This window comes from Cupressus sempervirens, chromosome 7 (genome assembly GCF_028749045.1).
Source record: "Cupressus sempervirens isolate cs-2001-9-10 chromosome 7, ASM2874904v1, whole genome shotgun sequence".
Taxonomy (NCBI): Eukaryota; Viridiplantae; Streptophyta; class Pinopsida; order Cupressales; family Cupressaceae; genus Cupressus; species Cupressus sempervirens.
The window spans coordinates 33,371,811-33,443,899 of record NC_143124.1 but is presented as its reverse complement, the minus strand read 5'-3'; positions in this window follow the sequence as shown (position 1 = coordinate 33,443,899).

Here is a 72,089-nt window from a genome sequence, read left to right as displayed (position 1 = left end):
ATTATGAAAATTAGTTAGTAAGTTACTTCGTGTTTGGAAAAAGATTAAATTAGCAAATAAATGTGAGGACTTGGGAAAGGTATTAGACATAGAATCATACCCCACTCAAGTCATTTGCCCCATCTTTTCTCCTTTCTTGTAGAATCATACCTTCACATCACATACATGCTTGATATGGTATTAAATGGTTAGTTTTAGGATATATTTCCTAAATAAAAGACTTTTTTACAAATTTATACTCAATTAAAAGAAACATAGCTTCGTATATTCTTTATGGAGGGGTGGGGGGCACATCACATTGATCTTACCATAAGCTACAAAGATCACATGCATTTAATACATTTTGGGCATCCCATGGCTTGTTGAATTTACTTGGTGATTCTTATAGAATATTTTGGGCTACATTTAATGCATGCACTTTTGACACAACTCAAGAAAGAATATTCCAACACATAGAGGTATATTTCAAAAATATAGAGAATATTCTATTAGGATGAGCATTTTTAGGTGACATGAATATGCTGGGAAATGTTTCTTGTACTAATATCTGTTGGAAATATAAGATGATTAACTGAGAGGGGAGGTGTGAATCAGTTACTACTAAAATAAATCTCAAATCCCTAAGATTTCAATACAAATTATAATCTAAAAATTGAATATTGCTGATGCTCAATAAACATGCATAAGATACTGTAACTCGGTAAATGTTGAATGTACTTAGTAATCACTTAACTTTGCAGATCATAAGATATTGTTAGTGATTACTTAATCTTAAATACAAGCATGAAAGATATAACATGAACAACATATGACACTAGAATTTAATGTGGAAACCCAATTTGGGAAAAATCACCAATTGTAACTAGTTATTATTTTTCACTCTTTTGAAGTGAGCCCTATTAGAAGCCAACCCTATTAAAGGTTACAAAACACACTATTAGGTGTGACCCTGTGAGGCCTCACCCGATCCGTCATAGTAACAATGAGATAATTGCATTATGGTGATTTTAATCCTATGTATTTATACACTTTTGAGACTGTAGGGTTATGTCATTTAGATATCTGCATTTTGATGATCCACAATTACCTATGCATATTATGACCTAATTGATGCATTTAATGATTCTATTCATGTTTTAAGCTATTTACATTGCTTTAATAGAAATTGAATGGTAGAAATGATTGTAATGTAAGAATGTAATGTTTAAATTTGAAATTAGAGTTAAAAGATAAATTTTGTTATGCATTGAGACCTAACCCGCATACCTAGTGATTCAATAGTTGTAAAATTTAGCATCTTGTTGCAATGATAAAAAAAAAATGACTATGAAGTTACTCAGAATATTAAATTGACCATGTGATGTTGATAAGTAAAGTTTGATGTTATAGTATTTTGAGCATTTTACATGGAAATTATTAGAAAAAGTAATTTAATTAAAAAGAATGAGGTGTGGAACTCAAATGTCGAAATGTGATATGTAAGTTTTGATATTTTAATATTTTGAAGGTTATATTCAAAATGATTGAGAAAGGGAAAGTTAAATTGAGATGATGAAATATATGCAAGTCTAATGTTGAATGAGATAATGATTATTTCACTTATGTACTTATTATTTACATGATTTTCTTGGACTACTGATGCTTGAGTTTAGTGTGCAGGAATTTGACCATGGGTTTAAAGAGGAATTAAGGCTCAAACTACTACAAACATGACATAGCCAAGGTTGAATCAGAGGAAAAGATTCAAACCTCATTATAATGTGTTTTATTTCATGTATGTGAATTGTATATGTGTGTAATAGCTTAGTTCATGTATTATTGGAGTCAAGTCACTTTTAATGTAATGTGTTATTTTGCGTATGTCATTTGACACTTGTGTTGTCCATGTGGAGATGCCATGTCATTTAGGGTTTGGCAAGAAGTAACCTAACCTAAACCTAACCCCAATGTAGTACCCAAGTTAACCTCACATAGAAAAATGCCATGAGGAGTCTCAACCAAAGGAAATTCGAATTTGGACATGGCTAGGGTTTTTAGGGGTCATTAGGTGGTCCCAAAGTGTCTTTTATGAGAGAATAAGATATCCATGTGATAGTATATCAAGTTAGGAACCTATTTTTGACCATGTGAGTGCCTAGACAGCCTAGAGGGCCCCTTTACCCATGCATTCTTCCATCAATTCGAATTTGGAGTTGTCATATCCATGTTCCCACTTAGTCAAAAATAGAAAAGTTAGAGGAGACAAGTTTGTAAGAAGTATGGCTTAGTATTTTTGCTAAAATAAGTTAGTCAGAAGGCTTTATTAGAGGGTCTTGGCCAAACTAGTGGAGTGTCTACCCACTCTCTAATTTTAGATATTGTTAGGTTTTGGAGGGAGATTAAGGGAGCTCTACTACAACTATCCTTACCATAGCTTGGACCAAGGTTGGTGTCTCAAAACTTGTTTCTTTCTCATTTCTTACTTTTAGCATGGTTAAACAAATCTGCAAGTGTGAGAGTTCATTAATAGAGTATGCATTTGCATTGTAAATCTTGTGATATGGATTTTTGGGTATTGTGTGAAAGTGTGGTGTTCTTGTTGCATTATGAGCATTGATTATGTATTGTGACAATGTGAGAATGTGTGATGTTCTTGTAAATTTCTTGGTTCACCTTCTTGGTTTTGTTTTTGTTGGAATGGAAAGTGAATGTGTTTTGTGCTTTTGGAGATCCTTTCTTGGTTTTTTTTATTTTTTGTTCTTCATTTGTTTGTTGTTGTTCTTGTTTGAATGTGAGTGTTGATTGTGATTATGGGTGTGCAAGCTTCACTCACCCTTGGGAGGATAGAGAAGCCTTGGGTGAAGGGCATAAGTTGGGCTTGACATTGCAGGTGAGAAAGAAAATTTTGTTTTTATTGTTAAAATCTGAAAAGATTAACAACGCAAAAAACTAGTGCAAAGAGTAAATATCTAAACTATGAATGCAAATGATACAAAATCAAAATAGCATCATAGAGTTAGTCTCCAAGAGAGTAATGCAAATGCTGGAAGCAAAATAGCATTAAGAGGATGCAAAAACAAGAGATGCAAATACAAGCCAGGTAGCATGCTTATATAGGCTAGGAAGAGGGAGGAGGTGGCAACACCAACCAATGAGGAGCAACCATCTATTGGACTAAAGATAGCAAAGTATCTTCCCAAGATAGCTAATGGATGCTCACATGTAGGAAGGTGACACCTCGCAACCATTCACCTAATAAGACATGCTTTATTAACCTAAGTGAGATTATTAAAAGTGTAGGAAAAACCTATCAAAATAGGAAAAATAAAAAACTACACTAACAACCCCCCATAAGCGAAGCTTAGGTGGATGTAGAAATGGGTCCCGGCAAGTCAAGCCTGATGAGGTAACCATGTACATAAAATTCCCCCAAAAGAGAGAGAAAAGAGACTCCCCAAAGAAAATTAGGACTTCAAATGAGAGGAAGAGGCCCCCCTAAAAGATGAAGCATCCCATACCTCCAGCAAAGCTTGCAAATTTTGTCCGGTTGATCCACTTACATCGAACAAATTTTCTTCCCTTAGGAAAAGGGACAAGATCCCAAGTGTGGTTCCTCATCAAGGAACTATACTCTTCCTACATAGTTGTATCCCACTCAGAAATACCAGAAGCCTCATGAAAGGACTGTGGATTTGAGGCAGTAGCAATGAAGATATGTAGAGCATCTTGGAATTGTAAATGAGTCTGCTTGGTGTCTGATGGATCCTCAACCAAATCACCTGCAAACTGCAAGGTCTGTCTAGCCCAAAGTGGACCAGAAGATGGAGAATCTAGAGGAGAATCATCAACCTGTGAATAATGACAAGGAGAGGAAGGAGGTGAGTCCTCTGAATCACTCTCTACATCAAAAGTGGAGGTAGAAGACTGCTCAAGTGAATCTAACCCATTAGAAGATCTATCATGTATTCCAAGTGACTCCAATGTCAAAGTAGAAGGCAACCCTATGACCATGCTCTTCTTGTCAAGCTAATGCAAGTAGTGAAAGTTAAGATGGCCAAACCGCTCATGCCATAATCTTCTCAGATCATTAGAGTGAGTGAGTGAAACAATCAAAGGAGGATCAGGAATAAAGTGAGAAAACATATAGAGTCATGACTGATGATCTGCTCTCCCAACTGCAACTGTAGAATCATTGTGCAACTCACGTATCTCCACTGAATTAGGAGTGAACTCAACTTGCTTGCCTAAACCTGTGTGAGTGATCTAGTGTACCGATAGGAGATTAGTTGACAATGAGGGTACACAAGGAACATCATGGAATGTGTCATCCCCCATATCAACAAACCCTGTCCCACACACCTCAACAAGAGTGTTATCACCCATCAAAATAGAAGGTATAGTACACGACTCCAAGGATGCAAGTTCTTCCTTATATGAAGCCATGTGGTGTGAAGCACCTGAATTAAAACCCCAAGTGGATGGTGAGGAAGAAACTGCAAAAAGGGCCTTGCCCTTTCCTTTCCCCTTACTGTTTTCTTTTTCTTTGTTAGACCCTTCAGTAGAACTTTGTTTGATAGACTCAGGAACACTTATATTATTCTTCTCAAGAATGTATGTCAAGTGATCAAGTTGTTTCTACAAAAATTTATGTTCATCGTGACCAGGTCTTTTTTAATAGGCACATCTGACCTTTTCTTTCTTAGGCTTATCGCCCTTGGCAGATGGTGTATCAATAGTTGCTTTTGAAGAAACCAGCATCTGATCCTTCTTCTCCTCGTTATTCTTTTGTTTCTTGTCCTTACTATTGTTGTTACTATTTTGTCCTTGTTCTTCTTTTGTGCCTTGGTTGGTAGCCAAGGCATGTGACTTAGAGGACTTAAGAATGCCCATCTAGATTAGCTTGTCCTGTTCTCAAGTGAGATTGATAGCAAAATCATCTAAAGATGGCATGGTGAATTGAGTACCAAGTGCACCCTTAGTAGCATAGAAGGTAGAGACAAACACAAAATATTCTGAACTTAGCTTAGAGAGAATACTAAGAATTAGTTGTTCATCTTTCTTTTCAATTCCACATTTTTTTAACTGTAGCCTTAGTGATTTCAATTTGGTGAAGAAATCTTGGATTGTGTTGAAATTTTCTAGACTCAAACTAATTAATTCATTTTCCAACATATGACCCCTCATTGAATCTTGTGTGCCAAATAGTGTTTCTAGCTTTGTCCATACTTCATTTGGTGTATCCAAAGACTCAATGTGAAATAGCAAGTCAGGAGAAACAGACAAACACAATGTTCCAAATGCCTCATCACATTTGTTAAACCACTTAAGCTTATCTTCATCTTTAGCAGGTTCAGTTTCAAGTCTCATAGTTATCCTATTTAATCCAGCTTTCTTTAAGTGAATTTTCATGCGTGATTTCCACTCAAAGTAATTGTATGGAGTTAGGATGGGTATATTTGTTTGATCCATGATGAAGAAATGCAGAGAAGAAATGCTAAAAAGAAGAGAACCCAGCCATGACAATGCCCCCTACTTTTTACTCAATCAAAGAACCACCCCCCCCCCCCCAAAGAAATATGATTTGGCACTTTATTTTAGTGCATTTACAACTACCACTAGAAAGTAATACTTAGTGGTCTTGATTTTAATGCATTACAAACCCTCATGAAGAGCATATGCTAAAAGTGAAATTTGGACACAATAATCAAAGAAAAAAAAAGCACCACTATGATCTACTCAAAAAATCATGCATTTTCAAAAAAGGAATCGCCTCGATACGAGGTCATATGAGAAAGTTATGATCCTTTGAAGTTTCCAAAACGAGAACTATGCACAGTCACGGCTAAGAATCTGCAATTTTTGAAGAATTCATGCATAAAAATCAAAAAACAACTCCACTGGTGGATAGAGCACAAAAAAATAGCCAAGTTCATAACAAGAATCATCAAAATTGGAGTTTGTATGAGCAAGAATGAAACATTTGAAAACTGCATTCAAATCTGCGACTGCCAATGGAGAGGGGTATGGTTATAGCTTTGCATGCTCAATTTTGAAAAATATACAGCTTGCAAGAAAAATCTAAAAGATACCCAAATGGTTTTTTGGGGTTGCGAACAAAACCCAGAAAGCGTTTCTCTTTCTGATGTACAAAAGATGTTGTTGTAGTGTAAATCAGACCCCTTTAATAGTAAAAAATGGCTCCAAAAAACAAAAAACGACCCCAGCAACCAGAATATGACATGCAAATGTTGGATCAGCTTCCTAAGTCTATCAATGGCATGTTGGAACCTGCAAAACTGATTGAAAACTCCAAATATGCAAGTTGGTTGTCAAATTTGAGATTGAAACCCTAGAGAAAAACCGTTTTTGTCAAAACTTTTTTGATTCTCACGATCATCCAAAGATGCAAGAGAAGAGCATACTTCATTTTTCAAAAAATTACAAAAAAGTTTATTAGCCCCCCCCCCCCCCCCCCCCCGAATCTCTCAAATAAGGAAACTAAGATCTACTCTTGCACATAGAAAAGCTCTGATACCATGTTAGAATCTGAAAAGATTAACAACCTAGAAAACTAGTGCAAAGAGTAAATATCTAAACTATGAATGCAAATGATACAAAATCAAAATAGCATCATAGAGTTAGTCTCCAAGAGAGTAATGCAAATGCTGGAAGCAAAATAGCATTAAGAGGATGCAAAAACAAGAGATGCAAATACAAGCCAGGTAGCATGCTTATATAGGCTAGGAAGAGGGAGAAGGTGGCAACACCAACCAATGAGGAGCAACCATCTATTGGTCTAAAGATAGCAAATTATCTTCCCAAGAGAGCTAATGGATGCTCACATGTAGGAAGGTGAAACCCCGCAACCATTCACCTAATAAGACATGCTTTATTAACCTAAGTGAGATTATTAAAAGTGTAGGAAAAACCTATCAAAATAGGAAAAATAAAAAACTACACTAACATTTACCTCATGATGAGGTTGTTATTATGGAGCATGGGCTCCTTCATGGCCATGAATCTTGTTGTTTGGGAGGTACAAGGAGGTTTGGTGGATGAGGAGAAGATGGTTGTTTTGAAGGTGTTGAGATGCAATGTAGTGGCAATATGTTGTTTATGTTGTGGTGGCCTTGAGAGGTAAAATGTATTGGCAATATGATATTTATGAATTTCTCCTCCTTGAAGAGCCCACCTTCACCCAACGTTTTATGATTCCAATGGTGAATCATTGTGCAAGCCATGGAAGGGTGTTGATTTTGTTTTGTGTTGTGTCTTCATGCAAAATTTTGTGATGTATGTAACCCGGTTTGAGCCTTGTTCTCCTAGCGCGGGGGAGGTCTCTTTGGAGGCCTATGGTTGGGTGGAAAGCACCCATGGTCCTTGTTGTTTATTTGTGATGCATTTACAAATTTTGTTCTCAAGGGAGCAATGGAAACAAGCTTGGAATGATCATCCTATGGACGTTGCATGAAGATAAAACTTGTCATTTCCCTTTGTAACTGTAAAGGTGAACTCTCCATATTGTTCATGTGGTTGCAATGAATGATTGCATAGTAGAGAACAAGGGATATGTCTTTTTCTTGGAAGGAAATATTGTTTTTTTCATTGCACCAAATGTTGTAATTGTAAAAGTATAGTTCCTACTCTTTTGCTTTGTGTATTGAGCTATAAAAGCAAATCTCCATTTGAATATACCACTGTGATGTATGGGTTCATGGGCAGAGAAAATAATTTGGAGGTTCTCTTAACTAAATGCATTGTAAGACTCTATCTTTATGTGCTTTATTGGAATATAAGGGATTGGCTATCCTCTCTATCATATAAGAGATAGTTTCATGATAAGGAATAGTCATAATTATATCTTAGAACAATAAATTTAAGATGCATATGATTGAAGCTAGAATTCTCATTAAGTTTTCATTATAATGAATACTTTGGTGAAATTTTGCAATTGAACATGATAAAATGAAAGCTATAAAGTTGATGTAATATATCAAGCCAATAGTATGGAAGGTTCTATAGATTCTAGTTTTATTTACTACAATTTCAAGTGGCATCAATAGAATCGATAATCATATAAAATAGGATAGCCCAATTAAGCCAAATTTAAACCCATACTCATATCCTATCAAATGAAGGATAGAAGGAAATTAAATAAAACTTTTAGTGAAACCTTGTTGTAGATACATTTTACCTTTCTGGAATTTTTATGGGAAAGGAAATTAATTCTTTCCCTATGATTATAGACCATTAAAATAATAAAGAGAATATTCCCAAAAGTATAGTACATTCAATAATAATAGATTATTATATAGAACTTGTAAGAGCAACCAATAATTAAACCATAAGTTTGAAAGTAAAGGCTCATATGAGCCATGTGACCTTTGTCACATCTTCCTCAATTAAATACACGAGATATGTTCTAAAACTAGGCTTGGACTAATATAGTACCTAAGTCATCCATTCCCATTATACTAGGCGCTACCCTAGAAAACATGACCATTCTAATCAATGAAATCAAGGTAACACAATAAATAAATTTTAAAAAAAGAAATCATATATATTAAACTCTTTGTTTTCTACTAGCCCAAGCGCCCATCTTTCTAGGGCTTGAAATACATGTGGGACACCATTCTGACTTCATGTCAGACCCGCTGCTCAAAAAGGGGTGCTTACCATTGAAAAAAAAAAAAAACAAAGCTATACCTATTAACCAATTCACTTGTCCTAGTTTAAATAAAAATAAATAAAGTAAGCTAATGTGACTTAAACACTTGAGCTTCCCTAGGCATTTAATTTTTTATGGACATATGATTATATTTTTGCATTATGAGTTGTTCTAACGTAGAAACGACTTCCACCTTTCCCCTAGACGTACCACCTCATGGGGAATAAAGTGAGTGATATAGAGTGGAAGGGTTAGACTAGCCACCTAACTCCTTGGGATATGAATTTAAACAATTCAACAAACATACACTATCTTCCATTACTCCACGCCTAGAAGGAAGAAATCAACAAATGGGGTAAAGGGTTAAGTGTTGTGATGCATACAGATTTAGTAGAAGTTGGTAATTAGTATTTTATGTGTAGGGGGGGAACTAAAAAGTTAGTAGGGGCTCTAACCAAGACTTAGGTGCTAGATATGGGGAAGTATGGTAGATTTTGTGGAAAAAGGTTCTTCTCAATTTTAGTATATTATATTGAGAGGAGAATCCAGCTTAGTCTTCAAGATTTAGACTTATTAGTACATAAGTAGGTATATAGGTAGTCTTAGCACCATTTGATTTTGAGATAATCTTAAGGATTAGCAAGTGGTAATATTATAAAAGTAGTATGTAATCATGTCCTTCCTAGAAATAATAGTGGACTAATAAGGAGTATATACTTTGGTTTAGAAATCGATATTAAATTAAAATGCAATAATTGTTAAGTAGGAATGTACTTATTAACTAGGATAACTAAGCGTTGTTTGTTAATTTTAAAATAATAAAGTTATATTGTCTAGGAAATAGATTACAAGGAAATTTTAGTGTTTTGATCTCACATATACATATAGATACTAGTGAAGAGATGTGTACATGTAAGAGTAATAATAAAATAACTAAAACTAAAAACAAGAGGATATATAAGCAATGCATTAAGAAGATACCATTATACATGTTGGGTGATGCGACGCGCTCCCCTACCCACAGTTGGTTAATTATGTGGTGTTCCATGTTCACTAACAGTTATGGCTTTTGGTGCAACGGCAAATGGGCCCAACAATTCGTATCAAAGCCTGGTTTTGGCCTGGTCATGGGTTCAAATCTCCCCAGTGCCTTCCCGACCTACGTAAGCACCTGGTATGCGCGTCGAGGGGGAGATTGTTGGGTGATGAGATGCGCTCCCCTGCCCACAGGTGGTTAATTATGTGGTGTTCCATGTTCACTAATAGTCATGGCTTTTGGTGCATCGGCAAATGGGCCCAACAATACATTTATACTAGTAAGAGAGATAAACTAGTAAGATATCTATATTGTCTTGACAAGGATATAAATTCTATATAGAAAACCTACTTAAACTCCTCGTATTGCCATGTATGTAAGAAGTTGCGATTTCTTTGTAATGATGTATATCATAAGAGGTAAATGTGAATATGTTTAAGGGGCCATGATTTCAATATACAATTAGAAAACACATTAATTTAGTACTCCATTATGGGTTGAATGTAACCTTAATGTAAGGATTAGATTTTTCGATAATAATTATGATAAGTAACTTGCTATCTAGATGAATGTATTGTTGAATCGACCTTCAGATGAAACATGATATGAATGGAAAAGTAAATAAAAGGTTTATAATTAGTTCATATTTCAATCGTGGAAATTCACATTGAGTTATTGAACCATATTTATTTAATCACGAACTAAGAAATTAGTGGGTGATAAGGAGAAATAAAAAAATAAAAAGATGAAAAAAAATTGTTGTGTTTTTTTTTTACAGTAAATTTTGGGCATATCAGACTCTATTAAAGGAATTAATCACCCTATTATGAGTGCCATTTTAGCGGTATTGAAATAATTCAATAAAATTTTCACCTTGTTAGAGGATTTACAAATGATTGTTAAACCAACTCTATTAAGAGATTTAGATCACTGCTACAATGGTTAGAGAGTAATAATGAAATAACCTAATTGAGATGCAATTGAATTGCTGATTACATATCTTTTTTAGGGCTTGTACTAAATCATTCTTGATTGAATGTAGCTTTTCTACTCCACAAGGTTATTTAGCTTAACCTTCAAATTTTCTTCCTCTCTTCATCCTTTGCAATTCATTCAATACAATTTGTACACTTTGAAATCACAACTTGACCTTTTACTTGTTCCTTCCATATTGTCAAGTTGTCTCAAATATATTTAGAATAACTAATATTCATCACCATAGTTGACTAGAACAAATAGACAAAATAATTAAGCTTCATATGCCAAAAAAAGAAAATCTTTCGTTAGCCGACTGATCTCGTTCGAAACTAACTTGGAAGTGATTTCCTATGTTAACCAATAGAAGCTCAGTTAATGCTGTGAACTTGTAAAAATCCTTTAGTAACTGAGTGAACTTTGTTGGTCTGACTTTTTGTGTGATAGAAATCTTTTGTCCAATTGTAGAAAAGTCAAACTTTTATTTCTAAGTGAAACATAGGGTTTCTGGATAATCCATCCGTTGGCTAACCTTTGAAAAATCCTTATGAAACCCCATGTTCTTTCTATTCGTAAATTGTCAGGCGCAAAATTTTTGAATTTTCAAATAAGATGAATATTCTGTCGACTTTTATCTTCTGTGCCCCCGAGATACCTTTCCTCTCATATTTCCCTATCTGTCCGATCTAAGTAGATCTACCATTGTCGTTACCTCACTATGCAAACATGGGCACTTTTTATGTATGGTGAGGTAGCAAGTGCTGAATAATTTATAAAATTGGACCGCAAAATGAAGATACAATGGTCGGAGCTTTATTTTTTGACTGATTTATTATTCAGGTACACGTTGCAATTATCATCAAAACAAGAAAGGGGACCCAATAGAATGTCTGAAATCAGAGCCGGAATGATGATTTTTCTAATGCTTCACTATCTTGCTATCAAAAAAATTGTCCACTTCACCGTTAGCGAAGTAGCGAGGCCTTGCAAAATTAAGAGCCGGTGACATTGCAATTTGTTAGTACCATAACTACACCAGGTGGCATGATAAGTAATAAATGTTGTTATCAGAAGCAGTTTAATAGAAAAAATAATTATCTAATGGCCCCTTGCATTTCATGGTGCTGAAATTCATTAAAGTGCCAGAGCTCGCTACCTCGCTATCGAAAAAATTTGACATCTTGCCGTTAGCAAAGTAGCGAGGCCCTGTGAAATTTAAGAGTCGGTGAGACCTTTGATAATGTGGGATGATAATTAGGACTGCAATAAAATCTTGAAAGGTGCCAACTATGCAAAATTCTGTATTTCATCAATGCCCTTCTGATCAAATGTACAAAGAGTTCCTGAGCGTCAAATTGGAACAAAATCAACAATCCTCGCTACTTCACTTTTAAAAGTTGCATGCTCTTTAAGCTATGCGATGTAGCGAATATGAATCAAAAGAATACATGTAGTTTCCTCACCCTTGATTTAACCTATGATCAATGACCATTGTCTTCCCACTATGAAGAGTTGCGAGGGAGATATTTATAGCGACATAACGAATAGGGCCCACCACCTTCTTTCTAAGAAAGCCCTGTAACATATCATCTACTAATTTTGGATCAGATCAATGGTTGTCGCTGCTTTGCTATGGAAAGGTGCTCATTCTTTATGCATAACGAAGTAGCAACCTGCTAACACGTGTCCTCAGTTGCCAGTGGGTTTGAATATAAGTGTCATCAAGGAAAGAGTTATGTATGTGGTAAGTTGTCATTGGATGAATTGACCGACATGTCAAATGCAATGCCTAGTTTTTCTCTCTGTATCACATGATTGTAGGATCTTTGAAAATTGATGGCACAGCTTTAAACATAGAATGTGGTGCCACTCTCTGTATTAATTAGACATGAAAGCATCATTCGTAAGAAAAAATAGAGTATAATACAGAGAGATTTCATCAATTTCATCTTACGCGAGCAAATATTTTGATCCATTCTTGCATAGAAGCAATTCCTGAAGGAAAGTGTGCTGAAATCTGGCAGAAATTGTGAAGTTGTCTATTCATGAAAAGTTTGCAAAAATACAGAGGAAAACAAAGACAGAATTCAAGTAAGTAGTACTGCCATAATCTTCATAGGTTTTTTCTAGTTCTAAAAAATAGTCCAAGATGCCTCCAAAGAAAGGATTTTTAGGTCAAATAAACTATTTGGATAGAAATGTGCATGATGACTTGCTTGAGTAGCCTCCTGAGTCTACTGTAGAGATAGTGCAAGTTAAAAGGTTAACCTCATTGAACCCTAGGCTAAGGATAGCTGATGGATTGTATGATAAGGGTAATTGGGTCCAGGATGCTCAAACTTCTCAAACTAGTTTGAGTTTCATGAGAATTTCAAATGACATTAGTTTGAGTTTGTTCAAAAAATGGTTTGCAAAGAGAAAATTATATGCCCCTCATGCCAATATATGGAATTTTGATCTTGGAAAGCTAGTTGTTTCCAGTGTGTTTATGGATTATGACCTTCTTGAAGCTGTAGCAAAAAGTTATGATCAAGCCACTAAGGTAGTGAGAAGAATAGATGGTGAGGTTTTAATTACCATCAGTCTAGAAGAAATTAGGGAAGTTTTCAGTCTGGGACCTCTCACTAGGTATCATGTGCCCATTGATTTGATAGAGTTAGAAAAAGAATATATGTCCAAAAGGGATGTAGTTAGACAAAGTGCACTGAAGGCCCACATAGGCAGAATTGGAAACCTACTAGCAATAACATCATCTTGTAAAGAACCTTTCATGAAATCATGCTTTAATGTCAGGGTAGTAGAGATATATAGGACCCTGTGCAGAGTCTTCAGAGAGGGTGAAGAAGATTTAATTCCTGTGAGCTTCATGTATATGATCACCCAAATCTCCCCTTTCGGTGTAGAAATAATTTTTGATTTTTCATCTTACCTGGCTAATGAGATTCACAATGGATTGATGGGGATTGCAAAGGGCAAGGTGGAAAAGGTTTGGGTTCAATACTCCCTATTGATGCATATGTTTCTATTTAAAGGGGTTACATATTTCGGTAAAGAAATGTTTTTAAATAGGGAACAAGAGGGGGAAGCACTACTAGTTCAATTATGGAGTGCAGACATGACTGGGGAAGCAGAAAATGCTAGTTTTGTTAGATTTGATAGGCACTTTGCTTCTAAACTAAGATGCCTCATATTGAGTGACAATCCTAGAATTCCTAAGGCACTAATGCACCTTGTTAGGCCTATGGACAGACCCCATAGTCTAAAATTTTCACATAATTGGGGAGATATCATCCCATATCCAGTCTTAACTGTCATTAGGGTTTATGGATTCAAAGGGACACCCCATTTACTACCCTATTAGGTGCCTTTAAAGGTAGGAGTAGCTGAATTTTTATGGCAGTTGGGAGGAGTGGAGGAGACCTTTTTGCACAAAAGGGGAACAGGATCAATTTTTCCTACTTGCACTGTAGCTCACCAGTTTGTAATAACTAAAGAAGGGTGGATCTTCCTCTACAAATTTTTGGATAGGTATAAGATGGCAGTATCTCATGCTCATTTTTGTGACACAAAAGATTTCTTTAATTCTGCTCTTAGACATAGGATTAAGCTTCGTCCAAGTCAGCATGAATTCTATTTCCCTAAAGATATAATAAGGAATGAATATTCTCTCCAGGAGCAAGAAAAAAAGAAAGAGAAATGGAGAGTTTATTCAAAAGTTTTGGAGTTTATTAATTGTTTTGACAAGGATTACAGTCCTCTTAGTAATGCTGCAACTAATGCAGACAGAATAAATAAGCTCATGAGTACATTCTCAGAAATAATGGAGCTAATGAATGAGAAGAAACAACATTTTATTGATTCTTTTCCAGATAAAGCCAGAGAAGTTATGAGGAAATTGGGTTTCACCTCTAACATAGGGGCAAGTCCACTAGTTGTGCGAAAGAGGATAGGATATACTGTTATTCGGGATCAGATGCCCATTGTAAACAAAAAAAAATAGATAATTAAATCTACTAGTACTGTCCTTGAAGAAAGACCCCCTAAACCTTCTCCCAAAAGAAGAAAAATAATAAGGGAAGAGGAATCCCATGATGAAGGTTACTCACCTTCCCAAACTCCAATGAGAATTGAGGAAGAGCAGCTCACCAATGAGCAAATTGAACAAATGGGGTCACAAGGAGGAGTTTTTGTTACTCAAGTAGAAATTGATGAAGGGAACCCCCAGGAGCCTCCTGTGCCGAGTTTTGAATTAACTGTAGCAGATTTCAGAGGAAGGAAAATAGAGCCTATTTTGGAACAAGCCAGTCAACAATTTTTGTCTGATAACAGTTTTGTAAAATCTAGGGCTTTCCATCAATTTGCATGGAGGGCAAACATGCACATTTTTGAACAAAGATGTAGGAATATGAAAATAGAGCATCCAGAAATGGATGAAGCCTCTATTCAAAATCAAATAAAGGAAAAAATGATACAAGAGTTCTAGAATATAACCCCTGAAGAGGGTAGACAGATGGTGAAAGATGCAAATATTTTATTATTTCCCAATTGGGATATTGTTGATGCCTTAATTTTTAATTCTATATCAAATAATTTAGGATTACAGGATCCAGATAAAGAGGAATTCTTGGGAAGAACATTCAGTAATGATCAAGCTGCCCTTGTTATGTGGTCATTAAGAAGAGGATCCAGGACTACTCCATTATAGCTTGATGATTCAGGACTAACAGGGAGTATCATTGTGACGAGGGTCGCTGATACTTCACATGTACAGGCAGCCCATATGAATGTGGACTATTTTAAATTTTCCTTGGCCACTATAGAAAAAGAAGAAAAGGAAATGACTAATCTACAGAGTAAGTATGAAATAGTGGTGGATGCCTACAATAAAAAAGTAAAAAAGAGAATTGAGCTGGAAAACAAGATATCTCAATTGGAGAAGATACTTGGGAAAAGAAAGGTGGGAGAATTTGGTACACTTAGAATTACATACCCTTTACCGTCAATTGTTAGATCAACCCCTATTATTGAAATACTTGACACCCCTGAAAGGCCCCAATTCTATACTGTAGAGGACTTTGAAGAAGAAAAAACAAAATTACATGAGTTGCAAATAGAATTTAGAAATCAACAGGAAGAAAAATTAAAGCAGGGTGTGGTATATTTCAGGGATAAAATACAATGGTCAACTTTTATGATCAGTTGACAAGAATTATAAATCTCATGGATGAGTTGAACAGAGATAAGGATAAAATGACTCCTCTTGCACAGAAATGGAGGGAGAGGAATAATGATATTACAATCATATGTATATTTGCAGTCCAAATGCCTTACCATCAAGTTGAGAAAATTTTTTATTGATTAAATAAGCTAGAGAATTTTGATGATGAAAGAGATTCTTTATAGAAAAGATTAACACTCTGTTTTTCCAAATATATTGCTGAAAAATTCACTTTATTTCCTTGTGCTTTAGAATCTGTTGATACAATAAAGGAAAAGGAAAAGTGGAAAAAGGAGTTGGACGAGTTATTTAATGCAAGAATAACAAACATCATGAGTGAAATTAGCCACTGGTTCTAGGTAAAGACAAATGAAGAGCTAGTAAAAATACAGTTATTTTATACTTCTATGAGAAAAGAATTTGATGATTTAGAAGAAAGTGCAAATTCTTTAATAAAGATACAAAGAGAAGCTCTAAGTTTTGATTGGCCAGATGATGATGCTTTTAATAAATGGAAAAATTAGTTTATAGAATAGATGTTAGGAGAAGATGAGGAGAAAGATGCAAAAGTAATAGTTACCCTCGTAGTTAGTAATGAAGACATGGAAGATCCCCAGGTTAAAGTAAGTTTGCAGGTAACTGAAGATGATACATCACTTTTAGACCTCATGGCTCTGTACTCTGAGGATGAAGAATGATTGTAAAATCAAATCATATTTTCTTGTCTTAACAACTAAGAAGCATAACAGAAAGGGACCCACCAAGAATTGTTTGATGTAATAAGCCTTTCTATTATTTTGTTCTTGTCTTTTTGACAGAAATGTATGTGAGTACCTTTTTTAAAAGGAAACCTATCATTTGTCTTTAGCCTGAAGCTTGTTGCATCTCACACTATTTAAGTGAGATCCCAAGGCTAAAGAAGGGCTTGAATTCTATTTCTTCTAAGTATTATCCTTAGTTTTTTTTTGGTCCAAATTTTGAAAGCAAGTTTGTAATGAATTTTTCTGTCAATTCTCTAAGAATACATGAATATAGAATGAGTTATGTTTCTTTCTGAAGGCCATTTTGAGTCTATTGTAAAGGATATACCATTTTCAAAGGAAATGAATACAAATTATAAATTGTCCCCATATCAGTTCTTTCTGAATTTTGTGTCCTATTAAATACTTAGCTACCTTGATGTTGTATGAGTAAAAGCTTGTGCAATTGAATGCAATCTAGTTAGGTTATATGTCCATTTATCATTGTTGTTAATTCAATGGATTAAATAAAGGCTTTGATGAATGTGATGAGATTTCTTAAGTATTGAAAAGGATTTTGAATGATAGATTCTTATAAGAATTGCTGATAGAATTTGTTGTAAAGCAACAAATTAGATCTAAGATTTTGCTATAGACTCTGAACCCCAATGGATTAGGCATTGATCAAGTTATTTCAGCTGAAGGAGAAATATATTATAAATGGTTATTCAAATGCATCATCAAATAAAATTTTACTTTTATGTCCTGTAGATCTTCAAAGTTGGCCAGCACTTGTCTGCATGGAATTTTTTAGCTTCAGTTAGCCATTGTTGTTGAAAACATCTACAGATCTATAGAAGAATTCTTGGCCATATCTGTTTAATGGGATGTGTTTACCAAGTTAGTAAAGATTGTGTATATGTTTGAGGATCTTGAAATGAGAATCAAAATGAAATTAAGAATAATCCTCATACAGTTGTTCCAGTTTTGAACCATCCCTGGGTACACCCACCCTGGTTTTGTAGAGCCAAAAGAGTAGAAAACCATCTATGGTTTTGTTGAAGTTGGGTCCAAATACCTTACATACACAATTGTTAATAAGAATAGGTTAGTTTTTAGATTGTGTATGTACTGTCATTCTGGTATTAAGAATTTTTTTGCTTAGTAGTTTTTGTGCAATTTAAAACACCAACAAAATGGTGACTCTGTTGGGGAGTTGTCCAACACATCTATGAAAAGTACTGCAATTTTCTTTGGTCCCACTGTGTACGTGTGTGTCATGTGTTCTATATTTTTCCCATGGTTATAAGGGAAAATTTTAGTGTCAAACCTTGAGAATTTTAAAGAAGATAGAGCCCAAGTACCATTGCTACACACTGACGTATCCAGCCTATCCAAGTGTCTTATCTAACAAGCAAGAGTTGTAGTCTTACGACATCAGTGATTGGTCTGTCTGTGCCATATTTTTTTTTGTCTCTACTTGTGTATTTTTTCCTTCAATCAGCAAAAGTATCATTATATATTTTCTCGAAATAGGGTGGCGACTCAGTCAAGGTTTTGAAGCTAGTACTTATTGTATTAAAAAGGTGAATATGGCTGACAAGAAAAAAAAACACAAGAGCTTACATGAGAGCCAATCCTGATGTATCAATGTATACTAATTTATCCCAAGGTGGTAGGAAGAACCAAAATAAGAAAAAGACAGATCCAAATCCTACTTGGAAACCCAGAGGTAGTGCATCCGTCAATTCCCATTATCAACCAGTAATAGGAAGAGAGTTTTCTTCGCTTAGCTCTGAATCCAAAACTACAAGACTCTTAGGAGGCATATTCAGTACCCCATTACTAGATGAGAGATTTTTTCAAGACAAAGACATATCTACTATGGGAATTTCTTCATTAAGACTAGATCCTATAGAAGATATGAATTATAGGCTAGAATTTAGGAGTTCAACTGATAATCCTTTTAATCCTAGAATAGCCCCATATGTAGAACCAAACCTTATAGATCTTGATGACCCTGCCAATTCCGAGGCAACTTCTGTAGATCCTAAAGAACTGCACTCTAAAATAGAATTTTTGAAGAAATAGATTGTTGAGGAAGAAACTAAACGCATTCATCTTGAAAAAGAGAAGGAGCAAGCCACCTTGGATGCCATAATCGAAAGAGATGCTCTGCTAAGAAGGATGGCTACTTTGAAAGAGCAAATAAAAAGTTAGAAGAGAATACCAAAACTCTCCATAAGGATGTTTTTGGAGATGTTGATAATCTGAGACCTAAAGTTCAAGAACAAGAGAAACACCTAAATCAAAGGCAAGAACTAGTTATTGCTCAAGTCCAAGCCTATAAACCTATTCAAGTTGATCCTGTAGAGCCCACTACAAAAGCTCTAGATAAAGGGAAAGGCAAAGCTATAGGAATCCAAATAAATGAGCCTCAAGCTATACCAAGCAAACTTATACAACCCTCCATGTCGAAATTAGATCTAGATCTTGACAAGGCTCAAAAAGAGAGGGAAGATCTTGCAAAAGAACTTCAGAAGGTTGAGAATGAAGCCCAAGCTGCAGAAACTAGAAGGAAAATCCAATTCATAAAGTCTAATTCTACATTGGCTTCATGGCCCAATTTGTCTATCCCACCTACAAATCCTACACTAGTTAGTGGTCCCATAATTTCAACTCAGGGAGTACCCCAATCTGCTCCTACCTCATCTTCCACTATTGGCACCCAAGTCATATTTGTCCCACCATAGCAATCCCAAGCTGCTCCCATGAGTCAAGCTAATATAGCTAGTACTTCAAATGTTCCTAGTTTCCAGAAGAAACCTATATACCTAGAAAAGTATAGACAAATATCATTTGTTGGTATTCTTGGTGCCCCACATCCCATATCATTTGACTTGAGAGATAAAGTGGTTAAGTTTTTTGGGAATAATGTTGTTACTGGTGAAGAACATTTGAGAATTTTTATTGACATGTTGAATGATTATGAAGTTGAAGATGAAGACAAGGTAATGAAATTGTTTGTGCATTCACTAACAGACGATGCAAGGGATTGGTTTAGGAGGTTGCCAGATGATAGTGTTACCTCATGGAATGATTTGGAGAAATTGTTCAAGGAGCAATATGGGGACAACACTAATGCAGGATTCATGTTGAACGAGTAAATATAGAGAGTAATAGGAAGACATCTAGCAAACTAGGTAGGAGGGATGATCCTAAGCTTTTTAATCCTAAGAACAATAATAAAAGGGAAGGTGGAAAAATTCCTATAGGAAAGAAGCTCGATGAACCTACTATAGGCCAGGTTTTAGAAATGCTCAAGAAGATGAATCTCACTAGTTTCAATTAACCAAATGTTGTTGAAAGACCCCCTGTGAATAACAACAAATTCAATAGGCAGCCTAGAATGAAAAATTACCCTTACACCACTCAATGGCAAGATGGTAGACCAGTTCCCAACCAGACCCAAAATGTGAAGGATAAGGGTACTCTAGACCCCCTGCAAAGGAACACTATAAATATGGATGATGATGTATCATGGTGCATTATATGCCAATCACCTCATTCTACTAATTATTGTGTTGTTGCTTAGTCATTTTCCCAAGCTCAAGGAGTGCAACCTGAAGAAGAAACTGAAGACAGAACCCATGATGATATAAGTTGCAATATGGTGAATATGTGTGATGACTTGATAGATTCTGATTCAAAAGAGCTCGAAAATGATATTACTAGCCAGAGAATTGCTTACCAGCTACATCATCAGCAAGTGCTTTCAGATGATGAAGGGTATGATACAGATAACGTATGCAATACATTTTTTGATGAAGGTCTCACAAGTTTAAGAATGCCCTCCAAGGAGGAAATTGAAAGAATTACAGCAAAAATGATTTCACAAGTCCATAGTAATTATAATTTGAGAAATAGTGCTATAAATAACCATATAGGAAGGCCATCTAGTGTATTCATCAAAGACATCACTCATAAGATGAATGATCAAAACAAGAAGGTCAATGTAGATGTGCCTAAGATCAAGGAAAACAAGGGTAAGAAATGGGAACCAAAGAAGAAGGTTCAATTTCAGATAGGTGAAGCAACAAAACTAGTTGTGCAACCAAAGAAATCAAAACCTGATGCTATCAAGCAAAATGTGGTACCTATTGCTCAAAAGATTCTGACTCCAGGTACTATTGTAAAACCTACTATGGTTGAACCTGTTGATATGATATCCATGTTATCTCAAATTATTGTAAAAATGCCCTTGTCTAAAAATTTTAGAATCAAAGAGCATAAGAATAAGGCTTTGTCATGGTTGGGTGGAATAGCAAACAATAATATTATTGTAGATCAAACTATGTCCCAACAGACCCCATTAGTAATAGAGGACAGTGGTATCATATCCCAAATTCCTCAAATATTTCTAGATGATTCCTCAGTGGCATTCATAGAAGATATTGATCCTTTTTTCCTCAGTCTATTCATAAAAGGGAAGACCTTAAAAAATTGCATGATAGACTCAGGAGCTTCCAACACTATAATGCCTTTCAAAGTAATGGAAGCCTTAGGATTGAAGGTGGATACCAAGTAGGGCAGATGTAGAGGGATGGATTCTAGGGAAGTCCTAGTCATAGGTGCTATAAATGTCCTACCATTCAAACTAGTTGCATATCATGAAGTAGAATTAACCATGTCTGTCCTTGTGGTAGATATACCTCCACACTACAGAATGTTACTCTCTAGAAAATAGAGTGCTGCCATGGGGGGAAGCCTACAATGTGATCTTACTTATGCCACTTTTCATATAGGGGACAAAGCTGTCAGGGTAAATAGGGAACCAAGGGTTAACCACATTTTAGGTGAAGAAATTGACAAAGATACCACTTGTTTCCTAGATACTGGGATTAATGCTTTCAGGGCTGAATTAATTATTCAAGAAGTTGAAAACTTACCTGCTATCATCGAAAATGAAGTTTAAATGTTGCATGAATTCACCAAAATTATGGACAATTTTCTTTGATGGGGCTAGTTCTAAAGAGGGTCCAAGGGCAGGTGTAGTCTTTGTGTCCCCTGGGAATAACACTTTTAGGTATTCATTCACCTTGAAATTTTCTTGCACTAATAATATGAAGCATTTTTGTTAGGACTCAAAGTTTCCATACATCATAAAATTAAGAAATTATGTGTCATAGGGGATTCTAAACTAATTATCTCTTAGATCAAAGGAACCTACTCATCCAAGAATAGGAGATTGAAACAATATAGAAATGCAGTCTGAGATCAGATAGAATTCTTTGATGCATTTGGGATTGCATTTGGGATCTCATGGAGAGATAGGACCCAAAACAAGATGGTTGATCTGTTGGCAAATGTAGCAATCAAGCCAAAAGAGATATCATTTGCAAGAATCTCCTAGATTGAGGTGCAAAATAGACCTTCCATACCTGACAACATTGAAAATTGGCAAGTTTTTGAAGATGACAAAGATATTACAAATTTTTTGTTAAATGAAGACAAGTACCACAGTCAGGAGATGGATTGCAGTGGACTGATTGAAACCATAAATGGGAAGGAAACCATTTTTGGTCAAGAGATAATGCAATTGAAAAAAAATAAGATGTCGAAGGGGTTAGTAGTCTTGGAAAATATTTTTGATAACCAAGACAAAGTAAAATTAGGAGTAAACGACCCCAAACCTCAGGAGTTAGAAGAAATAAACTTGGGTACTGATGAAGCTCCTAAAAGGGTTTATATTGGCCAAAATCTGCCTGTTGAAATCAGGAAAAAATTGATTGACCTACTTAGAAAATACAGACATATTTTTGCTTGGTCATATGATGACCTTAAGGCTTACAGGGAGGATCTTTTCCAACATGTCATACCATTGAAGGAAAATGTAAGACCTTTCAGGAAAAAACAGAGACCAATCAATCCTACCCTTGCCCCAAAAATGCAAGAAGAACTGACAAAACTAAGAGATGGTGGGATAATTAAACCGATCAGGCATTCCACCTGGGTTTCAAACTTGGTTCCTGTCAGGAAGAAGAATGGAGATATTAGGCTTTGTGTTGATTTTAGAAATTTAAACATTGCATCTCTGAAAGATAATTATGGCTTACCTAATATGGAAGCCATGTTACAGCAAGTGACTGGCTTTGAATTGATGTCAATGATGGATGGTTTCTTTGGATATAATCAAGTTCTAGTAAAAGAAAGTGAACAGTTCCAGACAGCCTTCACAACCCCATGGGGAACATATGTGTATGTGAGGATGCCTTTTGGCTTGATTAATGCAGGAGCTACCTTCCAAAGAGCCATGGTTGTAGCATTTCATGAGTATATTGACAAATTTATGGTTGTGTACCAGGATGATCTTACAGCGTATTCTAATAAGGCTGAAGATCATTGAAAACATTTGGAAAAAATCTTTATAAAAGCCCTAGAATATGGAGTATCTTTAAACCCAAAGAAATGCACATTCGGGGTCAAAGAAGGAAAATTATTAGGGCACATAGTGTCTAAGGATGGGGTAAAAATAGATCCTGAAAGGGTAGCAGCTATTGATAAAGTCCCCAAACCAAAAAATGTGAAAGGAATTCAGTCCTTTTTTGGCCAAGTCAATTTTCTGAGGAGATTTGTTACCAATTTTGCTGAAATCAGTAGACCCATCTCAAAGATCCTTAAGAAGGGAGCCATTATAGATTGGAATGGTGAACCTTCACAAGCATTCCAGGATATAAAAATTGTAATCAAGAATGCTCCAGTGCTGAGGACCCCAGATTATGCAAAACCCATGCATATTTTCTCTTTTGCATCATTCCATACTGTAGCTATAGTCTTATTACAGAAAAATCAAGAAGGATATAAGCAGCCTATTGCCTTTTTTAGTAAGTCACTACAGCCTGCTGAACTTAAGTATGAAATAAATGAAAAGCAAGCATATGCTTTGGTAAAGGCTGTAAAAGCTTTCAGAAGTTACTTGGTAGGTTTTATTGTTATCGCTTTTGTACCTAGTGCTACAGTCAAGGATATATTCTCTCAATAGGATAATTTATAAAATAGGACCGCAAAATGAAGATACGGCAGTCGGAGCTTTGTTTTTTGACTAATTTATTATTCAGGTACACGTTGCAATTACTGTCAAAACAGGAAAGGAGACCCAGCAGAATGTTTGAAATCAGAATGAAAATGATGATTTTTTTGATGCTTCGCTATCTCGCTATCAAAAAAATTGTCCACTTCGCTGTTAGCGAAGTAGCGAGGCCCCATCAAATCAAGAGCCAGTGACATTGCAATTTGTCAGTACTGTAACTACACCAAGTGGCATGACAAGTAATAAATGCCATTGTCAGAAGCAGTTTAATAGCAAAAATAATTATCTGATGGCCCCTTGCATTTCACGGTGCCCAAATTCATTAAAGTGCTGGAGCTCGCTACCTCGCTATCGAAAAAATTTGACATCTCGCCATTAGCGAAGTAGCGAGGCCCCGTGAAATTTAAGAGTCGGTGGGACCTTTGATTACGTGGGATGATAATTAGGACTACAATAATATCTTGAAAGGTGCCAACTATGCAAAATTTTGTATTTCATCAATGCCCTTCTGATTAAATGTACAAAGAGTTCCTGAGCATTAGATTGGAACGGAATCAACAGTCCTCGCTAGCTCACTTTGAAAAGTTGCATCTTTAAGCTATGTGACATAGCGAATATGGATCAAAAGAATACATGCAGTTTCCTCACCCTTGATTTAACCTATGATCAACGGCCATCGCATTCTCGCTATGAAGAGTTGTGAGGGAGATATTTATTCTAGGATGACTCTGTAGTTAATGACCATGATGAAGTGTGTGTGAGGTTTAGAGGCCCACAATCCATACATTCATTTCTAGCACCCACCATGGAGCTGAGAAAATCAATTTTTCTAGCCTCATCTACATTAATTTCTATCATTTTTTATTGCTCTATATGTACTGTCTAATACAATTTTCTAAATTTTTGCATGAGAAATTTCATTTTTGTACGAATATTTGAGGGTCTCACTCAAACCTCCACACCTCCTCACATGAAAAAAGTGCCCTATTGCACAAGTCTTCATGCAGTACCTCATTTTCTCAAATGGGTCAATGAAAGATTTTGCACAATCCTATGTAAGACTTTGTGCAAAGTATTGAAACAACAAGTTTAATTTTGTTATTTTTCAGCATGATGTTCATTATCTTTTACTGACGTGTTTTTTTCTAAAGCATTACTATTCTATTTTTCTAATTTTTTACATAGGATTTTTGACAAAGATTCCTTCTTCAAACTAGTTCACCTGAAATTCTCTATAATAGGTTTCATCTTGCCCGGATAAAATTTCAGGTTTTGATCCTTTAGATAGTGATTAGGTTTCCAACTAAGTGCATGTTTTTACTGGGCTAGTCCTTTCTTCCTTTTAAAAATTTTCCTTAGCGTGAGATTTTAAAAAAAAGGGGAGGGAAGGAAGATTAAGCAAATGATTTTATTCACCTATGTTACCACACCGTTGAATTTCTTTTAAATCTACGATTGTCGCTGGCTCGCCATGAGGAGATACGAGAGAATTAAGCATAGCAAGTTGGTGACATTATGACACATATACGTGGTCATCAGGAATAATAAATCTTGCATCCAAATTACTCCAGCAAGTCGCTAAGTCACTATTAGAATATACAGGGAAGTTGTCGATAGTGACATAGTGAGGAAGAAATCAGTCCTAAAGGCGATTGTTTTTTATGACCAGAAATGATCTGGAAATACTCAAAAAATTTCTTTGCAGAATATGCTACTTTTCTCGGTGCCTATTTTTTGGTGGGTCATTGCATCGCTAGCTAAATATGGTTATGTTTTGCCAATAGCAACATAACAACTGACCCAACAGTCAAAAAATACAACAGAACTTGAGATAAAGTATGATTAAAATATATATGTGCATGCCAACATGTTTCGCCAGCTCAGCAATAGATGTATCATGGACCCACTTCTCGGGAATATAATACAAGGTTTTTCGACCGTAAGATTGGGCCAAGATTGAGGGTTGTCATTAGCTCACTATGAAGAAATGCTCAAAAGTTAAGCATAGAAAGTTAGTGACGTGATGGCCCACCATTGATTCTTTGAAAAGTCATCTCAAATGTATGCCACATGATTAATATAAGATCAAAGGCTATCATTAGCTCGCCATGGGAAGATGCTTGAGGAATAAGCATAGCGAGTTAGCAATGTGATGACATGTGTATGTGGTCATCCATGGGCCCAGTCTAAAATGCCAGCATTGAAGGAAAGGTGTAGGTGGAGCTATCCTATTGGTTTGATTGCAAATATGTTAAGTAAGGAAACGAGCCAGCTTAGTTGTCATTACCAAATCACAAGTTTTTCCAAGAATTGACAGCGCATTTTTTTAAAAAAGGAGAAGGGTGGTGACATTCTGTCCTGCGCATTTATGATGAATAGAGATTTCGCATGTGAGAAAAAGGTAGAGTATAATATGTAAGATTTTCTTTTATTATTCACTACAGTCCACTCCAGCAAAGAGTTTATTTTCCCTGAGCATAGGCACCTATTGATCATTTTGTGATTAAGCATTGGTGAAGACACGAAGACAATTTCATATCTATTTGAAAGCAGTTGTAAAAGTTCAAAAGAGGATAACTTTGGCGAAATCAAGTAAGTATTCGATCATAACTTTTTTAATATTCCAATTATTACAATCAAGATGCCTCCTAAGAAATCATTCTCTAGGCAAGTTAATTATATGAATAGGAATGTCCACAATGATTTCTTAGAATTACTCCCAAGATCCACTACAGAGTCTACACAAGTCAAAATATTAATTTCATTGAGTCCTAAGTTTAAAATTGCCGATGGCTTGTATGATAAGGGGACCTGGGTAAGGGATGCAATAACCAATCAAACTAGCCTTGTTTTGTTTAAAAAATGGTTTTCAGAGAGGAATCTGTTTGTCCCTCATGCTAATATATGGAATTTTGACTTGGAAAAGTTAGTAATTCCTAGTGTTTTCATGGACTACGACTTGCTAGAAGATATTGCCAAAAACTATGACCAAGCCATTAGGGTTGTGAGGAGAAGTGATGGTGTGCCTCTAGTATCAATTAACCCTGAAGAAATTAGAGAGGTTTTTCATTTAGAACCATTATCAGATTTCCACGTGCCAATCAATTTGCTGGAATTAGAAAAGGAATACAAAGCGAAAAAGGATATAATTAGGGGAGGTGCATTGAGGGCACACATTGGTACCATAGGAACTCTACCAGTAATAACTGCAGCCTCTAAAGAACCTTTTAAGAAGAGCCTTTTCACTTCTCGGGCTGTAGAGATATACAGGACCCTATGCCATGTTCTTGGTGTAGATAAGCAGGATTGCATGCCCATTGACCTCATGTATATGATGATTCAAATTGCCTCTTTTCGTGTAGATGTTATTTTTGATTTTGCCTCCTTTCTAGCTGAAGAAATTCACATTGGCTTGGTTGCAATTGTGAGAGGTAAGGTGGAGAAAGCTTTTGGCCACTATTCCTTATTAATGCAGATGTTCTTGTTCAAGGGGGTAACATATTTTGGTAATGAGATGAAATTAAATAGAGAAGAAAATGGGGAAACATTGCCAGTCTAGTTGTGGAGTGCAGATATGACTTGGGATGCAAATAAAGCCAGTTTTGTCAGATTTGATAGATATTTTGCCTCTAAATTGAGATGTCTATTTTTGAGTGATAATCCTAGGATCCCTAAAGTATTAATGAATCTCATAAGACCTATGGATAGCCCCCATAATTTTAAAGTTACACACAATTGGGGAGATATTATTCCATACCCTATTTCAACCATTTTTAGAATTTATGGTTTTAAAGGGAGCCCTCATGTCTTGCCTTATCAAGTACCCCTAAAGATAGGGATGGCAGAAGTATTATGGCAACTAGGAGGAGTAGAGGAAATGTTCTTGTCAAAGAGGTAACTAGGGTCAATTTTCCCTACTTGCAGAGTGGCCCATCAGTTTGTGATTACTAAAGGAGGTTGGCTCTTTTTGTACAAAATTTTGGATCAGTATATGATGGCTATCTCCCACCCCCATTTTTGTGATTCTGAGGGATTTTTCAATCAGACTCTGAGGCATAGGATCAAGCTAGGACCAGTAAAGCATGATTCATATTACCCAGAAGATATTATAAGAAATGAATTTTCTTTACAAGAACAGGAAACTAAAAAAGAAAAATGGAGAGTTTACTCCCGGGTCCTAGAATTTATTCATTGTTTTGATCAGAATTATAGTCCTTTAGACAATGCTAATATAGAGGCTGAAAAAATAAATAAGCTCATAAATAACTTCTTTGCAATAATGGAAACCATGAATGAGAAGAAACAATTTTTTATTAATTCTTCTCCTGATAAGGCCAGAGAAGTCATGAAGAGGTTAGCCTTCACTCCTAATATAGGGATTGGTCAAATAATTGTACAGAAAAAACTTGGTTACACTATAATTCAGAATAAAAAGGCTCCTATAGATAAGGGAAAACAAATAATGGGATCCACCAATATAGTTTTAGAGGAGAGACCTGATGAGCCTAGCCCAAAGAGGTAGAGGGTAATAAGAGAAGGGAGACCTCAAGCTGAGGAATATTCACCCACCCAATCTCCTTTGAGAATTGGAGAAGAGCAGCTCACAGGTGAGCAGGTTAAAGAGATTGGATCACAAGGAGGTGTTTTTATTACCCAAGTAGAATTGGATGAAGGTAATCCTCCAGAGCCTCCTCTCCCAAGTTTGGATCTGACAAGAGCTGATTATAGAGGCAAGGAATTGGACCCTGTATTAGAACAAGCAAGTCATCAATTTTTGACTAATGACAATTTTGTAAAATCAAGAGCTTTTCAACAATTTGCATGGAGAAAAAACATGAACATCTTTGATGAGAGATGCAAAAGGATGAAAATAGAGCATCCATAAATGGATGAAGCTTCCATACAAAACTAGATAAAAGAAGAAATGCTGAGGGAATTCCAGAACATTACTCCTGAAGAAGGAAGGAAAATGGTAAAGACCTCTAACATATTATTGTTGCCAAATTGGGATATTGCAAATGCTTTAATTTTCAATTCTGTTTCAAGAAAATTGGAATTGCAAGACCCAAATAAAAAGGATTTCCAAGCAACTTCATTCATTGAGGATCAAGCTACTTTGGTCAGTTGGTCATTGAAAAAAGGATCTAGAGCCACATCATCGCAGCTACATGAGTCTGGGTTTATGGGCAACATACTTGTAAGAAGAGTTGCTGACACCTCCCATGTACAGGCAGCCTATTGGAATGTGGAGTCTTCCTAGTTGCTTTTGGCCATTGCTAAGAAAGAGGATTGAGCTTGAAAATAAGCTATTGGAATAATCCACCAGGCCTAGAATAACCTATCCTCGTCCCCCAGTAGAACCTTTCAAGTGTACCCCCCTCATTGAAATGCCAGATACACCCCAGGGACCACGATATTATACTGCTGAGGAATTTGAAGAAGAAAAGGCTAAACTATTGGCCTTACATATAGAGTTGGAGTCTAAATATGAACATAAACTCAGAAAAGCTCTTACATATCTAGGAGATAGAGTTGAATGGCCATTAATCCATCATCAATTGGTCAGGGTGATTAACATCTAGGAGGAATTAAAAGGAAATGATGAGGCTTTGAAGCATATTGTGGACAAGTGGGTAAGAAGAGAAAAGGAAATAACCTTTTTGTGTTTATCTGTTATAGATAATTCCCATGATCAGATTGAAAAAATCTTTGATATGGTTTTTGACCTTGCTGACTTTGATAATAAGAGGACACATTTACAGAAGATAGCAATAAATCATTTAGACAAATATAGGAGTCAAAATTTAAAATTATTTCCTCATGCCCTGGATAAGAAAAATAATTTGAAAAGCAAAGAGGAATGGATGAAAGAACTTGATGATGCATTCTATTTAAGAATGAATCAAGTAGTAAATGAAATCGGGCATGCATGGTGGGCCACCAAAACAGAGGAGATGGTGAAAGCCAAAATATTCTTTGATTCTTTAAAATAGGATTTCATTGATATTAATAATATGGCTGATTATGTAATAAAAAAATAGAAGGACATTTTGCATTTCAGCTGGCCAAATGATGCACTATTTGACAGATGGATGGTAGAAATGGTTTCTAGCGAATAGTTGGATACAGATGACACTGACAGTGATAATGTGCAGGATGAGGGATTCCAAACCACTGATACTATCATTTATCAAAACCAATCAGAAGAAGAAGACAAGAGAAACCTATCATTTTCAGTTACAAACTCAGGACCACAGGATGCTGATACGGCTAGAGAAGAAGACAAGATAGAAGTTGTTCCTGCCACCCGAGATAAAGATGAAGAAAGCCTACAAGTGGAAGTTAATATGCCATCATCAGAACAAGTTTCATCAGTGGCTAATTTGGCAGTTACCTATACAGAGAAAATGGATCAATAACCAATCAGCAACAAAAAATCGTATAACAAAAGTTGATTCACTTAAAAGAATGGTTTGATCTAGGACATCTTCTATTACCCGCATTTTGTCTTTTTTGTGACAGGTGTATGTAAATATTCTTTGTAAAGGACACCTATCTTTTCTTTTAGCCTAAAGCTTGTTGCATCTCACACTATTTAAGTGAGATTCCAAGGCTATAGAAGGGTCTGAATTCTATTTCTCTAAGTAATAAGCTTAGTCTATTTTTGGTCCAAATTTCGAAAGCAAGTTTACGATGTATTTTCTCTGTCAATTATCAAAGAATACATGAATATAGAATGAGCTATGTTTCCTTCTTAATTTCATTCTGAGTCTATTATAAATGAAATACCATTTGCAAAGAAGATGAATAAAATATTGTGAACTGTCCCCATATCAGTTCTTTCTAAATCTTGTCTCCTTTCAATTACTTGGTTGTCTTGATATTGTATAAGTAAAGGCTTGTGCAATTGAATGCAATCTAGTTAGGTTGTATATCTATTTATCACTATTGTTAATTCAATGGATTAAATAAAAGCTTTGGTGAACATGATAAGGTTTCTTTAAGTAGTGGGAAGGATTTTGAATGATGAATTTTGATAAGAATTGCTGATAGCATTTGTTGTAAGGCAACAAACTAGATCTGAGAACTTGCTATAGACTCTGAACACCAATGGATTAGGCACTAATCAAATTGATTCAGATGAAGGAGAAATATATCATAAATGGTTATCAAAATGCAGCATTATTAAATCAAACTTTACTTTTGTTTCTTGTAGATCTTCAAAGTTGGCCAGCACTTGTCTGCATGGAATGTTTTAGCTTTAGTTAGCCACTATTGTTAAGAACATCTGCAGATCTATAGAAGAATTCTTAGCCATATCTATTTTATGGGATGTGTTTACCAAGTTAATAAGAATTAAGCATACGTCTGAGGATTTTGAAATGAGAATCAGAATGAAACTAAGAATAATCCTCATACAGTTGCTCTAGTTTTAAATCATCCCTGGGTATACCCACCCTGGTTTTGCAGAGCCAAAAGAGTAGAAAACCATCTGTGGTTTTGTTGAAGTTGGGTCCAAATACTTTGCATATACAATTGTTGATAAGAGTTGGCTAGTCTTTAGATTTTGTTTGTACTGTCATTTTGGTATTAAGCATTTTGTCACTTAGTGGTTTTAGTGCATTTTAAAACACCAACAAAATGGCGACTCTACTAGGGAGTTGTCCAACACATTTGTAAGAAAGCATTGCAATTTCTTTGGTCCTATTGTGTATGTGTGTGTCATGTGATCTATGTTTTGCCCATGGTTATAAGGGAATATTTTAGTGACAAACCTTGAGAATTTAAAGAAGATAGAGCCCAAGTACCATTGCTACACATTGACGTAATCAGCTTATCCAAGTGCCTTATCTAACAAGCAAGAGTTGCAATCTTACAACATCACTGATTGGTCTGTCTATGCCATATTTTTTTTTTTTCTATTTGTGCTTTTTTCCTTGAGTCAGAAAAAGTGTCATTACATATTTTCCCAAAATAGGGTGGTGACTCAGTCAAGGTTTTGAAGCTAGTGTTGTTGTAATAGAATGTGAACATGGCTGACAAGAGAAAGAACACAAGAGCTTACATGAGACCAATCCTGATGTATCAATGTATACTAATCTACCCCAAGGTGGTAGAAAGAATCAAAATAAGAATAAGATACATCCAAATCCTACTTGGAAACCCAGAGGCAATCCATCTTTTAATTCCCATTATCAACCAGTAATAGGAAAAGAGTCTTCTTCACTTAGTTCTGAATCCGAAACTACAAGACTCTTAGGAGGCATTTTTAGTACCTCATTACCAGATTAGAGAGTCTTTTAAGAAAAAGATGTGTCTACTATGGGAATTGCTTCATCAAGGACAAATCCTCTAGTAGATATGAACTATAGGCTAGGATTTAGGAATTCATTTGATAATCCTTTTAATCCCAGAGCGGCCCCTTATGTAGAGCCAAATCTTATAGATCTGGATGACCCTACTGATTCAAAAGGAACTTCTACAGATCCTAAAGAAGTGCACTCCAAAATAGAATTTTTGAAGAAATGGATTTCTGAGGAAGAAGCTAAATGCATTCATCTTGAAAAAGAGAAGGAGCAAGCCACTTTGGATGCCACAATAGAGAGGGATGCTTTGCTAAGAAGGATGGCTTCTTTGAAGGAGAAAAATAAAAAGTTAGAAGCAAATACCACTACTCTCCATAAGGATGTCTTTGGAGATGTTGATAATTTGAGAGGTAAAGTTCAGGAACAAGAAAAGCACCTAAGTCAGAGGCAAGAACAAGTTATTACTCAAATCCAAGCTTATAAACCTATTCATGTGTATCATGTAGAGCCCACTACAAAAGCTCTAGCTAAAGGGAAAGGCAAGGCTATAGGAATCCAAATAAATGAGCCTCAAGCTATACCAAGAAAACCTATACAACCCTCTATGTCAAAATTAGATCTAGATCTTGAGAAGGCTTGAAAAGAGAGAGAAGATCTTGCAAAAGAAATTGAGAAGTTTGAGAATGAAGCTCAAGCTGCAGAAACTAGGAGGAAAATCCAATTCATAAAGTCTAATTCTGCACTGGCTTCATGGCCCAATTTGTCTATCCCACCAACAATTCCTGCACCAGGAAGTAGTCCAATAACCTCAACCTAGGGAGTACCCCAATCTACTCCTACCTCATCTACCACCATTGTCACCCAAGTCCCATTTGTCCCACCTCAATAATCCCAAGCTTCTCAGATGAGTAAAGCTAATATAGCTAGTACCTCAAATGTTCCTGGCTTCCAAAAGGAACCTGTATATCTAGAAAAGTATAGACAAATATCATTTTGCTAGTATTCCTGGTGCCCCACATCCCATATCATTTGATTTAAGAGATAAAGTGGTTAAGTTCTATGGGAATAATGTTGTTACTGGTGAAGAACATTTGAGAATTTTTCGTTGATATGTTGAATGATTATGAAGTTGAACATGAAGATATGGTATGAAATTTTTTGTGCATTCACTAATAGAGGATGCAAGGGATTGGTTTAGGAGGTTTCCTGATGACAGTATTACCTCATGGAGTGATTTGGAGAAATTGTTCAAGGAGCAATATGGAGACAACACTAATGCAGGATTCATGTTGAATGAGTTCAACAAAATCAAGAAGAATCCAAATGAGTCTACATTTGATTTCAATGTAAGATTCCAAAAAGGTATGTATAGACTATTTCAAGTTATGAGGTTAAACGAAGATGTCTATCTCACAACATATTTCAATGCCTTTGATAGCAAAATGGCTTATCAATTAAGGGATAAGGATCCTAAGACTTTAAGGGATGCCTATAAAATTGCAGTAAATATATAGAATAGTAGGAAGGCATCTGGTAAACTAGGTAGCAGGGATGATCTGAATATTTTTAATCCTAAGAACAATAATAAAAGGGAGGGTGACAAAACTCCTATAGGAAAGAAGCCCAAAGAACCTACTATAGGCCAGGTTTTGGAATTGCTCAAGAAGATGAATCCCACCAATTTCAATAAGCCAAATGTTGTTGAAAGACCCCCTATGAATAACAACAATTTCAATAGGTAGCCTAGAATGCAAAATTACCCTTACACCACTCAATGCAAAGATGGTAAGCCAGTTCCCAACCAGACCCACAATGTGAAGGATAAGGGTACTCCAGATCCCCTACAAAGGAACAGTGTAAATATGAATGATGATGTACCATGGTGCATTATATGTCAATCACCTCATTCTGCTGATTATTGTGTTGTTGCCGAGTCATTTTCCCAAGGCCAAGGAGTGCAGCCTGAAGAAGAAATTGAAGAGAAAAGCCATGATGACATAAGTTGCAATATGGTAAGCATGTGTGATGACTTGATAGATTCTAACTCAAAAGAACCTGAAAATGATATTACTAGCCAGAGAATTGCTTACCAGCTACATCATCAACAAGTGCTTTCAGATGATGAAGGGTATGATACAGATAAGGTATGTAGTACATTTTTTGATGTAGGTCTCACAAGCTTAAGATTTCCCTCTAAGGAGGAAATTGATAGAATTATAGCAGAAATGATTTCACAAGTCTATAGTAATTACAATTTGAGAAATAGAGCAATAAATAATGATGTAGGAAAGCCATCTAGTGTATTAATCAAAGACATCACTCATAATATGAATGATCAAAACAAGAAAGTCAATGTAGATGTGCCTAAGATCAAGGAAAAAAAGGGTATAAAATGGGAACCAAAGAAGAAGGTTCAATTTCAAATAAGTGAAGCAACAAAACCAGTTGTGCAACCAAAGAAATCAGAACCTAATGCTATCAAGCAAAATGTGGTGCCTACTGCTCAAAAGATTCTGACTCTAGGTACTATTGTAAAACCTATTGTTGTTGAACCTATTGATATGATATCCATGTTATCTCAAATTACTGTAAAAGTTCCCTTGTCTAAAATTTTTAGAATTGAAGAGCATAAGAATAAGGCTTTGTCATGGTTGGGTGGAATAGCAAACAATAATATTTTTGTAGATCAAACTGTGTCCCAACAAACCCCATTAGTAATAAAGGATAGTGTTATCATATCCCACATTCCTCAAATTTTTCTAGATGATTCCTAAGTGGCATTTATAGAAGATATTGGTCCTTTTTTCCTCAGTCTAATCATAAAAGGGAAGACCTTAAAAAATTGCATGATAGACTCAGGAGCTTCCAACACTATAATGACTTTTAAAGTAATGGAAGCCTTAGGTTTGAAGGTGGATACCAAGCAAGGCAGATGTAGAGGAATGGATGCTAGGGAAGTCCCAATCATTGGTACCATAAATTCCTTACCATTCAAATTGGTTGCATATCCTAAAGTAGAATTAACCATGTCTGTCCTTGTGGTAGATATCCCTCCACACTATGGAATGTTACTCTCCAGAAAATGGAGTGCTGCCATGGGGGGAAGCCTACAATGTGACCTCACTTATGCCACTTTTCATATAGGGGACAAAGTTGTCAGGGTAAATAGGGAGCCAAGGGTTAACCACATTTTAGGAGAAGAAATTGACAAAGATACCACTTGTTTCCTAGATACTGGGATTAATGCTTTTAGGGCTAAATTAATTATTCAAGAAGTTGACAACTTACCTAGTATCATTGAACATGAAGTTGAATGTTGCATGAATTCACCAAAATTATGGACAATGTTCTTTGATGGGGCTAGTTCTAAAGAGGGTGCAAGGGCAAGTGTAGTTTTTGTGTCCCCTGAAAATAACACTTTTAGGTACTTGAAGTTTTCCTGCACTAATAATATTGCAGAATATGAACCATTGCTGCTAGGACTCAAACTTGCCATACATCATAGAATTAAGAAATTATGTGTCATAGGGGATTTTGAACTAATTATCTCTTAGATCAAAGGAACCTACTCATCCAAGAATAAGAGATTGAAACAATATAGAAATGTAGTCTGGGATCAGATAGAATTCTTTGATGCATTTAGGATCTCATGGAGAGATAGGACTCAAAATAAGATGGCTAATCTATTAGAAAATGTAGCAATCAAGCCAAAAGAGATATCATATGCAGGAATCTCCTAGATTGAGGTGCAAAATAGACCTTCCATACCTGACAACATTGAAAATTGGCAGATCTTTGAAGATGACAAAGATATTATGAATTTTTTGTTAAATAAACACAAGAACCATGGTTAGGAGATGGATTGCAGTGGACTGATTGAAACCATAAATGGGAAGGAAACCATTTTTGGTCAAGAGATAATGCAATTGAAAACAAATAAGATGCCAAAGGGGTTAGTAGTCTTGGAAAATATTTTTGATAACCAAGACAGAGTAAAATCAGGAGTAATCAACTCCAAACCTTAGGAGTTAGAAGAAATAAACTTGGGTACTGATGAAGTTCCTAAAAGGGTTTATATTGGCCAAAATTTGCTTGTTGAAATCAAGAAAATATTGATTGACCTACTTAGAAAATACAAACATATTTTTTCTTGGTCATATGATGACCTTAAGGCTTACAAGGAGGATCTGTTCTAGCATGTCATACCATTGAAGGAAAATGTAAGACCTTTTAGGCAAAAATAGAGACCAATCAATCCTACCCTTGCCCCAAAAATGCAAGAAGAACTGACAAAACTAACATATGGTGGGATAATCAAACCAATTAGGCATTCCACCTAGGTTTCAAACTTGGTTCCTATAAGGAAGAAGAATGGAGATATTAGGCTTTGTGTTTTTTTAAAAATTTAAACATTGCATCTCTAAAAGACAATTTTGGCTTACCTAATATGGAAGCCATGTTGCAACAAGTGACTGGCTCCGAATTAATGTCAATGATGGATGGTTTCTCTGGATACAATCAAGTTCTAGTAAAGGAAAGTGAACAGTTCAAGATAGCCTTCACAACCCCATGGGGAGCATATGTATATGTGAAGATGCCTTTTGGCCTGATCAATGCAGGAGCTACCTTCCAAAGAGCCATGGATGTAGCATTTCATGATTATATTGATAAATTTATGGTTGTGTAACAAGATGATCTTACTGCATATTCTAATAAGGTTAAAGATCATTGCAAACATTTGGAAAAAATATTTATCAAAGCTCTGGAATATGGAGTTTCTTTAAACCCAAAGAAATTTTCTTTTGGGGTCACAGAAGGCAAACTACTAGGACATATAGTGTCTAAGGATGGGATGAAAATAGATCCTGAGAGAGTAGCGGCTATTGACAAAGTCCCCAAGCCAAAAAATGTAAAAGGAATTCAATCCTTCTTTGGCCATGTTAATTTCCTTAGGAGATTTGTTACAAATTTCGCTGAGATCAGTAGACCTATCTCAAAGATGCTCAAAAAAGGAGCCATTATAGATTGGAATGGTGAGCCTTCACAAGAATTCTAGGATATTAAAATTGCAATAAAAAATGCTCCAATATTGAGAACACGAGATTATTAAAAACCCATGCATATTTTTTCTTTTGCATCATTCCATACTGTGGTTGTAGTCTTATTGCAAAAAAATCAAAAAGGATATGAGCAGCCTATTGCCTTCTTCAGTAAGTCACTACAGCCTGCTAAACTTAAGTATGAAATAAATGAAAAGAAAGCATATGCTTTAGTAAAGGCTGTAAAAGATTTCAGATGTTACCTGATAGGTGCTACTGTTATCGCTTTTGTACCTATTGCTACAGTCAAGGATATATTTTCTCAGTAGGAAGTATCAGGCAAGAGATGTAGATGGATCAATAGAATCCAGGAATTCAACATTGATATACAGATAACAAAGTTAGTAAGGGGTCAAGGTTTGGCCAAACTTATGGCTGAAGCTAATCTAGAGGCTAACTAGATAAATGTAGTAAATAATGATCTCAGAGCTGACTTATGCGACATGGACCAGTGTGATTGGTACACCAATGTCATATATTACTTGCAACACATGGAAGCTCCTCCCCATTTGCCTAAAAATGAAAAGAGGAATACTAAATTGCAAGCCATCAGGTATGTAATTGTCTAAAGCAACCTATGGTGGAGAAATTTTGAGGGAGTATTATTGAAATGTGTTAATAAGGAAAAGGCAAAAGAGGTTTTGAAAGAAATGCCTGCTGGAGTGTGTGGGGGGCACTATATGGCCAAAAACACTGCACATAAGATAATGAGGGTTGGATTCTGGTGGCCTTCCCTTTTCAAAGATGCTCAAGTTATGGTTAGGAAATGTGATCCTTGTCATAGGTTTGTCGGAAAGCTAAAATTCTCAGGAAACACCCCATTAAAGCCAGTGGAAATTCAAGCTCCTTTTCAACAATGGGGTCTGGACTTCATAGAAGAAATTTTCCCCAAGTCTAGCACGAGCTATTCTTGGATTTTGGTTGCTACTGACTATTTTACAAAATGGGTAGAGGCTATCCCCACAAGAAATGCAACAAGTAAAGTGGTCAATAATTTCCTACTAAATAATATTATTTCCAGATTTTTCTATCCATAGAAAATTGTAACAGATAATGCTATTTGCTTGAGGTCTGAGGAATTCATCAAGTTTTGTGATAAATATGGAATGACAAGGTCATCATCTGCTCCATATCATCTACAAGGGAATGGTCATACTAAGTCCACAAATAAGACCCTATTGAAGGTCATTAAGAGGACCTTGGATGATAATAAAAAGGCATGGGATTCCAAGTTACAGTTGGCAATATGGGCTGACAGAGTAACTATAAAGAAAGCAATTGGTGTAGCTCCATTTGATTTAGTTTATGGGATTTAAGCTAGAATGCCTCAGAACAACTTGATGGGACTCTACAATTACATCCAGTTGTATGCCTAAAATGTGAGCACACTTTTATGAATCATTATATTCAAGATTACTCAAGAATGAGATCTCAAATGGCAACTCATAGCTCTCTAGTGATGGAGTGCAAGGTTTTTGTAATGGAGGCCCTCAGTTTGACCTAGTTCATGCCCATAGAACATAGGAATCTCAAGGAGTGCAAGGTTTTTGTAATGGAGTGCAAGGTTTTTGTAATCTCAAGGAACCTACGCAAAGCACCTAGATACCTAAGATTGAAAGCATTTAGAAGATTATCTCCAGAATAGAGCTTAACCTTCAAGGATCCAGATAGAACACCTAGATACCTGAGATTGAAAGAATTTAGAAGATTATCTCCAAAATGGAGCTTAACCTTCAAGGATCTAGATAGAACACCTAGATACTTGAGATTGAAAGCATTTAGAAGATTATCTCCAGAATGGAGTTTAACCTTCAAGGATCCAGATAGAACACCTAGATACCTGAGATTGAAAGCATTTAGAAGATTATCTCCAAAATGGAGCTTAACCTTCAAGGATCTAGATAGAACACCTAGATACCTAAGATTGAAAGTATTTAGAAGATTATCTCTAGAACAGAGCTTAACCTTCAAGGATCCAGATAGAACACCTAGATACCTGAGATTGAAAGCATTTAGAAGATTATCTCCAGAACAAAGCTTAACCTTCAAGGATCCAGATAGAACACCTAGATACCTAAGATTGCTAAAAGATAACAAATTCTAATCATGAGTCATAGGATCATCCTCAGAACAAGGCTTGATCCTCAGGAGTCAGGGTTTAGACTGTCCCAATACCTATCCATCAAACTCTGAGAGGAGCTATTATAAGGTTGATCAATTGATGAAAAAAAATAAGATAGATAGAAAAGATGCTAGATAGAAGGGAACAAGATGCCCCGAGTGATGAGATGCCCCAAGTGATGAGGACATAAGATGGGAACGAGATGCCTCAAGCAATAAGTATTCAATGATGTAATCATCCTGCCCCCTTAGGAGTGAAATTGAAAGATGACACACCAGAAATATGATGTGAAGCAGTATATCAAATTTGAGATTCAACAGAATGTAGAAGAGATCAAAATAATCTAAAGAAAAGATGAGGAGATTAGAATGATCAGAATAAATTGAAGAGATCATAACAATCTGAAGAAATGTGGAAGTTGATCTGAAGTGATTTTGAGGTCCAAAAGTCCAAGTTTGATTTGAAAAGATTCCAAGAATTGCAAAGTATCAAAAGAATTTGGATTGCCCTTTTGAGCCACTTAAGTGTGTCAAATTTCAAATTCGATCTCTAAAAAAATGGGTTCTAAGCAGCCAAAGTAGCCAAAAGAGTCATTAATTGATCATTTGTGCTGTCATGAAGAACATGATACTTTGAAGAGATCAACAATCCCTCATCAGAGAAGGTTAAAGTAGATTCGTAATTGAATTGCATGCTTATACAAGTGAAGTATGCAATGCGAGACTATGTTAAATGCAACCCTAGGTCTGGTTACCAAGCCTTAATATTTAATCATCATCGGATATAGAACAAAGCTCGTAGGTCATACAATTCCCACTGACATTGCTATCATGGAAATATGAATATAACATACATTATTGGTTTTGTCGAGATTAAATGTAAGCATTCGAGGCGCAAGAAGCCAGAATGACCAAAATATTTGTCCCTTTTAATGTAGAAAGTTAACATAATCATCAAAGCATAAATGCTAGGATGACCTGAATGTTGCTTGCATAATAGGCACACCAAACACACGGGAGATCTCTCTTATGCTAAACACTCAGTATTCATTCTGTCCACAATGACCCTTACATTCATAACCTGAGACAGAAGTGCGCTAGATATACTCGTAGTGACCCGTACGTTCACTTAGTAGGACGAGTATCAGTATGTACTATAGAATAAGGAGTTCACTCCAATAAACAAGGAGAAGAACCAATGTTATTGGTGTATTCATATAAAAGAAGTCGAGGTGCACATGGCCATCCAATACGAGATGGAGGCTCTTATAGTGGACACCCCTCTTATAGGAATATATCAACTTATTGGAACTAAACCACAAACAAAAAGCAAAGAAAAAAGATCATGCCCCTAGTCATTACTTCCCTAGTCGAAGATGACATCATCGAGTTGCTCAAGGAGATATGATAAAGCAAAGACAAAGCCAACAAAGGAAGAGCTCAGCATATCCAAACAAGATATCATATTTGAATTCAGTGTTTTGGGATTGATGTCAAGTACTAATGTCTATAATAGATTTGAAAGAAATCTCTTTAGTAGGGTGACAATAGTAGGTAGATGTAGTCAGAACAACTGGTGACTGATGTCAAAGAGGAATCTTCATGATGAAGAACCTAAAGAGGACTGGGCGACAATAGACAAACACAGCCAGAATGATCGATGATTGACGCAATAGAGATCTTCCATAAATGAAGCCGGAGATGTGACCTAAGCAACAGTAGGCAGACACAATTGAAACAATTGGTGACTGTTGCTAAAGAGATTCTATGAGGAGAATCTCAAAAAGCATGACACTAGCGATAGTAGGCAGATGTAGTTTGAAACAACTGGTGACTATTGCGAAAGAGATTCTATGAGGAGAACCTCAAAAAGTGTGACACTAAAGGGGGATGCCCCAAGCTGTAACAAGACTCAATCCATGGATACATGAGCAGGAAAAGTAGGAAAGCAAAAGCGTGAAAGTGACTATACAGAATAGCTAGAAGATGTGCTGCAATATGGAGCATTGGGAACAAGAGGCACCTGTTTACTAGGTTTTCACCTTCTTGGCAAGATTTTCTTTTTTTTGCTACCGTGATGCCTGTTTCCAGGTTTACACCAATGGCACTTTTCTATTTTTCTATTTTTTTGTATTTTTCTATTTTTTTGATTTTTTTGGTATTTTTTAGGACCTTTTCTGATTTTTAGATTTTTTCAGAGATTACTAGCTCTCTCAAAACCCATTGCAAAACTGAGGGCCTCCATTGCAAAACCCTTGCACTCCATGACTAGAGAGCTATGAATCACCATTTGAGACATCATTCTTGAGTAATCTTGAATATAATGATTATAGAAGTGTGCTCACATTTTAGGCATACATTGTATGATCAAGATACTACAGATGAAATGCAAGAAAGAATGGATGAATTGGTAGCACTAAGAGAGACAAGAAGAGAAGCATCTCTAAAAAACCAAAAGTTGCAATTGCAAGTCAAGACACTCTATGATAAAAGAAAAAGTTGCAATTGTAAGCAGAAAGTTTGAAAAAGGAGATTTAGTCTTAATGTGGAATGCCAAAATTGAGGATAAAGGAAAACATGGCAATTTGATCCAATTTGGTTAGGCCCATATCTAATTGAAAATACTTGGGGTGAAGATTCTTATATACTCAAAGATGTATTTGACAGTAATCTTGAATTGCCAGTTCATGCACAGTTCTTGAAGAGGTATTTTTCTTGAAAAATACTTACTTTCTCCATGAATAGTAGTTTTAGGGTTTCCTGTCATTTTGTATTTTCTATATGTCCTTGTAAGTATCCCTGTGTAGTTTGGTTGTTTTTTTATGTGTGTTGCTTTGTGCTCTCTAAAGAAGTTGTCATTTTTGCACTAAGTATGTGGTCTGCTCTCCCATAGATTCTAAATTCTTGCATAGACTCAAGTAGTCTATCATCCCCAGATAGAGCCACTGTTGGCCTGAAATTATGTATAATAGGTTTCATCTTGCCCATATAAAATTTAGGGTTTTGATCCTTTATATGGTGATTAGGTTTCCAACTAAGTGCGTGTTTTTACTAGGCTAGTCCTTTCTTCCTTTTAAAAATTTTCCTTAGCACGAGATTTTAAAAAAAAGGGGAGGGAAGGAGGATTAAGCAAATGATTTTATTCACCTATGTTACCGCACCATCAGATTTCTTTTAAATCTACAGTTGTCACTAGCTTGCCATGAGGAGATGCGAAAGAATTAAGCATAGTGAGTTGGCAACATTATGACACATGTACATGGTCATCGAGAATAATAAATCTAGCATCCAAATTACTTTGGCAAGTTACTAAGTCGCTATCAGAATATACAAGTAAGTTTCTAGTAGTGACATAGCGAGGACGAAATCAATGCTAAAGGTAGTTGTTTTTTATGACCAGAAATGATTTGGAAATGCTCAAAAAATTTCTTTATAGACTGTGCTACTTTTCTCGATGCCTATTTTCTGGTGGGTTGTTGCATCACTAGCCAGATATGCTTATGTTTTGTTGGTAGCAACATAATGACTGACCCAACAGTCAAAAAACACGGCAAAACCTAAGATAAAGTATGATTAAAATATATATGTGCATGCCAGCGCATTCTTCCAGCTCAACAATAGATTTACCATGGACCCACTTCCCAAGAATATAATACAAGGTTTTTCGATAGTAAGATTGGGAAAAAATTGAGGCTTGTCGTTAGCTCGCTATGAAGAAATGCTCAGAAGTTAAGCATAGTGAGTTAGCGACGTGATGGCCCACCATTGATTCTTTGAAAAGTTGTTTCAAATGTATGCCACATGATTAATATAAGATCAAAGACTATCGCTAACTCGTCATGGGAAGATACTCAAGGTATAAGCATAGCGAGTTAGCGATGTGATGACACGTGTATGTGGTCATGCATGGGCCCAGTCTAAAGCACCAGCATTGAAGGAAAGGTGTAGGTGGAGCTATCCTATTGGTTTGATTGCAAATATGTTAAGTAAAGAAATGAGCCAGCTTAGTTGTTATTACCAGATCGCAATTTTTTCCAAGAATTGATGACACATTTTTTTAAAAAAGGAGAAGGGTGGTGACATTCTATCTGGCGCATTTATGATGAATAGAGATTTTACGTGTGAGAAAAAGGCAAAGAATAATATGTAAGATTTTCTTTTATTATTCACTACAGTCCACTCCAGCAAAGATTTTATTTTCTCTAAGCATAGGCACCTGTTGATCATTTTGTGATTAAGCATTGGTGAAGACGCGAAGACAGTTTCATATCTGTTTGAAAGAAGTTGCAAAAGTTTGAAAGAGGATAACTTTGGCAAAATCAAGTAAGTATTTGATCATAACTTTTGTAATATTTCAATTATTACAATCAAGATGCCTCCTAAGAAATCATTCTCTGGGCAAGTTAATTATATGAATAGCAATGTCCACGATGATTTCTTAGAATTACTCCCAGGATCCACTACAGAGTCTACACAAGTCAAAAGATTAATTTCATTGAGTCCTAGGCTTAAAATTGCTGATGGCTTGTATGACAAGGGGAACTGGGTAAGGGATGCAATAACTAATCAAACTGGCCTTGTTTTGTTTAAAAAATGGTTTTCAGAGAGGAATCTGTTTGCCCCTCATGCTAATATATGCAATTTTGACTTGGGAAAGTTAGTAGTTCCTCGTGTTTTCATGGACTATGACTTGCTAGAAGATATTGCCAAAAACTATAACCAAGACATTAGGGTTGTGAGAAGAAGTGATGGTGTGCCTCTAGTATCAATTAACCCTGAAGAAATTACAGAGGTTTTTCACTTAGAACCATTATTAGATTTCCACATACCAATCAATTTGCTGGAATTAGAAAAGGAATACAAAGTGAAAAAGGATATAATTAGGGGACGTGCATTGAGGGCACACATTGGTACCATAGAAACTCTACCAGTAATAATTGCGGCCTCTAAAGAACCTTTTAAGAAGAGCCTTTTCACTTCTCGGGCTATAGAGATATACAAGACCCTATGTCATGTGCTTGGTGAAGATGAGCAGGATTTCATGCCCATTGACCTCATGTATATGATGATTCAAATTGCCTCTTTTTGTGTAGATGTCATTTTTTATTTTGCCTCCTTTCTACCTGAAGAAATTCACATTGGCTTGGTTGGAATTGTGAGAGGTAAGGTGGAGAAAGCTTTTGGCCACTATTCCTTATTAATGCAGATGTTCTTGTTCAAGGGGGTAACATATTTTGGTAATGAGATGAAATTAAATAGAGAAGAAAATGGGGAAACATTTTCAGTCTAGTTGCGGAGTGCAGATATGACTTGGGATGCAAATAAAGCCAGTTTTGTCAGATTTGATAGATATTTTGCCTCTAAATTGAGATGTCTATTTTTGACTGATAATCCTAGGATCCCTAAAGTATTAATGAATCTCATAAGACCTATGGATAGACCCCATAATTTGAAAGTTTCACACAATTGGGGAGATATTATTCCATACCCTGTTTCCACCATTTTCAAAATTTATGGTTTTAAAGGGAGCCCTCATGTCCTGCCTTACCAAGTACCCCTAAAGATAGGGATGGTAGAAGTCTTATGGCAACTAGGAGGAGTAGAGGAAATATTCTTGTTAAAGAGGCAACTAGGGTCAATTTTCCCTACTTGCACAGTGGCCAATCAGTTTGTGATTACTAAAGGAGGTTGGCTCTTTTTGTACAAAATTTTGGATCAATATATAATGGCTATCTCCCACCCCCATTTTTTGTGATTCTAAGGGATTTTTCAATCAGACTCTGAGGCATAGGATCAAGCTAGGACCAGTAAAGCATGATTCATATTACCCAAAAGACATTATAAGAAATGAATTTTCTTTACAAGAACAGGAAACTAAAAAAGAAAAATGGAGAGTTTACTCCTTGGTCCTAAAATTTATTCATTTTTTTGATCAGAATTATAGTCCTTTAGAAAATGCTAATACAGAGGCTGACAGAATAAATAAGCTCATAAATAACTTCCCTACAATAATTAAAACCATGAATGAGAAGAAACAATTTTTTATTAATTCTTCTCCTGATATGGCCAGAGAAGTCATGAAGAGGTTAGCCTTCACTCCTAATATAGGGATTGGTCAAATAATTGTATAGAAAAAACTTGGCTACACTATAATTCAGAATAAAAAGGCTCCTATAGATAAGGAAAAATAAATAATGGGATCCACCAGTATAGTTTTAGAGGAGAGACCTAATGAACCTAGCCCAAAGAGGTAGAGGGTAATAAGAGAAGCGAGACCTCAAGCTGAGGAATATTCACCCACCCAATCTCCTTTGAGAATTGGAGAAGAGTAGCTCACAGGTGAGCAGGTTGAAGAGATTGGATCACAAGGAGGTGTTTTTATTATCAAAGCAGAATTGGATGAAGGTAATCCTCCAGAACCTCCTCTCCCAAGTTTGGATCTGACAAGAGCTGATTATAGAGGTAGGGAATTGGATCATGTATTAGAACAAGCAAGTCATCAATTTTTGACTGATGACAATTTTGTAAAATCAAGAGCTTTTCAGCAATTTGCATGGAGAACAAACATGAACATCTTTGAGGAGACATGCAAAAGGATGAAAACAGAGCATCCATAAATGGATGAAGCTTCCATACCAAACTAGATAAAAGAAGAAATGATGAGGGAATTCTAGAACATTACTCCTGAAGAAGGAAGGCAAATGGTAAAGACCTCTAACATATTATTGTTGCCAAATTGGGATATTGCAAATGCTTTAATTTTCAATTCTGTTTCAAGAAAATTAGAATTGCAAGACCCAAATAAAAAGGATGTCCAAGGAACTGCATTCATTGAGGATCAAGCTGCTTTGGTCAATTGGTAATTGAAAAAAGGATCTAGAGCCACATCATCGCAGCCAGATGAGTCTGGGTTGATGGGTAACATACTTGTAAGAAGAGTTGCTAACACCTCCCATGTACAGGCAGCCTATTGGAACGTGGAGTCTTCCGAGTTTCTTTTGGCCACTGCTAAGAAAGAGGAACATGTTATGTTTGAGTTACAAAGCAAGTATGAGACAGTGGTGGAGGCATACAAAAAAGAGGTAAAGAGGAGGATTGAACTTGAAAATAAGCTATTGGAACAATCCACCAAGCCTAGAATAACCTATCCTCGTCCCCCAGTAGAACCTTTCAAGTCTACCCCCCTCATTGAAATGCCAGATACACCCCAGGGACCACGATATTATACTGCTGAGGAATTTGAAGAAGAAAAGGCTAAACTATGGGCCTTACCTATAGAGTTGGAGTCTAAATATGAAGATAAACTCAGAAAAGCTCTTACATATCTGGGAGACAAAATTGAATGGCCATTAATCCATCATCAATTGGTCAAGGTGATTAACATCTGGGAGGAATTAAAAGGAAATGATGAGGCTCTAGAGCCTATTGTGGACAAGTGGGTGAGAAGAGAAAAGGAAGTAACCTTTTTGTGTTTATCTGTTATAGATAATTCCCATGATCAGATTGGGAAAATCTTTGATATGGTTTCTGACCTTGCTGACTTTGATAATAAGAGGACACATTTACAGAAGATAGAAATAAATCATAGACAAATATAGGAATCAAAATTTCAAATTATTTCCTCATGCCCTGGATAAGAAAAATAATTTGAAAAGCAAAGAGGAATAGACAAAAGAACTTGATGATGCATTCTATTTAAGAATGAATCAAGTAGTAAATGAAACCGGGCATGCATGGTGGGCCACCAAAATAGAGCAAATGGTGAAAGTCAAAATATTCTTTGATTCTTTAAAATAGGATTTCATTGATATTAATAATATGGCTGATTATGTAATAAAAAAATAGAAGGACATTTTGCATTTCAACTGGCCAGATGATGCACTATTTGACAGATGGATGGCAAAAATGGTTTCTAGCGAACAGTTGGATGCAGATGACACTGACAGTGATAATGTGCAGGATGAGGGATTCCAAACCATTGATACTATCGTTTCTCAAAACCAATCAGAAGAAGAAGACAAGAGAAACCTGTCACTTACAGTTACAAACTCAAGACCACAGGATGCTGATACGGCTAGAGAAGAAGACAAGATAGAAGTTGTTCCTACCACCCGAGATAAAGATGAAGAAAGCCTACAGGTGGAAGTTAATATGCCATCATCAAAACAAGTTTCATCATTGGCTAATTTGGCAATTACTTATAACAAAAAATCGTATAACAAAAGTTGATTCACTTAAAAGAATGGTTTGATCTAGGACATCTTCTATTACCCGCATTTTGTCTTTTTTGTGACAGGTGTATGTAAATATTCTTTGTAAAGGACACCTATCTTTTCTTTTAGCCTAAAGCTTGTTGCATCTCACACTATTTAAGTGAGATTCCAAGGCTATAGAAGGGTCTGAATTCTATTTCTCTAAGTAATAAGCTTAGTCTATTTTTGGTCCAAATTTCGAAAGCAAGTTTACGATGTATTTTCTCTGTCAATTATCGAAGAATACATGAATATAGAATGAGCTATGTTTCCTTCTTAATGTCATTCTGAGTCTATTATAAATGAAATACCATTTGCAAAGAAGATGAATAAAATATTGTGAACTGTCCCCATATCAGTTCTTTCTAAATCTTGTCTCCTTTCAATTACTTGGTTGTCTTGATATTGTATAAGTAAAGGCTTGTGCAATTGAATGCAATCTAGTTAGGTTGTATATCTATTTATCACTATTGTTAATTCAATGGATTAAATAAAAGCTTTGGTGAACATGATAAGGTTTCTTTAAGTAGTGGGAAGGATTTTGAATGATGAATTTTGATAAGAATTGCTGATAGCATTTGTTGTAAGGAAAAAAACTAGATCTGAGAACTTTCTATAGACTCTGAACACCAATGGATTAGGCACTAATCAAATTGATTCAGCTGAAGGAGAAATATATCATAAATGGTTATCAAAATGCAGCATTATTAAATCAAACTTTACTTTTGTTTCCTATAGATCTTCAAAGTTGGCCAACACTTGTCTACATGGAATGTTTTAGCTTTAGTTAGCCACTATTGTTAAGAACATCTGCAGATCTATAGAAGAATTCTTGGCCATATCTGTTTAATGGGATGTGTTTACCAAGTTAATAAGAATTATGTATACGTCTGAGGATTTGGAAATGAGAATTAGAATGAAACTAAGATTAATCCTCATACAGTTGCTCCAGTTTTAAATCATCCCTTGGTATACCCACCCTGGTTTTGCAGAGCCAAAAGAGTAAAAATCCATCTATGGTTTTGTCGAAGTTGGGTCCAAATACTTTGCATATACAATTGTTGATAAGAATTGGCTAGTCTTTAGATTGTGTTTGTACTGTCATTTTGGTATCAAGCATTTTGTCACTTAGTAGTTTTAGTGCATTTTAAAACACCAACAAAACTCTCCAAATATTAACTGACTATTTTTTTGTAGGACGATTGTGGAAGATAATTTTTTTGGAGAAAACATTAAAACCCACAAAACATTGTGTCTTCTTCCCTGTTTTATAAACATAGTCTAAATAGGGCTTGTGAACTTCTTAGGGTGCAAGACAAGGGAATAGGGGAGTATGCTCTTTACCACTTGGAGGTCACGACCAAGGGTAAATTAGTAACCTAGATGCCTCTGAAAGATGGCATTCTAAGGGAGGCAAGTAGCTTAGTGGTTCTCTAGTACGATTCCTTTCCTATGAAGGGATGATGATTTCCTTTTAGGGGATTGAAATCTTGAAAAAGAAAATTTTTGGATTGATTAAACTAAGTCAATAATTAATATGTTCTACATGTTTGGGCAAGGAAATAAGGTAGAGGATTATACTCTTTCCCCTTGAGGGAAATCAGAAACTTAGACCCTTAGATCCAGACCACCAATCCAAGTCAATCCTTTAGAGGGCCTGTTAGAGTGATCCAACCTCCAGGAATGACCCAAGTGAGCACACTCCTTTCGCCAAAGATTCCAACTTACTATAATAAAGAAGCTTTGTAGAGAAAGACTCCAAACATTAATTAATTTCCTCTCCTTCAATCTTGATATCGCATGTCAAGGAGAGGCTTTGTCTATTGCACTGGCCAGTGCCAGCCCCAATCTTGCTAAGAAAGTGTGTGCACTTTTAGATGATGGTGTTGGAACTCAAAATTGTATCCCAAATTTTGAGTACCTTTGAAAAAATCAAGCCCTTAAATGTTTTTAAAATGCATATGTACTTGGTTGTACCCGACTGTACCTTTGAGCCATTGAGGTGTTTAATATTTCTAACACCCTCCATCTAGTGCATGTAAGTGTTTCATGATGATAAATTGACACTCCAAGCCATTTCGTGAAGTCCTGTTTTGAGCATTTATCAATTTTGCATTTTTTCCCAAGTGTCAGACAGCAATAGGAGGTTGTGTTTGCTACTGAATATCTCACACCCAGAAATGTTTCATGACTCACTACTTTGGGAGTGTCTAGTGTCCATACCTAAGAGCCCATGTTTTAGATTTTGAGTCATTTTGACTTTGTTTGACTAGGTTTTGAGTTCCTCAAAGTTGGTAGTTTAATGTTTCTATGCATTTGCAAATTGCACATAATTCTAGGAAGCCTTGTTTGACGTGCTATAACTTTTTACCAGTTGACCAAAATATTAAATTTGCTTTTGCATTGCATTGTAAATATCAGAGAAATGTTATGTTTCAATTTTTAGCTCTTGAAGAATCTATTTGATTAGTTTTCAAACTTGATTCCAAACGCAATTTGTAACCTTTTACTGGTGTCAGCATTTGCAGATTGATTTGTACCCCTGTTCGTGATTTTATATCTTGAGATCTGTGATTGGTCAAGTCAAATGGATTGTACCCCTATGTTGTCCTTTGAAAATAATCCAAGTGTGCTAGTTTCTAAGCTTTGACGACTCCATTTGCACACTTTTCAAGGTCATTTCCATTCGGAAAAATCACTTTCTGACATTTTTTCCTATTGAAAAACCGAGGTAGCCCACTTTGTACATCCACCATTTGCGCCATGTTATTCATCATGAACCCAAATCGCATATTCATAATGTTCTCATGATAGAGAACCAGTGTCCTAGTTTTTGTTTCCCCATGTGCTCATTTGCACAGTTTTTCGAGCCAATTCTGAGCCTAGTTTGTTGTTTTCTGACATATTTTCTTGCAGGTAAATCTGAGAAGGAAACTTTGATAGTCAATATCTTTTGATTCAGAATTCGTCATGAGACGAGATTCGATAGTTTGCAAGAGTGTGGAGCAAAGATTCAGTGGGTTAATTTCTAGAGCCCGGTCAGGTGTTTGGATCAGTTTTTAAGGCCAACCAACAGACCTCCTGATGCAAATTTGATAGTCTGCAAGAAAGTGAAATTGAGTTTCAATTTGTTGATCAGTGGTCGAACTTGGTTCTAATTAGCATGATGGGTTCAATCGATCAGTTTGAAGGTTTAGTTGTTTGAAAATGAAATTTTTTTAGCCGGACCCACTTTGGGGTTCGACTGATCCCATCAGACTGATTGAGGGTCTATGCAAGTTGAAGTCTTTGAAAGGGGATATGGTAATAATTGTTATTTTTAGAGTGTTTCATCAGGTGTATTGTTACCATTTGAATTTAAATAAGTAAAGGGATATTACATGTTCAAGAAAACTAATAGTGCTGACAACTCCAAAGAAGCGGTTTTTTGATATGATGTTTAGAATATTATGATCTAAGGGAATCATTGCAAGTAAATTGGTATAAAATGGAAATATTGAAAGAGTGGTTACAGTTGATGACACTAAAGTGAGTGAGATATACCCTAAATGATGGACTGTGAGAGGCAACAAATGCTATTTTAAAGACTATTTTGAAGTTGATGTCTAGTCCATTTTGAAAGACATATTACAATATCATAATTCATCTAGAACTAATAAAGAGGATCAGCCAATAAGCAAGGAGAAGACATTCAATGTCTAGTTATTATCCCATTGAAATTGATAGTTTTTGTCTTAACTGTCATACTAGTGTTGATAATACTCTTTCTCTGTTCAATAGATCAGACCCCAGATGTTGAAATATCAATCACTCACATCTATCAAACAAAAGATTGCCCTACTTATGTAGACATGGAAATGCAAGTAAATCAAAGGGTGTGGCTGTTTCTCATGATGGAGTAGAGGAAACAAAATGGATAGCATTAGATGTTGACTTATCTACTTCATCAATGTCTATACATTCATTAAATGGATTTTATGACTGGGTATGGGTTGTGTTATATGTAAAGAGGTGGATTGAGAAGCTGCAGATGAAGCCGCCCAAACCAAAAAACACATTCAAATGACAGAGAGGCCGTGGCAAGGAGGGAGACTCATGCAGTCTACATGGGAGCAAACTGACTTAAAAGTCGCTCATGAAGCACACATGCAAAGTAGAAAGAATACCCCACGTTCAAGGAAGTCAACATAGTTGTTAGAGGGCAAAGACAATTACGTTTGTGTGAGAAGAGATAATAGAGGGACATCCTCTGAATGAGAAGCAGATTTCCCACTGATATCCACACCATGACAAAGAACTTCCGCCTTAGACCATAGCAGAAAAGAGCTTTTCCCATGCAATGCAAAGAGAAGTCATAGCCAATAAAGAAAAGAGCACATTGCGCAATATATGGAAGGTAGAATAGAGGGCATGCTTCACATTTGGCAGGAACCATTTTATGGAAGATTGCATAGTGAGGAATGGGCGCCAATGAGAAAGAAAGCCTGCAATAGAGAGCCCACGAGTTTTCAAAGAATAAAGGGAATTGACATGTGATGTAGGGATAAATGTTTTTATTTTTCTTCTATATTTTAAAACAAAGAAGACTTCCACGCTGGAGAAAAAGAGGAGCCCCACAATAGAGATAAAGGTTATGGCATGCAAAAAAGATGAACAGGAGAGTGTCAACGTGACAAGAAAGAGGGAGAGGCCAATAAATAGGGCAGTCCTACGCAAGTAAAGAGAAACCCTACGCAAAGGAGAATGCCATGAATTATACAAAACAAAGCTCACACAAGTCAAGCATACCACCATTCATATAAAGAAAAACATAGAGAGTTTAGAGCCAAAGTTATAGTGAGCTTTGAGTAATCAACAAAGTATTGGGAAGAAACTGTCGGGTGAACAGATAAAGTGTTGTTCAAACACATAATCCCACATGGAGTAGGCAAAAAAATTTAAATACTTTAAATACTCTTGCACAATACCATTAAGATGGGGCCCCTTGAGCATGGGGCCCCGTGGCTTAGCCTAGTCATGGATGACATCAGCTGGCATGAGACATAAGTGAAATTTTGACCAACCATAAAATGATGATGACATGGCGCCAAAAAACCAGATGCGCCCAGATGATGACAAGTGTCCCAATCGAAGGGTCATTGCTTACTCGCCAACTGAAGGTGCTCGCTAGTTAACCATGGCGACATAGCGAGGGTGGAGGTGGTGTCGACACATGTCATTGGGCCTAGAGCAAGTGATGATGTGGAAAAGGATGACACATTTCGTTATGTCGCTAATGACGTGGCAATTATTGAGTTAGATAGTGACATAGCAAGGGAGAATCAGGAAATGACATGTGGCAAGTGGTCCCAAAGTAGATGGTGACATGGTGGATGATACAGATCAGGTGTTCAATCAAGAAGTGACATGTGGCATTGGTCAAACCTAGAGTTGACCCAAAATTAAAGAGGCTAGGAAAAATAAAATTATTTTAAAATTTTCATTTTAAAATTATTTTGTCAAGAGACTGACATGTAGGATTTTTGAATTAAAAGAACAATTAGCCTAAAGTCTAAATTTTAGGTTAATTTAAATTTTTCAAATTTTAAATTTTAAGAGTCACAAACCTGAAGTTTTTGGCAGAGGAGGACTTTTTCAAACTGTGATTCTAGAGGCTTCTGGTATGCAAAGTATGCCTTATCATATACCACCAGAATTGTGAGAAGATAAACTTTCCGATTCTGATGTTATTTTTTGCACAAGATGTAGTGGGTTCAAGTTATTCAAGGTTTTCTCTCAAGTTCTTATCTTGCAACTAAATTCAAATATCAAAATTCAGTTGTGATTTTTAACATGGAAATAACTTGAATATCAGTAAAAGGTAGTAAAAAATGTAGGTAGGGTCAGATTCACTCAATAAAAACCCAATTTCACTAGTATTCTCATAAGGTGGATTAGATATTTTGGTGACTCAACATAGGTTTCACCATTCAGAACAGGATATTTTCAAATCAATTAGAACAATGATGAAACAAAAATCAGATCAAAGGGGAGAGAGATTAGAGAGAGTCTTTTTAGTGTAAAGGAGGGAATTTCATGAGGACAGATGTTGAGTGCAAATTATATCCAAAATTTCCTTCTTCCTATATATCTCTCATTCTTTCTCATTGTAGAGGTTCCAATTTTTTGTTACTATGAGACCATTGTGGGTTGGAAATCTTAAGTCTTTCTGTGAGACCACTTAGTTGGATCCAGATCTGTGATTCCACCTTCATTCTTCAACATTTTTCTCTTATGTGAATAGCAAGTGTAAAGATAATATAGATAGTTTTAAGATGTTCGGTTGTTTCATGTTTTGATTTCATACACCTAAATGTATATTTTCAAAGAAAATGAATACATATGAGCAATAATTTCACTAGTTTCATTTTGTTTGTTGTCCCCTATCTTAGCAATCTGTACATCTTATGTGGTCTTAGAACAAAGATCTAAGATCCATTTGCATCCCCTTCAGGTTGTATGTTTGATGTATTTTTCTGTTGGACCAAAGGGCCAAGTAAATGCTTGATATGTTTAACAAGGTTATTGGTTACTTGAGAAGGATATTTTGTGAGAATGAGATCTGAATGAACACTGATGTCTGAATCACAAGGTGATTAGATAGATCTGATGTTGGGGTTACAAAATATGTGCTGATGTCACAGATGTATGTTTTGAATTCATGGAATTGCCCAATGGATTAGGCACTGATCAGTTATAGGATCACTTTTTATATTGCTGCATGTTTGAAGATTTTTTGAAACTCAACATCAATAATCAAACACTTTTCCCCTTTCATGTTGAAGAGCTATCATAGAATGCCCTCACTCGGCTTATGAGGTTCCTAGATCCACATTTATCTATTGTAGATTGATGTTATTTCATGAGTTATCAGGAGAAATAAGGGTTTTATCTACTTCATGTTAGATTCAGTGTATGCTTTGACAACTGGTACCAAAGAATCTATAGGTATACCTACATAGGTTTTGCAGAGCCTGACGTGTAGGAGTATAGCCTTATAGTTGGCCCAAGTTCTTGGTAAATTGTGTCCATTATTGGAGATAGCTGCCCATAGATGCATTCTCGCCTTGCATACTTGGTTGTTCAAACACTGTTAAATCAAGAGCCAACAGATGGTTTGGCTTGCTAGTCTCAACTCTACTTGTGGAGCCACTAGGGATTAATTTGAATGGAAGCCAAGTAAAAAAAAATTTAGTTAGAGGCCACCCAGCTCACCTCCAAAAGGAGGCATAATCTTTGAGCAAGGAGGGGGAAGAATCTCTCCTATAGAACTTAGCATAAGCATGCTATTAGACATTGGAAGGTGGTATACATGCTTGTACCCTACCACAAGGGTTCTCATTTAGCATATACTATTGAGTCCTTTGAATACAACAAAAACATGGGCATCCTCTAGGGGTTGAAATGTCTATGTGAGGTGCATGCATGCACATAAGATGTGAGACAAAGGTTTTTTCTTCTCTACCATTTTCTATTTCTAGGGATAAAGCATGTTTGTTATTGAGTCATAAACAATCCAAACCTATCTAAAACAAACAAAGGTCAAGACTCCCCCATCCCTCTGAGTTTCTTTGTCCTCGATTAGATTGCATTCGACTACTACTTGCTTCCCAATGCCTTGTTCAAAAACACTTTGTCTTGGTTGAAATGTAAACATTGTCCAAACAATTTTCAGAGTTAACCTTGTTGTTTGTCCAACAAATCAGTAGATTAAGTCTATCCAAATAGTCTAAACATCTTAGAAATCTCTTTGAAATCGAACTCTATTGTCAGTCTGGTCTAGATTTTTGCACACAGTTGTGCAAGTCCTCGTGCAAAATCAATTTGTCCTATCACTTTCTCACACAGCTCGATCTAGGTTCTTGTATGAACAATTGCAAATCTTCTTGTGAGGCTTGGAGCACATCCTCATGTGAAATCTGCAAGTTGTTCTAAGTCTTTGCATGGCCTTGTGAACTTTCTCGCATGCCTCCTAGAGGATCTTCGTGTGAGACCTTGAGTCAGAACTGTCATATCGATCTGTTAGAGCTATTTGCACTTTATACCTTATATGTTTTTTACATTAGTTTACTAATACCCTATCTATAAATAGTCCCAAATAGTAGCATTTTCCTTAGCTAAAGATTTGTGATCCATACTTTGACTAGTCTCATCTTTGAGCTATCTTGATTTTTGTCCTTTAGTGCTTGTCATACTCCGTATTACAATAGTCATTATCTTTGGTTGTTCTAGTCTTCAACTTAGACTATTTGTGCCTTAGTATACAACACTCTTATTTTGTTATTTTTGAGACTTAGTCCTAGTGCAATCCTTGTCCAAGTTTTTGCTTCTTGTCCTTGTCTACAATTGTGGTGACAAGGAGTGGAAATGTGTTTTATCCCCTTAGGCTTAGACGAAGTAGAGCTAAGGGTCATAATCATGGTAGAGGTCACTTTTCAGCTTGCACACAATCTATTTCTAGTTCATCCAGTGAGGAGACTTCACAATCTCCCTCACCTATTAGATCACCTCAAATTTAGAGATGATTCTCTATAAATCTGAAGCAAACTAGGAATCTTGTGTTTCAAGAGGTTCCTAAAATCAACAGAGGTCCTACACCTCTAAAGAACTGATGAGACCAAAAATTTCCTTTATTTCATGATGTTGTTTAAATATTTTGTTGATACTCTATTTTTTTCTATCAAAACATTCGTGGACCTATGTTTACCGAACCTATAATAAACCTATGGACAGAAACTATGCCATCTTTTGCTAGTATTATATATAGTATGCAGTATTTCATATAGTTATCAGAATGTGTGATCTTATATTTGAATTTAATTTCATAAATGTTTATTTGAAAAAATGTTTTTATATTGTAACTATCTTGTTAATGAAGACTGAAAGATGATTAGAGGAATTCAAAAGGTAAGCGCCAACAGCATTCAAGGAGAAGAGAACACTAAGGAACAGCCACAATGGAGGGAATTTTTAATGGTTCCAGATGACACGGCAATGAGTAAGGATGAACTATGAAGACTTATTGCCTTCTCTACATTTATTCTATGGCAAGCGGATGTTCAAATTTTATTATTCCTTCCTTAACCCATTATTCCTTCTTCCCGTCTTCACCTGTTATCTTCCTATTTTCTCTCCTATAGATTTAAAGCGAGGTCATTTAATTTTCAATTATGGAATAAGTGTTGATCTCCTATATATGTAGGAATTGACCTAAATGTGTTAGTTTTTTTAAGCTAGTAAGAAGAAAGAGTTTGTGAGAATAGATTGTTAATTTTTACAGTTGCATTTTCATAGTTTTGTGTTATGTAATGAATTTTCAAAATGGAATGAAATAGTTTTTGGCTTCTATCTTTTGTTAGTAGTTTAGAGAAGTGGACCAAGGGGGCCCACTTGGAAGTTGGATTAGATTATGATAGAATAGATTAATTTTCAAGTATTTGTAGTCTTGTAAGTAGAAGTTGTAAATTCCTTCCTATAGCATCGCACTTTGTGAATGTTTTTATAGCATATGTGAGAATAGTTTTAGTGGATCAACCAAGTTGGAATATTTCCTTTCATTGTATTTCTAGTATTCATAGAGTTAAGTGTGTTAGTTTCCTATAGTAATAGTGTAAGTTCTTTTTCTTGCATTTTAATTTCCTGCAGCATAAGCTTAGAGACTCAGTAAGAGACCTAGTGCACATACTATGCCAACCACTTCAAGTATATGTCTCTAGGTTGACAAGATTAAATGCACCTCATAGTGGAAAAAATAGTCCTTACTTTCAATATATTATTCCTAAGCATGGCCTAGAGCATGACTATGATACACCTTTTGTAAGGCAGGTCAATAACACCACTAAGTTCTTTTCTAAAAGACATTTCCAGTCACAACATACTGGAATTGAATGCGTTCCTGTAATGGTTGATCACAAATCTGAACATTGTAATCATAGTAGACATCAAGATCAACCTGAGAATGATAGAGGAAAAGGCCATGACACTGATGAAGAATAGGAAGAGGTGGAAATATTTATCAAACACATAGCAAAATGTTGTAAAGATGAGAACTTCCAAAAAGTCATGGAAATCCTCCTCAACAAAGAGAAAGAGAAATACTTTATCAAACTTGCACAAGAGTGAGCTAAGTTGCCTCATCACTTCAATGTTGAAACCATAATCACACCTAAAGAGGAAACTAAAACTTCTAAACTTCAAAAATAGTTGAAAATCATGCAAGACCAACTAGCTCAAGTGTTGAAAGACAAAGACAACCCTATAAAGACATACACTCCTTATATTCTTTGTCCATTTCCATTTGACAAAAATCTAGATATGCCTCCTTCTCTAAGAGGAGTAGAACTACCTAAGTATGACAAATACTTTGGAACCAATGATCCCCAAGATCACTTACAAAAATTTGGTGCCTTATCTATAGAATTCATGCATAACTAGGCATATCTCATGTGTTTATTCCCTAGGGGTCTAGGTGGTCAGGCTATGGAGTAGTTTTCACACTTACCTCTAGGTATGAAGACATTTGATGAGATTGCCAACTTGTTCATACAACAACACTCACACAACATTTGGCACCTTGTTAATATCTGAGATTTGTGTAATCTTGAACAAAAATTTGGGGAATCTTTCCTCACATTCCTCCAAAGGTAGAGATAACTCTACACTAAATACTCACACAAGATTTCTAAAATGAAAAAGTTTGACATTTTCACTAACAACCTACTACCTGATTTCGGGTACAAAGTCCAACTTCAAGGTCCGCACACCTTTGAAGACATGGTAACAAAAGCTATCTACATAGAGGAATTCATGATCAAGAAAGGTGAACTCACCCTTCAAAAGGACATAAGACAAGGACCCACCTCTAGCAAGTAAAAACTGAGAAGTTGTACATGATAGAGTTGTTGACAACACAACTCCCAAACCTGCTAAGGTAGTTTTCAATCTTATTGATAATCTCAAAGCATCTAAATAGGTTAAAAAACCTCCTTCTAACAAATAGACATCTAGGAATAGGTTGAGAAATTCTTGGGCTATGCATCCCAGGAGAGAGTATACACCTTTGGGTGAATTGCTTGATGTGGTTTACAAAATATTATTGCAAAAAAAACTCATATCCCCAATGGATAACTTACATCCTTATGATATTCAACCTCGACCACCATTGTGGAACAAGACATTGTTTTGTGAATATCACCAAAACAAGGGTCACAAAACTAGCAATTGCATTAATCTGTGTCACAAGATCTAGGACTTAATAGATGATGGTGATATAGTTGTGGATGGACACAACAAAAATACAGATCATAAGGCTTTCAAAGAGCCATTCTCATCTTATGAAAAAGGAGAAAGTTCAAAACCAAAACCTCATAACAAGGTCAACTACACTTATTCCAACAATGACAATGTGATTAACATGGTTGACCCTATAGATGTTGAATACTATGATGTCATTACCATTAAAGGAAAACAAGATAACACTAAACCTAAGACACCATTTGTCTTAAGGGGCCCTTCTTTGAACAAATCTGATTATGAACTATCTCAAAACTGTGCTAACCCTATCACATTTTCTCGTGCTAAGTTGGTTCTCAAAGGCCCTGCACCTTCATCTGTTGAACTAGAACAACATAAAGATAAACCCCTTTCTCATCCATCTAGAAAAGATACAAAACCTATGATAAATAATGCGGTTGCTAGCTATATTATTATTGATCAACTATAAAGAACTAACACTCAAATCACAATATTTGAGTTGCTTAAAATCTTCCCTACTCATAGGCAAATTCTAGACAAAGCCCTCACTGAGGCAAATGTTCCTCAAGATCTTGATCATGAGAAATTTCAATCCATGGTAGGTCACCTAGCCTCACCCTATTACATGCCTTTCTCCAAGGAGGATGACAATTCATTGAGTCACCCACACAATCAACCTCTACATATTGAGGTCATGATATAAGAGAAACGGGTCTATCGGGTGCTCATTGATAATGGAGCTATCTTGAACATTGTCTATGTAGCTTTTCTCAGACAATTAGACTATTCTAAAGAGTCTATCAATCCTCATCACAAGATCACCATTAAAGCATATGATGAATTTGAGCAAAAATTATTAGGTCTTGTGGTGCTGCCTCTTCGCGTCAATCTTATAGAAAGGGATGTCACTTGTCAGGTTCTTGACATTCCCTTAGCTTATAATATCTTGCTTGGAAGGCCATGGATACATGAGATGCATGTTATACTATCTACCTATCACCAATGCATCAAATTTATGTTCCATGGCTCTGAAGTCACTATTCCCACTAGTACCAGCTACACTTGCAACATGCTAAAAGCTACTAAAAACTTTGTACCTACCAATAAGGAATCTACTAATTACCATGATAACAAGTTAAAGTAGACTGAAAAGTCAGTACAGCTAAAAGAAACTAGAATGGGTGAATACCAGATGGAACCAATCGTGTCATCGACTGCTCCTCCTAAGTCTCCCCATCATTATGGAAGACCATCTGAGGCAAAGAAGCCATTTCTATAGACACCTCAGACTAAATTGGATGGTACTTTTGTCAAGGCTACAACTCCTCTAGAAGACTAGAGTGAAAATAGAGCTATTGTTGCATAGCTTTACAAAGATGAGACACGAGTTGATCTCATAGAATAGGCTCGTGAGATCACTCCTGAGAAATATGGTCCTAGTCTTAAACTCATGAACTGCTATAGCTGTAAAGGACATGGTCCTATCAAATGAAATAACAATGGTTTAATAGATCCTCTCAAAGCTAAAGCTCGAAGGAATAGTGACAATTTTGGTCTAGGCTTTAAGAAATCCCCCTTTCACTTAGGGATCAACAAATTCATACCAAAACCTAAGATTTCATTGAAAAATGAATCACAAGATGAATCTGACATTCCTGAAGATAGTGATGATAGTGAGGATCCTTATCCTTATCCTATTCCTCATGATTTGGCTAAGTTCTTTTCTGAACTAGATGACTTTTTGCCACATTTCAATGCTATGAATAGCACCAGTAACTCATCTGAGGACACTACTAACACATATCATAATGAACTAGAGAAAGGAGAATCTAGTAAACCTTTGGGTATTGAGTATCTTTGTAAAAATCTAGGGGAAGAAGGAGAATATGTCCCAATCACTCTTGGAGAGTTTTACAGTTTGTCACCCTATAGCACGAATTCTAGAGAATGTGAATTTGACTCTCTTTCAGAGGCTACTATAGAAAAATACATTGACCAAGTTCATGTCTATGAAAACTAACTCAAAGTGGATGAAGCATCTAGTGTTATGTCTAACGAGTCTAATCCAACTAGTGTTCTCAAGTCTTTAGTTGATGACGTTAGTGCTCCTATGCATTCAAACACACTTACAAATGAAGCTGCTCTAGGCCTCAAATTGTTGGTCCAAGCATTCCATGACTATACCATGAATGCAATTGAACCTACCACTACTCTCTCACTCACATATCCTAAGCTTATAGACTAGAATTCTAATATACCCAATGAAGTCCCAAAATTCTAGAATGGCAATGCTCTTGCCTGTTATCTAAATGCTATCAAACCAGTAACATCTTCCACCAGTGAAAAAAGTGTCAACATGACTGAAGCTGACATCAAATATCTCATTCATACAATTAAAAAGAAGAAAAATAGAGGGTCTGATAGTGAAAACCACATTGTGGCAGTATCAGAACCAAAAAAAAGTAAAAATAAAAGACATATCCAAGGGAGAAAACCTCTCTAAGGTGCCCTAAGATGAGATATTTTAAGCACTTTCAAGAAATATCAGCATTGAATCGATTAACTTGGGAATAGAGAAACACCCCCACATGATACATCTTGCACAGTGATTGTCGAGAAGAAAATGAAGAATTTATTGCTTTCTTTCGAGAAATGAAGATCAACTTTGCATGGACATATTTTGACATGACAAGATTAGATCTTGATCTCATCATGCATCACTTGTCTATTTCACTAGGCATTAAACCAGTTAAATAAAAACTTCAAAAAATGCGTCCTCATGTTGTGTTTCTCGTCAAAGCTGAACTAGAGAAGCTCCTAAAATCTAGTTTCATACGTGCCATTGATTATGTTGAGTGGATATCTAACACTGTTCTAGTTTCCAAACATGAAAAATCTATTAGAGTGTGTATAGACTTCTGAGATCTAAATCTAGCATGTCATAAGGATGATTTTCCACTTCCAAACATTGATATGATAGTGGACATGATAGCATGATATGAGATGTATCCACTCATGGATAGATTTTTTTGGTTATAATCAGATCAAAATTGCACTAAAAGATCAAGAAAAGACTTCTTTTACTTGTGCATGGAGAACCTTCTATTGGAACATGATGCCATTTGGCTTGAAAAATGTTGGTGCTACATATCAGAGAGCTATTACTATAATTTTCCATGACATGATGCATAAGACCATGGAGGACTACATGGATGATACCTTGGTCAAGAGTGCAAGACGCAATACTCATCTTCAAGATTTGGGATCCATTTTGGATCGTATGGAGAAATTTAGCTTAAGACTTAATCCCAAGAAATGTGCATTTGGTGTCACATCAGGGAAACTATTGGGATATATTATGTCTACAAAAGGAATTGAGGTGGATCCATAAAAAGTTCAAGAAATCATGGATATGCGTCCACCTCATAACATCAGTCAAATGAGAGATTTACAAGAAAGATTTTAAGCTTCATGTCTAGTTTATTTCATGCGTTTAATTCCTACTTTATTTTCCTACTTTTCACTCATGGATCCATGGATTAAAATCTTGTCATAACTCAAGGGCAACATCCCACAGTGTTATAGAGTCTCTTTCGTGATAGTTACTAGTTCTTTCAACTATTTCTCCCTATAGTCATTATTGTCACTCTTTGTTAAGATTCTCCTTATAGAATCTCTTTTGCAACAATCACTAGTTGTCTCAACTGTGTCTGCCTATTGTTGCTTGTGTCATGTTTTGAGGCTCTTTCACCAACGATCTCTCTTTTTTTAGTCACCAATCATTTGGACTATGTTTGTCTGCTATCACTCAGTCCTCTTTAGGTTCTTCATCTCAAAGATTCCTTTGTGACCTCAGTCACTAGTCATCCTGGTTGCGTCTGTCTACTATTGTCACCCTCCTAAAGAGATCTTCTCCATTAATGTTATGTATAGTAATACTAATCCTATAACATAAAATTGTAGACTCAAAATGATGAATTTCTTTGGATAGCTTGATCTCTCTTAGTTTTCTTTTCTTTTCTAATTTTTCATGTCCCCTCGAACAACTTGATGATGTCATTATCGACTAGGGAAGCAAGGACTAGGGGCATGATTTTTTCTTTATTTTCTATTTGTGGTTTAGTTTCAAATAACCTAAAATATTCATGAAAGAGGGGTTTCCACAGTGCCTCCATCTCATGTTGGATGACCATGTGTCCCTCGACTCCTTTTAAATGGATAAATCAATAAGATTGGTTATTTTCCTTGTCTATTGAAGTGAACTATTTATGCTACTATAATGTTTGATACTCATCCTACTAAGTGAATGCATAGGTCACTACGAGTATATATGACAAATGTTGTCCTAGGTTATAGATGCAAAGGTCATTTTACACAACACACTTTCTAGTTACTTGGCATAAGAAGGATCTTCCATGTGTTTGGTGTGTCTGCATGCAAGAAACATTTTGGTCATCCTAGCATTTATGCTTTGATTCTTATGTTGACTTGCTATATCAAAAGTGACAAATGTTCTGGTCATTCTGGCTTCTTATGCCTTGAATGCTTACATTTAATCCCAACAAACCAATAACATATGTCCTATTCATATTTCCATGATTACAATATCAATGGGAATCATAGGACATATGGGATTTTGTTCTATGCTCAGTGATGATAAATTATCGAGGCTTGGTAACTAGACCTAGGGTTGCATTTAGCATAGTCTTGCATTGCATACTTCACTTGCATAAGCATGTGATTTAATTGCACCTCCATTTCTATTCTTCATGATGGGGAATTGGGGATCTCTTCAAATGTATCAAGATTCTTCATAGCTGCACAAGCATTTGGTTCTTTGGTTCATATTCTTGTGCTCCCCGATGGGATACTTGTCACTGTCAAGCAAAAGCATGAAACACTTTATAAGATGTCAGTTTATTTCCATATGCATTGCATCCATATACTCATGTCATCTACATTACATAATCAAATCACATCACATCAAATCAAACATGCATCCAATACATAACATTTTACATCTATCACATAAACATCTCATGTACATCAAAGAAAAACATAGACATCGAAAATGACATGTACATAGGGATACTTAGCTCAAAACCTCATATATATATCATGATCAAAAGAATGTCTCAGTACAAAAAAGGGGCACCATTCGAGTGCTCTTAATCAAAATGGTACAAAATGATGTTGGCATACTAATTGATACATAGCCAAATATTAAAATCGAAGGCAAGGAACATCACATCTAGCTTTGTCTCATACCATGACCTCTAGGAGGAGCAGGAGGAGGAGAAGGAAGCAACACATCTAGTCTGGCAGGAGGACATGCACCCCCAGACCCACGTGCATACTGTGAAAATGTGGAACCTGTTGAGCTTCATCGAGCACTGCAGAAAAGCATTCTATGAAATAGTAGGCTACTTGGGCCACCTGCAATCTCACCTCATCCTGTAGCCTCTTTTCCCTCTGCTTAGTAGTGTCCACTCAATCTCTCAATCTCAGGATCTCTTGATCTTGCTCAACAATCCATGCATCTCTCACTACTACCTATATCTACAGCTCTCCCAACTGTTAGGAGGCCTATTGGATCCACTCTCTGTATCACCACAGTACATCTTGTGGCCCAGTAGTAGGCTGCTCGTACATCTCCTCATCTAGCATCTCAAGTGCCTGCTCTATAGGTGCTTGCTCCTCACTCTATGCCTCTACCACCTACCCTACTCTCCATTGCTACCCCCAACACTTGGATCTAACCCCATCTACCATGGGGGAATCTAGACCTATCGCACCCTCTATCTCACCTACTATGGTTGACCCTGTGGTAGAACCTAAGGTGGTTATTGTTGAGGTAGCTACTACTGTGCCGAGTATCGTACTAGACCCTATACCGGTGCCTACTGAGGAGCCTATGATGCCATCTCCAAAGGATCTGTGAATTGTGGGAAGGGGTTGCTAATGAAGTGTGCTTGATATTTAAGTATCATCCTTGCATCTAATACTTCAGGCAGGTAGTCCCACTATGTTGCAACTAGGTTGTGCACATCAATCATGGAACACTTGGGATCCAACTATGCCAACCAACCCTACTCTAAGTCTCACACCAACCTAGCATATGTATAGTACTCCTAAGATATGTCCTAAGGATGATTGTACTATCTCCATACCTATGTGATGGGGAACCACTCAATGATCTGCAATGCTTGGCCTAACAATGGTCACAAGAAAAATATCCAACTAAGCTCTCTAGGAGTGTCATCCCAATTCCCTTTCTCTTTCTAGGGCCACCATATGATAGAGACTAGGTCATCAAGATGGGTCCTCCAATGCTTTGTCTTACCCAGGCCTATCTAGGTAAGATTCCCTTTGTATCTACAAATGTAGGGCTCCATGGGCTCTCTGGCATCCTTGAAAATTGGTCTACACATAGGAAGGTTCTCCCAAGCCCAAATCTAAAGTACATACACACCGGTGGCCATACTCTTCTGCCCATCATATAAAATCTCATGCATCTCATAAAAAATATGTGAGAGCATGCACTCACCCCATCCAAATTGCTCGGGTGAGTCGAGCATCCTCTAGAGCATGACACCCCACCCATACTCTAATCTATGATATCCTCTATCTAGCATCAAGAAGTAGCTGATAGAAATGGCTAACACTAAATCCAACCTGTGCATCAGCCCATATGTGTGGATGAGCTCATTCCAGTAGATGGTTTTCCCTATCGCTAACTCTCTCTAGAATATGGCCCTCAATGCCTCTATGCCTACTTGGGGCACTACATCATAGACTACCCTTGGTCCATAGAAGGGTATGCACAAGATCCTGTAAATGTCCTCTGGAGTGACTATCATCTCTCCTTAGGGCAAGTGGAATGTGTTTGTTTCTGAATGGAAACACTCCACCAAAGCTGTTAGTAATCTGTGATTCGTCGGCACTACTAGGATCTAGCATAAGGAAGATAAGCCCAATCTATCTATGTGGGCCAAGTCTACATCGTTAAGGCTCCACAACAGAGCTCCGTAGGGCAGATAATGGGACCTAAATGTGACATCATCAAAGACATCCTACACACACAAATAATAGCAACAAGAAAATAGTTAGTACTCACTCAACAAGTCAAAACAATGACGAAACGAAAGCAAATTCAAGGTTAAATATCAAAAAAATGCAAGTTTAAATTAAAATGTTGTCCTAGATTTTTGTGTGAGAATCCAATTCTTCACGTGAGAATTCATTTCTTCATGCGAAAAATCAAGTTCTCACGCAAGAAAAGAAAATGGCATGTGCGAAGAATGCTCCTAATCTCACGCATCTTGCGTGAGAAGTGGGTATCTCCCATGCAAGATCCTCCACCAACACACGCAAAGAAACACCGAGTTGGTGTATCTTCGCGCAAGAAGAGAATGGCTTTGCACGAGAAAGGATAATATTGTGTGAGACCCGATTGACAACCTCCTAAAACATGGTAAAAATGTGCTAAATAGACCTCAAAATGCGTAAAAATGAAAGTATGAAGCAATGTTATCGACCACTCGCTAGAAGTTCGTAGTCCACTAACTAGCTATGTCATCAGGAGTGCTCAAAATGATGAAATCACATGGAGACTACCATCTTCCTCTTAGAACTCCTATTGACTAAAGACAAAAAGCACAAATGATTTGAAAATGACCCCTTGGGCCCTTATATAGGTTTTGACCTAATTTTTCAAAGTGCTTTGATTTGCATGAAAATCACCCCCTGGCTAATTTGACTATTCTGGATCCATTTTTGAGATTGAATTCGAAATTTGACACACCTAAGCAGCTCAAAAATGTGTTTTAAAATTTTGGGACTGACGCGATCGAATGCTTGCACAATCCCAATTTTTTTGATACTTTGTGATTCTTGAATCTTTTCCACTCAAAATTATTCATGTTTTCAAAATTTATTTTGGAAAAAGTCAACTCAAGTCAATTTTGGTCAACTTTTGGTCAAACTTGGTCTTCTAGACCTTGAAATCACGTTGAATTGACTCTAAAATTTCTTTTGATCATTCTAATCTATTCTCTATTCTGCTAACTCTTATATTTCTTCTGTATCTATCAACATACTACTTTGCATCATATTTCTAGAGTGTCATCTTTCGATTTCACTCTCGAGGGGACATGATGATTATATCATTGAACTGGAATCTCAAATCAATATGAATCTTTATTGCTTGGGGCATCTTGTTCCCATCTCATGTAACTCATGTAAATAAAAGTCATATAACTCATGTAAATACCTTGTGTATATTGTATGGGGGAGTCATATGTAAGGAAGCCATGTATATTCAGCAAAATCAGTTGTCAGTATGTCAGATATTGTATATAAGTTTTGGCTCATAAGTGTTTTTGTCACTAATGCCAAAAAGGGAGATTGTTGGAATTATGATATATTTTTCATTAGTTACAACACTTACTCAATTCTGAATGCTTACCGAGCTCATCACCTAGTCTACAGTTCACACTGAGCATTCAACAGTTACCTTATAAGTTCTGCAGGTAAACAGCTGATACCGAGCATTTCTTTGGAAATCGAGCATATGGGCAGTTCAGCAGTATTTACCAAGTTCATAATGGTTACCGAGCAGAACAGTGGTTACCAAGCAAAATATTGTTCTCCAAGAAGTTAGTGGTTACCGAGCTTTGCAGTATTTACCAAGCAGTCAGTGCTCACCGAGTCATCAGTAGAACTTAGTGTTTACCGAGTGATCAAGGTAAACAAAGAACTTAGTGTTTACCGAGTGATCAAGGTAAACAAAGAACTTAGTGTTTACCGAGTGATCAAGGTAAACAAAGAACTTAGTGTTTACCAAGTGATCAAGGTAAATAAAAGAATCAGTGTTTACCAAGTGAAGAAGGTTATCAATTGATTCAGTTTCTACCGAGTGACACAATATTCACCGAGTCACCAATGGTTATCGAGTTCCAAGCTACTTAGAATGATTAGTATGGACCATGCCTCTACTCTTACCGAGTACATGATGATGCAGTGTATTGTAGTGGATGCCGAGTATCAAAAGGTCACCGAGTCAGTTTGTGGAACCTGATTTTTCTACCATCTGGTCGACTCAGTAATGTTTGTTCACTTGTGTTTGGCCGACCTTGCCAGTGTAAATATTGGAATGGTATATATCATTTGAAATGATGAGATGTTGAATATCGTTGGTTGTATTGTATTGCAATACTTTGAGAAGAGGGAAAGCGAATCACCAGCAGAACAGAGGAATACAGCAAGGTCAACATTGATACAGAAAAGCTATATCCATCACATCAGGTGATCAGAGCACAAAGGATCTTATTAGCAATCAGTTGTAACCAGATCCACTGCTTCATCCTAACAGGTGAATCAGTTTGTTAAATCCTTTAACAAGGTAGACTTGACAGTCTTTTATAAATCTCCTAACAAAGTGCATACTTCATTGTATGTTTTTAAATCCTTTAACAAGGTGGATCTAGCAATCCTACTTGCTCCTAATAGGGCAGATCATCAGAAGTGATCATTGTAAGCCTTAATTGGCCAACTTTATACTGCAGTATTGAAGTTTTGTGGGCATCATCCCCACCCCAGTTTTACTTTCTAATTGGAAGGTTTCTGGGTCACCAAATCTGTGTGTTCATGTGTTACAAATGTTTATCTTTTCATGCATACAATAGATTAGATGGATAAATGGTAAAAATGTTATTATGTTAAATTGAATCAAAGTTTTAGAGTTACTAATTCACCCCTCCCCTCTCAGTAACCTTGTTAGTCTTGATTATTTCCAACATCCACAAGTAATGACCACATTGAAGTGTGTGAGAGGTTCAGAGGCCCACAATTCATACATACAAATATGACAGTACACTTCTCCATCTTTGACAATACATGCCAAAGATAATAGTTATGATTAGTATCAATGTACCTTGAGTACAGATTCATCTACAATATGCTCTTGACAATGTTACATCAATTGATTGATCTTAAACTTAGTTCCTATTGATGCATCACTAAACTTTGTTTAGTGAGATTCAAAGAGGGAAATGATCACTAGCTTACCTATTAGATACAAGAACGCATCCTTAGGTAATGGTTTGGTGAATATGTATGCAATCTATTCTTTTATATTTACATATTCCAATCTAAATTCTTTATCATGTAATAATTCTCTTACAAAATGATATTTTATAGCAATGTATTTAGTTTTGGAATGCATCACTAGATTCTTTGATATGTTGTTTGCACTAGTGTTATCACAATATATGACTACTAGCTCTTTGATTTCAACCTTCATTCCTTCCAGCAATTGTTTGAACCAAACAATGTTAGAATAGTTTGCTATTGCTGCCGCATACTCTACTTCTGTTGTGGATTGGGATGTGAAATTTTATTTCTTGCTTGTCCAAGATACTAGTCTTTTACCAAGAAACAATGCTCCACCATTAATGCTTTTTCTGTCATCAAGACTTCCTACCCAATCAGCATCAATAAACGCCTTTAGGTCCAGATCACCTCCAAGTTTGTACCATAAGCCATAATCTTTAGTACCTTTTAGATTTCTCGTGATTCTTTTGATTCTTTCCACATATTTTGCAATATTTTTGCCTTCTCTCATTCTCATTTGGTCAAATTTTCCTCTGAGACTTTCTTCTTTGGCTCTTCAAACATTGTCATCTCCTACATAGATATCTTTTAGTTTGGTCCACATTTTGTAAGCAGTTTTACATTCTTTTACATCATCAAATTCAAAATAACTGAGAGAAAATGCAATATCAATCGTCATGATGTTATGATTCTTTTTTTCAGCAATGTCTTCAACTAATAATGTTCCAATGGGAGTTTTATATTTAGCATTAAGATACGTGCAAACTGAATCATTGATTGTAGCTAGATGTAAGCTCATGAGTCCTTTCCATGCTAGAAAATTGTCTCTATTGAGATTTGGAATCTCTCTTTTATAAGACATCCTAATCTTTAGCTTAGGTCCTTGAAACCTTCTCTACAAGAACCAAAAGATCTAATACCAATTGTTGGAAATATAAGAGGAGTAATTGAGAGTGAAGAAGTGAATTAGTTAGTATTAAAATAAATCTCAGATCCCTTAGATGTTAGTAAAAATTATAATCTAAAAACTAAATACTGTTGATGCTCGGTAAACATGCATAAGATATTGTAACTTGGTAAATCTTGGATGTACTTAGTAACCAATTAAATTTGTAGATCTTTAGATATTGTCAATGATTACTTAATCTTAGTTGCAAGCATGAAAGAAATAACATGAACAACATATGACACCAGAATTTAATGTAGAAATCCAATTTGGGAAAAACCACCAATTGTAACTAGTTACCATTTTTCACTCTTATGAAGTGATCCTTGTTAGGATCCAACCCTGTTAAAAGTCACAAAACACTCTATTAGGTGTGACCCTATTAAAGGATTTAATCACCTTATTAGGATTGGCTTTGTTAGAGGTCTTGAAACAATTGAATAGAATTGCCACCTTGTTAGAGGATTTACAAATGATTGTTAAACAAACTTTGTTAACATATTTAGATCACTACTACAATGGTTAGAGAGTAATAATGAAATGGCCTAATTAAGATGCAACTGATTTGCTAATTATAGATCTTTATTTTAGCTTGTACTAAATCCTTCTTGATCGAATATAGCTTTTCTACTCCACATGGTTATTCAACTTAATCTTCAAATTTGCTTCCTCTCTTCATCCTTTGCAATTCATTCAATACAATTTGCACACTTTGATTTTTGCTTTTTGACAAGAGGTGGATAGCTTTAGATATTTAAATTTCTGATTTGCAAAGGATTTGAAGTTCTCGAGGTCTAGTCCTAATTCCAAAAAGTCAATGTACGATTACTAGTTAAGGTGAATTTCCATCATCTAGAGTTGCAAGGGGTCCTTAAGCTAAAATCCTTCTTTCGTTCTAGTCTTAGGATTGCTTCCCTTGGTTCTACTTGCCTTCTGCTCCACCACTCTACGATCCCGTAATAGGGCGACAAGCATAGAATATGTTAGTGCAAATAAGAATCCCAAGCAGACAAAACTAAGAAAGACAAAGAGGATATGATGCCCAAAATGCCCTTCTTCTCAAAAATGAAGAGAATAAGTGACACTAATATCAGTGCAGTGGACATGATATGGATGAAGGATAGACTAAAAGAAGGACAAACATCCTTGGCAAACAAGAGATATAGAATGCAATTGCACAATACAACCCAAGCGTCAACACTTCCATTACAACCATGATGAGCTACATTGGGACGAAACTTGATTTTGAAGATATCAAAGAAGAGGACATTAATGAGACAAGATTTTGGATCAAGTTTGGATGAGTTGGGAAAGGTTGCTATCAAGAAGAAGCATTTTGAACACCCTTTCCTCCCTAAATGTCTTCATTGGATACACAAAAGAATATGAGAAGGTCCATGAAAATATACTACAAGCAGCAAGCAGCACGGTGAAGTCAGCGAAACTTAAGGCGAAGCACACACCTTGTCCTCCTATGGAAGAAATTAATGAAAGGCTAGCTAAGTTCATTTCCTTAGCTAAGAAAATGAAAGAAAAGGGAAGATTTATATTAGAAGATCATTTGATGTAAGCCCAAGTGGCAATTTCCCCTTCTTCTAGGATGGTACAAGTGTCTATTTTTGATTGGCTGACATTTTGGTGCCTTCTCATTGGTTGCCACTTTTGGACTTTTTTTATTGGCCCATGGATGAGGTGGCATCTTCTTATTGGTCGATTGGGTGGCAACCCTAATTAGGGTTTTGACGATCCAATCCAGATCATTGATCTTGTTTTGATCTCCACCATCTGTTGTATTTTTGGCCCCTATATAAGGCCACTTGCTCTCATTTGTAAAGTGTTGGAAAAATTGTTGCAAAAATAATACCAAAATCGCTCTCTTATTCATTGTTGTGACTTGCATAGTGATTAAGAATATTGGGTATTATTGCATGTTTTCTACTTCCACATAGTTAAATTTCCTTTCAAATTGTTAAAGTTGGTTGCATTTCAAGTTGTTTAAGCAAGAGTAAAGTAGATGGATAGCTATGTGGTAGCATTAGTAGATGTTTGATAGGGATCAATACTAAACCACTAGCATCCTAGCGGCTGGTTGAGAAGCCTTATGTGGTAAACTAGTTCATTTTCCTTAGAATCATTGCATCTATGGAGTTGGGGCCGCTAGTTAGCCTTCATTAGATTCGATCCCTATCCATTTCCTAACCTTCCATTCATAGGGGTAGGAGTAGAATAGTGAGTAGCTAGGTAGTCCAAGTTT